This window comes from Dendrobates tinctorius, unplaced genomic scaffold (genome assembly GCF_039654945.1).
Source record: "Dendrobates tinctorius isolate UK_male_01 unplaced genomic scaffold, ASM3965494v1 ptg000022l, whole genome shotgun sequence".
Taxonomy (NCBI): domain Eukaryota; kingdom Metazoa; phylum Chordata; class Amphibia; order Anura; family Dendrobatidae; genus Dendrobates; species Dendrobates tinctorius.
In genome coordinates, this window is record NW_027361690.1 from 43,657,798 (window position 1) to 43,729,886 (window position 72,089).

General features: G+C 44.5%; 1 protein-coding gene across 1 annotated transcript; it reads right to left on the reverse strand.

Annotated features, from left to right (window-relative positions):
- Positions 1 to 9,794: 9,794 nt before the first annotated feature.
- Positions 9,795 to 53,033, reverse strand: LOC141084407 (ribosomal protein S6 kinase 2 alpha-like). Its single transcript, XM_073569134.1, has 31 exons — positions 53,004 to 53,033; positions 52,387 to 52,488; positions 51,242 to 51,335; positions 50,761 to 50,831; positions 50,298 to 50,383; positions 49,750 to 49,958; positions 48,301 to 48,439; positions 48,067 to 48,199; positions 47,753 to 47,918; positions 47,499 to 47,600; positions 47,157 to 47,279; positions 46,893 to 47,002; positions 46,499 to 46,593; positions 46,126 to 46,193; positions 44,706 to 44,795; positions 44,326 to 44,429; positions 17,855 to 17,956; positions 16,706 to 16,799; positions 16,225 to 16,295; positions 15,762 to 15,847; positions 15,128 to 15,183; positions 13,765 to 13,903; positions 13,531 to 13,663; positions 13,217 to 13,382; positions 12,963 to 13,064; positions 12,621 to 12,743; positions 12,357 to 12,466; positions 11,963 to 12,057; positions 11,590 to 11,657; positions 10,175 to 10,259; positions 9,795 to 9,942 (listed from the first exon to the last, which is right to left on the reverse strand). The coding sequence occupies exons 1-31, from the start codon at positions 53,031 to 53,033 to the stop codon at positions 9,795 to 9,797; spliced, it is 3,300 nt and encodes a 1,099-aa protein (XP_073425235.1).
- Between the last annotated feature and the right edge of the window lie 19,056 nt (positions 53,034 to 72,089).

The window sequence follows — 72,089 nt, forward strand, 5'->3', positions numbered from 1 at the left end:
GAGATGGGGGGCCCACTGCTGGCACCGAGGCCCCCCCACCGCCTTCTCTGGGGCCCATAGCAGCCGGGCAGCAGAGTAGGGAGATCGATTCTCCCTGCTCTGCCACAGAATAGTGGTGTAGTGTAGCTCCGGTGTGTCCCCTCAGAGCGCGGGGCCCGGGGCCACCGTCCCCTGCCCCCCCCCCGGTAGCTACGCTACTGCTTCAAAGGCTTGCTGTGGTGCAAAAGCCTAATATTCGGCCACCCCTAAACTGTATTCACAAGCAGAAATGGTTGCAGTGGGCCCAGACATACATGAAGACAAATTTTCAGCCTTGTTTTCTGATGAGTGTCGAGCAACCCTGGATGGTCCAGATGGATGGACCAATGGATGGTTGGTGGATGGCCACCACATCCCAACAAGGCTGTGATGTCAGCAAGGAGGTGGAGGAGTCATGTTTTGGGCCGGAATCATGGGAAAACAGCTGGTAGGGCCCTTTAAGGTTCCTGAAGGTGTGAAAATGAACTCTGCAAAGTATATAGAGTTTCTGACTGACAACTTTCTTCCATTCTATAAAAAGCAGAAATGTGCCTTCAGGAGCAAAATCATCTTCATGCATGACAATGCACCATCTCATGCTGCAAATGATACCTCTGAGCCATTAGCTGCCATGGGCATAAAAGGATTTATACTCATGGTGTGGCCACAATCTTCCCCTGACCTCAACCCTATAGAGAACCTTTGGAGTATCCTCAAGCAACAGATCTATGAGGGTGGGAGGCAGTTCACATCAAAACAGCGGCTCTGGGAGGCTATACTGACTTCATACAAAGAAATACAAGCAGAAACTCTCCAAAAACTCACAAGTTAAATGGATGCAAGAATTGTGAAGGTGATATCAAAAAGGGTTGCTATGTTAACATGTAACTCGGCCTGTTAGGATGTTTTGGAGTTAAATAGCTTTTTTGTTCAGTGAATGTGACCTCCTAATGCTGCAAATTCCACAAATGAGCATTTTCAGTTCTTTAAAACATATTAAATGTTTAGAAATTCTACTGTGCCTAATAATTTGGAACAGTGCATTTTGAGTTTTCATTCATTTTGGAAATTATACTGTTATCATTGGGAGGTTTCTTCAATAAAATTGATGTATACTCTAATGCAGGGATCCCCAACCTGTAGCTCGGGAGCCACATGTGGCTCGAGTTCCCATGAATTGTGGCTTGCGACTCTCTGCCAGCTTGTTGCATTAGGTCTAGCAAACAGGTATGAAGAGCACATCTCAAAATGGTGAATTTTGTGAGTAGCCCTGCACAGAAGAGCAGATCTGGATCCACATTTATTGGTCTAAAGGTAATGTCACACTTAGCGATGCACCAGCGATCCCGACCAGCGATATGACGCGTTCAGGATCGCTGGTACATCGCTAAGTGGTCGCTAGTGAGTTGCCACACAGGCAGATCTCACCAGCGACATCGCAGGGGACGGGGGTCGCTACTTACCTGTCACACTAGGCGATCCTGACGTCCTCCCGCCTGGCTCTACGCTCGTCGCTTGTCTCTCCACAGGAAGCGCCGCAGGAACCTGACGATGAGAAACGGTCCAGGACGTTCTCGCGCGATCAGCGATAACCAGCGGGGGAGCGGGTCGTAGGTAAGTATCAGACATAGCGATATCGCTAGCAATATCGCTATAACGTCACACGTTATAGCGATATTGCTAGTGATATCGCTTAGTGTGACAGGCCCTTTAGGGGTTTAGAGATGTTTTAGATATGGTACGCTGGAGAATGGTACTACCTGTTAGAGGAGGAGCTCAAAGCTGGATGTGACATTGTGTTGGGAGTCCTTGATGGGAGAATACTGAATGGGGGTATTGTGGGAACCCCTGGATCTCAGTGCACTGCTTTGGAGTGATTTCTGTGGAAAAGCTTTGGTTATTTATACCTGTAATGGGGGCTTTGGTTGACACTTCTTTGAAGGGGGTGGGAGCTAGATGTGGCTTGCGACCCTCTCTCAGTGCTGAATGTGGCTCGCGACCCTCTCTCTAAGCTGAATGTGGCTCTCAAGGTCAGAAACGTTGGGGACTACTGCTCTAACGGGTGATGACTTTTATTAGACTGACTGTCATTTGCACTGACCATTAATTTAGGAAAATCAGAGAAAAATATCATTTGCATAATAATTTGGAACATGGTGTATTTGTCAGACATTTGTGGACAGTGCCCCTTCAATTTCTTCCCATACTCTTTTCTTATCACTATTTAAAGGGAGCCTGTCAGCAGGATTGTGCTGAGTAACCTACACACAGTGTCAGGTCGGTGCCGTAATTTGATTAAAATGATACCTTGGTAGATGAAATCTGTCTTGTGGTTGTTCTTTAATCTTTATTTTCAGTTTGTAATTAATGAAATTATCGTGCCCTAAGGCAGAGTTCATGTATGTGGTGCTCTGATTAGATATTGATAATGCAGAATGCTGACAGGTCACTGATCCCTCACTGACCTGACCCCTAGCTTACATAATAAATACCTAACATACTGACGAAAGAGACAAAAAACGCTTCTGCAGGCAGGTGCCAGCCATGGCACCTCCTCTGCAGCATAATCGCATTTTTAGTGTGTCAATAATACATGGGCGGCATCATCCTGGAGGAGGATTTTTTTTTCTTCTCCAGTAAGATGGCGCCGCCGGGGCATGCTGAGTAGCAGCTATCAGATCACAGCTAGACACTGATAGTTGCTACTGTGCAGGTGCAGCAGGCGCCATTTTCAAATTGTTTTTTTTTCCCTTGCTGGATATGGGTCGCCCTCCCAGGGCTGTGGGGTACTCGGTACCGGGCCCGATGTGCTTCAGTGGGAGATGTCACGGCAACTGGGACCTGTCTGTGGCCCTGGGCGCCCATTGTAAACAGGGGAATGTTTATGAATGGTTCGTGACGCCACCTGTGGTGTTCGGCAATGAAGATGTAAGCCGACGCTGCAGACAGATCCTCTGGGACAGATGGTGTGGTGCAGCAATGATGTTATAGCCCTCCACAGGCAGGGCTGTAGTCCCAGGGCAGAGTCGGTGAAGTGACACTTAGATGGTGTAGTGTCTGGTGCAAGGGATGTAGCAGTGCCGGGCAGGTTGGCACAGGAATAAGTGGAGGACACCAGGGCATGTAGTTCCAAAGCTTTACTCACAGTCTGTTGTAGGTACAGGTGCCCGCATCCGTACCGTGTCCTTCAGGTCAGGAGCTCAGCCAACTTCCAGGCAAGATGAAGTACTCCTTTCCAACACTCCGCCAACATATTTGCCTTTTCTGAACATCTCCCTCTTAGTGCCTTTGAGTGAAGTACTCACAGTACTGAGTTACACTGGAGTTCCTCCTGTCAGATGTTCCTATGAACTCTACTTGTACGGCAGACAGCTGTAGCCTGCTTCGGGGACTCCTTACTACCTAGTCCCGGCTCACTATCGTTGCTGTTGTGCCCCCAAGTCTTGTGTGGGAATAAAGTGGTGACAACTTCTATTCCTCCGGTGTCTGCTGCAGGACCATTAGTATCCGTACAAGCTCGGGGACCGGACCCCGGCCTTGCGCTGTGAACTTGGGAAGGGTTCTCTCTTCCAACCCTGATCCTTAGTCCTCCTATTCTCCTTACGTTCCGTATTAATCCTTCTTCCCAATGGAGAATCAAGCTTCCTTTCTCTGTCTCTTTCCTGTGCCAGCAGACCCAGATCACTGTGGCCTGCTGCAGCACTTCCTTCTTCCATCCCTCTCCAAGGGATCTTCTCTGTCTCTCTCTCTGTCCTTCTACATCCTCACTCACTCACTGAATGACTGAACTACTGAACGACTGACTCAACTCTTCCCGCTCTTTTATGTATACTCAGCTCCACCCACCTCCCAGCACATTTCGTGTTCCAAGCAGGGAGCCACCAAGGGGTGCTATGCTACACTCCAAGCAGGGAGCTGCCGAAGGTGCTTTGCTACACTACTTTGTGGTGTGGGGTGCAGGTGTTGGAGTGTGGTCAGGTGCCTCCACTTTACCTGGATGGTGGGGTACCACACCTCAGGAGGAGGTGCAGTACCTCTGTGGTGACTGAACCCTCAGGGGCGCCACAGATAACATCAAGAAAATGTATTATTGGCACACTAATCAAGTGATTAAGCGTTTTTGTCTCTTTCTTCAGTATGTTAGGTATTCATTATGTAAACTAGGGGGCAGGTCAGTGAGGGATCAGTGACCTGTTAGCAGTCTGCATTATGAATACTTAGAGCACCGCATACACCAACCCCAGCCTAGGGCCCGAGAATCTCATTAACTACAAACTGAAAATAAAGATTAAAGAACAACCATTTAGATGAATTTTATCCACCAAGGTATCATTTTAATCACTAGAAGTGCACCGACCTGACACAGTGTATAGGTTACTGTGCACAATCCTGCTGACAGGTTCCCTTTAACCCCTTTCTGACATGAGACGTACTATCCCATCCACGGTACCCGGGTCCGTATGACCGGGGACGGTATAGTACGTCTAAGCGATCAGCGGCGCTCTCGGGGGGACGGGGGGCGCCACTGATCGCGGTCGGGTGTCAGCTGATTATCACAGCTGACACCAGGCACTATGTGTCAGGGGCGGTCACGGACCGCCCCGGCACGTTAACCCCTGGCACACTGCGATTAAACATGATCACAGTGTACCGGGGGATTAGGGAAGCACCAGGCAGGGAGGTGGCTCCCTCCATGCTTCCCTGAGACCCCCGGAGCAGCGCGATGTGCTGCGCTGTCCGAGGGTCTCCTTCCCAAGATGGCTGCGGGGGTCTCCGGGGGCCTGCAGGGAGGCAGCTTCCAGGCACGGAGGAAGACTGTGCAGCACTTGTCAGATCGCTGATCTGACAGAGTGCTGTGAAAACTGTCAGATCAGCGATCTGACACATTACAGTAATGTCCCCCCCTGGGACAATAAAATAAAGTAAAGAAAAATTTAAAAAAAAGTGTAAAAATAACTTATAAAAAATCCCTAAATAAATTTAAAAATAAATAAATAAATATTCCCTAATAAATTCATTTTTTGGAAATAAAAAAACAAAAACAATAAAAGTACACATATTTAGTATCGCTGCATCCGTAACGACCCGCCCAATAAAACTGTCCCACTAGTTAACCCCTTTAGTGAACCCCTTAAAAATAAAAATAAAAAACAAAGCAAAAAACAATGCTTTATCATCATACCGCCAAACAAAAAGTGCAATAACGCGCGATCAAAAAGACGGATATAAATAACCATGGTACCGCTGAAAACGTCATCTTGTCCTGCAAAAAACGATCCAGAACACAGCGTCATCAGCAAAAAATAAAAAAGTTATAGCTCGCAGAATAAAGCGATGCAAAAATATTTTTTATATAAAATTGTTTTCATTGCATAAAAGCGCCAAAACATAAATGAGGTATCACTGTAATCATACTGACCCGAAAAATAAAACTGCTTTATCAATTTTACCACACGCAGAATGATGTAAACGCACCCCCCAAAAGAAATTCATGAAATGCTGGTTTTTGTTCATTCTGCGTCCCAAAAATCGGAATAAAAAGCGATAAAAAAAGTCACGTGCCCGAAAATGGTACCAAAAAAAATGTCAAATCGTCCTGCAAAAAATAAGACCTCACATGACTCGGCGGGTTAAAATATGGAAAAATTATAGCTCTCAAAATGTGGTGATGCAAAAATTATTTTTACAATAAAAAGCGTCTTTTAGTGTATGACTGCTGCCAAACTTAAAAACCCGCCATAAATAGTAAATCAAACCCCCCTTTATCACCCCCTTAGTTAGTGAAAAATAATAAACTTTAAAAAAAAGGAATTAATTTCCATTTTTCCATTAGGGTTAGGGCTAGGGTTAGACTTAGGGCTAGGGTTAGGGCTGACATTAGGGTTAGGGGTGTGTTGGGGTTAGGGTTGGAGTTAGAATTGGGGTTTTTTCACTGTTTAGGCACATCAGGTGCTCTCCAAACGCAACATGATGTCTGATCTCAATTCCAGCCAATTCTGCGTTGAAAAAGTCGAACGGTGCTCCTTCCCTTCCAAGCTCTGCCATGCGCCCAAACAGTGGTTTACCCCCACATATAGGATATCAACCTACTCAGGACAAATTGCACAACAATTTTTGGGGTCCAATTTCTCCTGTTACCCTTGGGAAAATAAAAATTGGGGCAAAAATATCATTTTTGTGGAAAAAACAATATTATTTTTTTTATTTTTATTGCTCTACGTTATAAACTTCTGTGAAGCACTTAGGGGTTCAAAGTGATCACCACACATCTAGATAAGTTCCTTGTGGGGGTTTAGTTTCCAAAATGGGGTCCCTTGTGGGGGGTTTCCACAGTTTAGGCACATCAGAGGCTCTCCAAACGCGACATGACACCCGCAGACCATTCCATCAAAGTCTGCATTCCAAAACGTCACTACTTCCCTTCCAAGCCCTGACGTGTGCCCATACAGTAGTTTTCTCCCACATATGAGGTATCAGCGTACTCGGGACAAATTGGACAATAATTTTTGGGGTCGAATTTCTCCTGTTACCCTTGGGAAAATTAAAAAAAATGGGGACTAAAAGATCATGTTTTGGGAAAAATATGATCATTTTATTTTCACGCCCGAGTGTTATAAAATTCTGTGAAGCATTTGGGGGTTCAAAGTGCTCACAACACATCTAGATAAGTTCCTTGGGGGGTCTAGTTTCCAAAATGGGGTCACTTGTGGGGGAATTCCACAGTTTAGGCTCATCTGAGGCTCTCCAAACGCAACATGACACCTGCAGACCATTCCATCAAAGTCTGCATTCCAAACGTCACTACTTCCCTTCCAAGCCCTGACGTGTGCCCATACAGTAGTTTTCTATCATAAAAGGGGTATTAGCGTACTCAGGACAAATTGGACAACAATTTTGGGGGTCCAATTTCTCCTTTTACCCTTTGGAGAATAAAAAAATTGGGGACTGAAAGATCATGTTTGTGGAAAAAATAGGATTTTTTTTATTTTCACGCCCGGGCGTTATGAACTTCTGTGAAGCACTTGGGGGTTCAAAGTGCTCACCAGACATCTAGATAAGTTCCTTGGGGGGTCTAGTTTCCAAAATAGGGTCATTTGTGTGGGTTTCCACAGTTTAGGCACATCAGTGGCTCTCCAAAGGCAACATGACACCCGCAGACCATTCCATCAAAGTCTGCATTCCAAAACATCACTCTTTCCCTTCCGAGCCCCGACGTGTGCCCATACAGTAGTTTTCTCCCACATATAGGATATCAGCATACTCAGGACAAATTATACAACAACTCTTGGGGTCCAATTTCTCCTGTTACCCTTGGGAAAATAAAAAAAAAATGGGAACTAAAAGATCATGCTTGTGGAAAAAATAGGATTCTTTTATTTTCACGCCTGGGCGTTATAAACTTCTGTGAAGCACTTGGGGGTTCAAAGTGCCACCACACATCTACATACGTTCCTTGGGGGGTCTAGTTTCCAAAATGGGGTCTCATGTGGGGGTTTCCAAAGTTTAGTCACATCAGGGGCTCTCCAAAGGCAACATGACACCCACAGACAATTCCATCAAATTCTGCATTCCAAAACGTCACTACTTCCCTTCCAAGCCCTGACGTGTGCCCATACAGTAGTTTTCTCCCACATACGGGGTATCAGCGTACTCAGGACAAATTGGACAACAACTTTTATGGTCCAATTTATCCTGTTACCCTTGGGAAAATAAAAGATTGGGGACTAAAAGGTCATATTTGTGGAAAAAATGTGATTTTTTTATTTTCACGCCCAGGCGTTATAAACTTCTGTGAAGCATTTGGGGGTTCAAAGTGCTCATCACACATCTAGATAAGTTCCTTGGGGGGTCTACTTTCCAAAATGGTGTCATTTGTGGGGGGTTTCCAGTGTTTAGGCACATAAAAGGCTCTCCAAATGTAACATGGTGTCCGATCTCAATTCCAGCCAAAAAAGTCAAATGGCGCTGCTTCCCTTCTGAGCTCTGCCATTCGCCCAAATAGTGGTTTACCCCCACATATGGGGTATCAGCATACTCAGGACAAATTGCACAATAACTTTTGGGGTCCTGTTTCCCTTGGGAAAATAAAAATTGGGGGTGAAAAGATCATTTTTGTGGAAAAAATATGATTTTTTAATTGTACGGCTGTACGTTATAAACTTCTGTGAAGCCCTTTGGGGTTCAAAGTTCTCACCACACATCTAGATAAGTTCCTTGGGGAGTCTATTTTCCAAAATGGGGTCACTTGTGAAGAGTTTCCACTGTTTAGGCACATCAGGAGCTCTCCAAACGTGACATGGCTCCCAATCTCAATTTCAGCCAATTTTGCGTTGAAAAAGTCTAACGGCGCTCATTCCCTTCCGAGCTCTGCCATGCGCCGAAACAGTGGTTCCTTCCACATATCAGGTATCAGCATACTCAGGACAAATTGCACAATAACTTTTGCAGTCCAATTTCTCCTGTTACCTTTGGTAAAATAAAAAAAAAATTGGACCTGAAGTAATTTTTGTGAAAAAAAGTTAAATGTTTATTTTTTTAAAACATTCAAAAAATTTCTGTGAAGCACCTGAAGGGTTAATAAACTTCTTGAATGTGGTTTTGAGCACCTTGAGGGGTGCAGTTTTTAGAATGGTGTCACTTTTGGGTATTTTCTATCATATAGACCCCTCAAAGTGACTTCAAATGTGCTGCGGTCCCTAAAAATAAAATGGTGTTGTAAAAATGAGAAATCACTGGTCAACTTTTAACCCTTATAACTTCCTAACAAAAAAAAATGTTGGTTCCAAAATTGTGCTGATGTAAAGTAAACATGTGGGAAATGTTACTTATTAAGTTTTTTGTGTGCCATATCTCTGTGATTTAAGGGCATAAAAATTCAAAGTTGGAAAATTGCAAAATGTTGAAAATTTTCACCAAATTTCCGTTATTTTTTTCACAAATAAACGCAAGTTATATGAATGAAATTTTACCACTAACATCAAGTACAATATGTCCTGAGAAAACAGTGTCAGAATCACCAGGATCCACGGAAGCGTTCCAGAGTTATTACCACATAAAGGGACAGTGGTCAGAATTGTACAAATTGGCCCGGGCATTAACATGCAAACCACCCTTGGGAGTAAAGGGGTTAAAGTGTTTCAGTTCTTATAAAACCAGTGAATCAGAACATGTTTCCTCTAGATTGGTTGCCACTCTTATGGTCTGTGCACATGGATAACGGAAATGATTGCTCATTCTGCTGGTTGCTTCTTTTTAGAAGACGTTCCCTACTGTATATAGTTAAAATAACACCAACTGCAAAAACTACAAAAAAAAGACACCTGAGGAAAAACACTGCTTACATTTTCCTACATTGTCTACCTAGAAAAAACTATGTGGGCATGCTGGCATCTGTAAAGTGCTATGTACATGTACGCTTAGAAATAACGGAATATGTGTTACTCTCCTCCACTATTGGCCTGTGTTTAGAGGGTTAATGGGAAATATAGAGCCAATCTTCTCATGTTTTGTGTCCTACCCTTGAGACATTTATGATGTGTATCGTATTGATATGCCATTACTATCACCATTATAATTAGATTCAAAATTACATTAATCAATTTTATATTTTTATTTACTGATATTTTTAAATTAAGCATTGAAGGAAAGGATCAAGAGATGTTCTTGAAGATGCCTTCGTCTTTTGAAGATGTTTTGTGCTGGTCAGAAGGCCACAAGTAGATGTACAAGTCCTTCCATATAGGTACAGCACTGATGGTGGACATGCCGCACTTTCTTCAGGGCTCTAGATGTGGGGGTCTTCTGTCCATGCGATGTCTCTGGTGCTCTGGGGATAGCAGGCAAAAATGCAGCTTTCTCTGACAGCGCGAGCAGCCCTGGAGAATCCACGACGACACGATGATATCATCCGGCGGAAGATCGAACCTATGAGAAAAGATGTAAAACTCATGTAAGTAATGGGACTCCATTTTAGAGGATACCACTGTGGTGTCACTGAGAGAGGACGGTAGAGGGATGTTCTCCATACATGGGTAAGGGGATCATTGTCAGTCGTCATACATGTGACAATCCCACCACTGACAGATGACATCTGCTCCACATGAATTCTTCTCACTTACATAATAAAACATGGACCCTGTTGTCACACTTACCTCGCCTCCTTTCCCCCTCTTCTACTATCTCTGTTTTTTGTTGTTTTTTCAATTTTCGTGCAGACTTTCTTCTCTTCTGAGCAGGAGAATCTAATCAAAAATTCAGAAACAGATGTTGATGATAAACTTCTATAAGATTAGCTTTGTACCTTTATAGATTATGCAAACTGATTAAGGCCTGTTTCACACATCAGTTTTTTCCCATCAGTCAAGATCCGCCAATTTTTTTAAAAAACGGATCTGCCAAAAAAGGGGCGGATCCGTTTTTTACACCCATAGACTTACATTATTGGCGGATCTTGACTGACGGTCGTCCGTCACACCGGTTATTTTACGGATCCTCCAAGATTTTAGCGGCTCCCGGGCGGATGAGACAGACCCTGCAACGTTTTTTTGCAGTGACGTTCTGCTATTTTCTCTCCGGGAAGCATTTTAATCCTTAACTACCGTCCCGGGAGCCGCTAAAATCTCTCTCTCTCCTCACCGGCACCAACCTCCCGAACTTGAATACCGGACCGGCCTCCCGCAAGCAATCGCGCCCATGACTGGGGTCGCCTTGCCTCCCGCGAGATCGATGGGGACGCCCGGCCTCCCGCAAGATCGCGACCATGGGGACACCCGGCCTCCTGCGAGATCGCGGCCACGGGGACGACCGGCCTCCTGCGAGATCGCGGCCATGGGGACGACCGCGGGCACTTTAAATTAAGCCGCATTGCTTCTTCCACGGATCCGTTCTCCTACGTGGTCCGACGTCATCCGACATCGCTAAATGGAGACGGATCAGTTTATTTCCACCTTTGGCGGATTTCAGCTGACCGCCGATGACGGAGGTATGAAACAGGCCTTAATATGCACCTGTAGCTTCTCTGTGTGCCGCCATGTGGGGTCTCCCAAAGGAAATATGTCCCCTTATTAACATGACATTACTTGCAGCTAGCCACAATGTTATTATGTAATCAGTTAGATAAAACGTCAGAGTAACTTCTAAGAGGACCTGTCACTAGGTCAAAAGTGTCCAGGATTCACTCTACTTTATTTCCACTGATCCCTTGACTATTCTGTTTCTTTTAGATTTGTTAAAATCCCCCATAGGGTTCTGAAGATTTGGGCCTTTTTATTTAGTGCTAATTGTAATTATCTTTACCATGGAGGCGTGACTCACAGGTAATTTTTGCCTGTAAACATGCCTCCAGAGAATCCTGTGAGCCACGCCCCATTGGTAAAGACAGTAAGTGTTAGCACTAAATAAAAAGTCCCAAATCTCTGGAACCATATGGGGTATTTTAACAAAACAAAAAACGGAATACTAAGGGAGACAATGGGAATAAAGAAAGTAATTTTCTGAGTCTTTAAGAGCTGATCCACATTTTACTTTTTTTATTATAGCTTATAATAGTATGGCCTATAAATCTGTACATACCTGACAATGAGAGCGAGGATGACTCGCTGATTTTGTCACCATCAAGTTTGGAAGAAGACTCTCTCTGCCTGTTTGGTAGAAGAAAGACAAGTAAATTCAAAGTAAAAACAATAGAAAAATGGAAGAACATCTGTCTGTAATCCCAATTCTACCAGCAGGAATAGAGTGTAACTAGTAATATTGGTCTGTAGTGAACTGGAAATGAATGGCTGGTCACATTGATCAGTTATTACTACAGTGATATCACAAGCCATACCCACAGAAATCAGAAATCATTAAGAGCTGGATGCTGGACCTATATTTGTGTTCTCGTGTCTTATATTTGGATCTGAACATATATCAGACCTAAATCTCATGATAATAATCTACTCACATGTCTGAGCTTTTTTCGCTATTCTCTGGGGAACACTTTGAAGATAACATGCGCTCTTCTACATTGTTCATCATCCCGGTACTTTTTGTATATAGCTGAAACAAGCAGAGAAATATAAAATTTGTATGTTGTTTGTATGTTCTCCCCTTGTTTGTGTGGGTTTCCTCCGTGTACTCCAGTTTCCTCCCACATTACAAAGACATATTGATAGGGAATTTAGATTGTGAGCCCCATCGGGGACAATGTTGATAATGTGTGCAATTTGTAAAGCGCTGCAGAATATGTTAGCGCTATATAAAAATAAAGATTATTATTATTTATTTTTATAAGATATCTTATATTTAAACTTTTTTCTAATTATAGGTTTTATACATTTTATTGTCCACATACTTACTTTAGAAAACCTTTGAGAAGATGACACAAAATTTTGGACTTCTGGACAGTCATTGTCCTCACTTGTGTTCTCCTCATCTGAATCCATATGTTGGTGTTTCTTAAAGCTAGCTGCAAAGTACAAAAGTTATAAAAGATTATTAGTATAAGACCATGGTCAGACAGTCACCATGCTATCACTAATAATAATGGGAAATAATTGACACATAACATGAAAGACAAGACACACTGCAGTTTCAGGCAGATGACGTCTCATTTTACTTACTATTAAAGTAGCAGGTGTCCTCATCTGATGCTAGATCAAGACATAACAGGGGCTTCTGACTTGGAAGGTTGAGAAAACTTAAGCAACATAGAAATGGATGAATTTTTATCTCATTTGCTCCTCCTGGAAAAGGAAGACAAGAAAGAAAGCAATACAGTCATTGTCAAAGAAGCTGGTCCAGATCTCTATTGTTTATATTAAAAACTGACGATGTAATGTAGCCGACATGAAGGAATTGTACTGAAAGTAGGAAGAAAACCTCAGTGCTGATCCTCACAGACACAACCATTTGTCTGGTCAGAGAGGTATAATAAGTCATTAATAATACTATTATAATATTACCTGTCCCAAGTCTCTGTGCTGGATTTTTTTGGAGCAGCCCAGTTATCAGGTTCCGAGCATCATCTGGAGCAATGTATTCATTATATCTCCAAGTTATGTCATCTGTTATATAAAAGGCAAATATTACAGGAAATTCAACCTTTACATTTAATTTCATGTAAACCATTTTCCTTAACAAAGCTAGAAACTAAATCACAAAACCAATTAAACCAAATAACTGTGACATCACACAGCATTCAGAATATTTTACTTACCCCTGACGACACTGAGTAAAATCTCCCTTTGGGAATCTCCATAAAATGGTGTAAATCCATAAAGAAATTCATATAGGATGATCCCTACTGACCACCAGTCAATAGGCCTGCCATATGCTTTCCTTAAGACGACTTCTGGAGCCATGTAATGAGGGGTGCCACCAGTCTGGAATACAACAGAATAATTAGATGATGATCAATAAATATAAATGTGATACATAACATCAATGGAAACATTTTCTAGATGAGAAATTATCAGAGAAGGAGAAAGAGATGAGATTTCTGAAGTAGAAGGTCCGGTAAGTAAAGCTGACCTCATTATCATCGAACTCGCTGGTGATGTCCTCAATTGGAGCTCTGTAGATGTCTGATGTTGGTCTCATGATGCCGAGTGTTGAAAGTCCAAAATCTGTGACTTTAATATGTCCTGTTGATGTTATCAGGAGGCTGTGAAAGAAAAAAATGAAGTTAGCCCCGAGTAATAACCCATATACTGTAAGAGAAACTTTAACCTTCTTCCCCATTATTATACTATAAGGGTCACTTACTTCTCGGGCTTCAGGTCTCGGTGGACCACACCATAGCTGTGCAGGTATTCCACAGCAAAAATCGTTTCCGCTATGTACATACGGGCCAGGGGGACAGGAAAACGACCAATGTCCTTTAAAAGATTGTCACAGCCTCCTCCTACAGTAGAAAGCAAATATGACAGGTGAGGGTTTGTTACAATGCAAATTACACATGATTAAGGTGAAAAAGAAATAGGCGGACACATTGGGGCAGGATCTCATACATAGAGATGGACTGAATAATATAGTGTGTATACTGTGAAACAGTGCCCAGGGTGGTAGCCGTAGGCGAGTGCCATGAGTCAGACACCTTAGCACATTACCGAAAACAGGGGCCTGTTTCCAGTGTGCGTGAAGCTGTTGTAGCTGTTGACACCTCTCGGCTTCTCTGGTCTGTCACACAGCGTGGCTGGGGTTCCCCGTGACTCCACGAATGAGAGATCACAACGGTGTATAGAAACAAGTTTGACTTTACTGTTCTTTTCATTGATCAAAAAAAGCACAGCAGGAGACACAGACATCTTTCTTTAGGTTACAATACAGTGGCATGTCTTCAACAAACATTTTTCACCAGCACAAGTGGTGAAACTTTTCACTATCAGAGTTAGGGGCTTTTACATTTCTTAGATAGCTAGAAATCTTCAGCTGCATCTTCCTACTTTCTCTAGCATTAGCCCACTTTCATGTACCACTTAGAAAAAGCGTCTGTGGCTAACTTCTTTACTATATGTGCCCCCAGCCTCGCCGACTTGTCTTTTCTTAGACCCACAGCTCTCAAGCCTTGGCTAACACTTTGCATTCCCGGAGTCTCATAGGATCTCTCACAAGTTGCTGAACCAGAGTTCCCTTCACTAACTGGCCTACTAGGAGTATTCCACCGATGAGCGAGCCATGGACGCAGGCGGAAGACGGTCATCATCGCTGCGTCTGACAGGTGAGTATCAACCACCAAGCACTGCTGCGTCACTTGTGAGATCTGCCTATTTGGCAGCTAACTAGCAACCATTTAGCGATGCACAAGCGATCCTGACCTGGTCGTATCGTGGTCGGGATCGCTGGTGCATCACTAAATGTAACGGGGCCTTAACCCACAACTGTATACTACACAGTGACCCTACAAAGAGGCCTAGCCGGACCTCATCTACTATTCTCTAAATTATTTCTCTGTGAAAGTTCCTATTTATAAAAATTGTTCAAGTAAAGAGAAATCTTCCGTTTATCCATAGTGGAAATTGCTGCCATGCTCAGTGAGGGCTTACAGGGGAGACGTTCACAGAGATCAATGGTTTTTCCGGCATCTTGGTAACAGATACATTATAGTAATTGCAGTGTGGACATGTACCCGTCCTAGTGGGCACATTCTGGTTATATATAGGTTCTAGGATTAAGCCATTGAGGCTGGATATAGATACAATGGATGTGTCCTACCTGGCAAATACTCCATGACCATACACAGATGAATTTTAGTAGGAAAGGAGCAGAACATGGAGGCCACAAAGGGACAATCAGCGAAGATTGAGATGTCCCTCTCCAGAAAGGCTCGTTCAAGTCTCCTTGGCTCTTTAAGGTTCTGTATGTCTATTTTCTTCATAGCACATACTTGGTTTGAGTCTTTATGGCGCACTAGGTGGACAGCCCTGGAGAAAAGTAAAATCCAAGATTTATTATGAATTCTTACTAATAATGTGTCTATAGACCCCATCTAATGATCTCCTGACCAAATGGTTAATACTAGATGTGAGGCCATCACTAGAAAGCCATGTCTAGAATTACATAAAATAACACTCCATAAATGAACACTAGTGGGGGTCCTCTTCCCCGTCACATCCTACCTGACCTGAATATTGACTGATGTGGACAGTGATGTGGATTCATATAATTTCTCTATGGGAGCATTGCAGGGGCAAAGCACAGAGACATAGGCATCGTCATAAGGAGCCCTGGGAAATAAATTATTATACCAAAATAAAGCTCACCCAAAAGATCCAGAGCTGATCAGTTTGATCGGCTTATAGTCGTTCTTACAAGGTAACCTCCAGGGGTTATATGATCCGATCAAGGCCTATAAAGGAATAAGAAATGACAGTAAGACACAGAAGCTGGAGAAACATGTCAGCTCCAGATGCAGGAAGGTCTCACTTCTACATTATGTCCCTGCTCATTACACTACAGCAGATGTAGAGGAGGTGATACAAGCCGGACCCTCCACAGACACTATTATATTATAGGGGGATATCCCCCATACACATATGTCATTGTACTGCAAGGGAGGATAGGGGACATCACACAGAGGAGGTAAAATAGTAACGTCATCATCACACACAATAGGTCTGATCTACATGAAAAACAGCGATATCCCATTATCATATGGGGTATAATATGGGATGTGTAATTCACACCCGTCATCAGATGATACACAGACGTCCCTCTGATACTTACACTGTCAGATTCCTGGATGATCTCTGGTGTCTCACATATTCCTCCATCAGTATTTGCCGACACAGTTATTCCTAAAGTAATGATGAAATAATGAAGAGACGTCATGTATTAGTCTATATCAGCACTTATTATATAACATCCATATAGTGAAGGAAATGCCAAGACCCCTGTACATGGAGTAATACGAGGTGTATGGATATTCTGCACACACTGTGTATAGTTATGGCATATCTATATACTGTATACTCTACCATAAATGTATGCTTCTTCAGGATCTGATCGAGTCACAACAATGACATGATTGGGCGCTGAGAAAAGCCCAGAGGGGAAAGCCAAATTACATCAGCCCCCTCCATTATAGTCTATAGGGGGTTCATGAGCCGTCACCGGCCTCATACAGAGGATGAGGAGTAAATCTCCATATTCTCTACCGTTCTCTATAACTTGACATTGAATGTAAAATATTAGATGATCGGCTTACCTTCCATCAGATCAGGGTTTAGCCCCGGCTGACGGGTATCAGGGTCAGCAATATGGAGGTTTTGTGTCTCTTTGGAGTCATCTTCTGATGTTTCCTGATGGATATAATATATACAATTAATATAACATTTCACAGACACTAAATGACCGTATATATAAGGCAGGAAGGAGTAATACTGGATTTACATGATAATTTCGGTATAGGTCGGACTATACACGGCGAATCTCTCCAGTAAGTCCATATTAATATATAAGGCACTTGTATATACCACTGTTCTCTAATAATGTCTATCAGAACTGCAGCATTTACAAGAAGGAAGATTGAGATAATCGCGTGAGACAGAGGCGGAAATACAAACTCTGCACTGCTGAGTACAGACTGTCATCACAGATGATGGAGCTGCAGAGACAGGCTGCCATAAAATATCCTGTGTCTGCCTGGAGCGGACAGAGAGGTGTCTGATATCACACATCTGACCTTCTGCTATATGACTGGTAATCTGGGGAAGAATAAAACCAAGAATGTGTGCTTGTGCTAACTGATGTAGACGGGTTATTAACCACATAATACAGAATAATGACAGGATTGCAGGTATAATATAGATAAAATACCATATTTTTCGGATTATAAGATGCACTTTTTCAAAAATATGGTGCACATGTATGAGGACAGGAGCAAACAATTATTAATAAGCATGAAAATCAGATGCCGCTGATAGGAACAGTTGCCGCCTATAGTCGTCGGAGATTGAGCCACAATTCAATATGTGTCAGGTAAGGGGTAAACTGCACATATAGCGATGAATCCGGGACGTGGAGTGTGACAATAACTGCAGGTATATTCTCCTGCTGTACTGATGGCTGCTGGAAATATAGAATCTTATCTACGGTATATAACTGTTTGCCTCTGTCCTCATACACGGCATTTATCTACATTACACCTGCACTCCTGTCACCATACTTTATTATAAGGCTAATAACCCGCCTATGTCAATTAGTACAAGTACTCATATTTGGGGTTACTCTGATTTACCGCATTATTCGCTGCTTGTGCAGTCGGCAGTTTTTAGCACCATTGTGGACATTTATTGTTAATCTGGAGACGATCAGACAACATGGACATGAGATGAAGAAGATGACGGATCCTTACCAGACGCTCCGGTGAGTAGGCCGGATACTCCAGTACTAGCAGGACATTTTGGGCCAATTGTTTAATAAAGGCCAATTCTCCATTGTGGGATTTTTCTTCGGCCTATAGAAATGAGAAGAAACAAGAAAAGAAAATCATCAGATAAAGTGCAGAATGGAGGAGGCCATTTATGTCACCATGTTACCCCTGCTATCGGCACTACAAGTACTACATGACCGCTGCCGATGGAACCGGTCGCCTGAGAACCTTTACATTTCCATGTCCTTCCTCCGCACCCAGTGTATGGAAATAACGCATATGGCTGACTGGGACTTGTGGAAAATGGCCACAGCAGCCTCACACTCCAAACACGGGGTGACTGCAACACCGGACCAGAAAAAAACAAAACCTAATTCAGAATTAGCCCCTACACGCACCACACAGGCACAAGGAGTAAGGAGTTAATATCCCATAATAATACCTCTATCTTCCCATGACATAAGTCCACTCATTATATTGGGATGTATCCGAAGTCACTATTTCCCCAGCAGTAACCTCCGTCCAAAGGACCTCACATTTAACAGCCCCATACCCAGACCCATCCCCCACTTCTGTGATGATAGGAACACAATCCTACCTCCCCAAGACCCCTACTTATCAAGTACCATCTTTTACATCCTGCTTCCTTTCCTCCCCATCTCTTCATATATATATATATAAGGGCTGGTTGGTTAGATGCTGGAACATGAAACTGCAAAAAGTAGGAATATCCCCAACCTTCTTCCATTTATTGTCCTCCATAACTCCTTCCCGTGAATGGAGTCCTCCCATGTGGAGGGGGGTCCAGAGCTGAGCTTCCTAATCACACGGAATATACAGGTATATTACATAACGGCAGCCGTCTGTAATAGCCGCGGACGGAGCTGAGTTCTGGCAGCGGCTGTTTTTCTGCTAACCATTTAAATGATGCAGTCAATGTCTGACAGCAGCATTTATATGGTGGGCACACCGCTGTCTAGCTCTCATCCACCCTCTATGATGTGATCGCAGGGGACCACTTACTGTGACACCTGGGGGTCTGCTGAAGATCCCCATCACTTTAATACAAGTCCTTCCATGTCTATGTCAATGGGAAAATAACAGTTATGGCTCTTGAAAGAAAGTTATGAAAAGATGAGAGCAGAAAAGCAAAAAATAATCCTGATCCTTAAATTGTTATCTATCCAATCCCCCATGTCCATAATCCACAACCTTCTCACCCTACTTCTATTAACCCTTTATATCCCACCTTTTCCCTTGTCATGTAGCTTGTAGGCCCTATTTCATCTCCCTGGTTATTCTGGGTATTGCATTCAGGTTAAACTTAATCTTGTATTCCATTATTATTATATTTATATGATTTGTGCAGATTATCTGCTACTTACCTGTTGGACCAATGTCCAGATGTTCTGCTGTAAATGCTCTAGGTATTCTAGGCTTATGCGACCTTGGTGGTATTTGGTCAGGCAGTCTCTCACTAGCTCCATAACCAGCTGGTAAGTGAAGCTGAGGACGCCATCGGGTAGTGGTAGCACAATGTCAGGGTCATAGGTGGTAAGAATCCCCTGGAGTAGTGCTAACACCTGAAGTTTGTCTGAAGAAATTCCAGACATTGAAAATAAATCCAATCGCAAATAGTGTATGACTCGCTATGCAGCTTATCACAAACAGCAATGACAACAGGTTGTCAAAGTGATGATCGGAGTGTAAACACTTGTGTAAGTAGTGATGGTCAATTGTGATGTCATAATGATGTCACAATGGAATCTTGTGTTCTGATTCTAAAGGGGCCTCTTACCTTATAAGGAAGTTGCCTAGTATCTCTTAAGGAGGCAACAATATAGGCTCAGCATCAGTACCAGATGCAGGCGTGGAGGAAAGGGCAATGGGTGCTTTACTTTTCTGATCAGTTAGTCTATTTTCATGTTGTAAGAAATTATTTATATTTGTTAAACAGAATAAATATTATAACAATTTGTGTCAATAATAAATTCAGATTGCAGTGATAAATTATGTATCTTTATTGTGGGAACAGGGACAGACTGGGACTGCATCCAGCCCTGGCATATGAAGCACACAGACCCATGCTGCTCTCCCACACCCACTACTATTACAAAGATGACCCTGCCTACCATTGGAGCAAATCAAAATGTATTACTATCAATAATACAAATATATGAGCGTTCTCACTAAGGTCTCTTTATAATATTAATATTACTGGGTCTCCTTATAATATTAATAGTTCTGCTATTAGTCTCCTTATAAGGGAATCTGTCAGGAGGATCAACCCTCCTAAACCATCTATAAGGGCTTTGCAGGGAATCTCTCAGGTAGTGCTTGAGGTCGGCATTAGGTCGTGTTCACACAGGCAACAATTTAGTTTAGCAAAGAAGGGTTTATTAGCTCCAGAATCCCAGGTAGGACACAAAACAGCCATGCTCCAACCAAAAGGTAAAAACCGCAGGAAAGTATAGTACATAAGGCAGGTGAATACTCCAGCAGTCGTACATCCAGTACTCCGGCAGGTATATGTCCTATACTGCAGGTATACTTCCAATACTCCAGCAGGTATACATCCAATATTCCGGCAGGTATACATCCAATACTCCAACAGGTAAACGTCCTAAACTCCGGTAGGTACTTGTCCAGGGCCGTACTGGGACTGAAAATCAGCCCTGGCACACAAACCAAAGCAGCCCACATACAAATCGCTATTCTTAACCCCTTTCTGACATCAGATGTACTATCCCATCCATGGGACCGGGCCCCTATGCCCATGGACGGGATAGGACGTCTAGCGCGATCAGCGGCGCCCACGTGGTGAGCGTCGCTTATCGCGGCTGGGTGTCAGTTGATTATCGCAGCTGACACACGGCACTATGTGTCAGGGGCGTCACGGACCGCCCCCGACACGTTAACCCCTTGCACACCGCACTCAAACACGATCGCGGTGTACAGGGGGTTAAAGGGAAGCATCGGCAGGGAGGGGGCTCCCTCCGTGCTTCCCTGAGCCCCCCACAGCAGCGCAATATGCAGCGCTCCTACGGGGGGCTCTTTCCCTGCAGGTCACCGGATCCAAGATGGTGACGGGGACCTTCGGGGGCCTGCAGGGAGCTGGCTTCCTCAGTGCCTGCAAAGCGCAGGCACGAGGAAGCCTTGTGCAGTGATCTGTGATGTGACAGGACAGTGATGTCCCCCTGGGACAACCTAATAAAGTAAAAAAGAAAAAAAAATGTAAAAATAATTTTTAAAAAATCGCTAAATAAATTTTAAAAAAAAAATATTCCCTAATAAATTCATTTTTTGGAAATAAAAAAATTTAAAAAAATAAAAGTACACATATTTGATATCACCACGTCCGTAACGACCTGCCCTAAAAAACGATCCCATTAGTTAACCCCTTTAGCGAATCCCTTAAAAAATAAAAATAAAAAATGAAGCAAAAAATAATAATTTATTATCATACCGCCGAACCAAAAGTGCAATAACGCGCGATCAAAAAGATGCATATAAACATCCATGGTACCACTAAAAACGTCATCTTGTCCCGCAAAAAATGAGCCATGACACATCATCATCAGAGAAAAAATAAAAAAGTTATAGCTCGCAGAAAAAAGCGATGCAAAAATAATTTTTTTTATATAAAATTGTTTTTATTGCATAAAAGCGCCAAAACATAAAAAAATGACATAAATGAGGTATTGCTGTAACCATACTGACCTGAAGAATAAAACCACTTTATCAATTTTACCGCACGCGGAACAGTGTAAACGCACCCCCCAAAAGAAATTCATGAAACGCTGGTTTTTGTTCATTCTGCGTCCCAAAAATCGGAATAAAAAGCGATCAAAAAATGTCACGTGCCCGAACATGATACCAATAAAAACATCAACTCATCCCGCAAAAAATAAGACCTCACATGACTCAATCCGTCAAAATACGAAATATTATAGCTCTCGATATGTGGTGATGCAAAAACTATTTTTACAATAAAAAGCGTCTTTTAGCGTGTGACAGCTGCCAAAAATAAAAACCGCCAAAAATAGTAAATCAAATCCCCCGTTATCACCCCCTTAGTTAGGGAAAAATAATAAAATTTAAAAAATGTATTTATTTCCATTTTCTCATTAGGGTTAGGGCTAGAGTTAGGGCTAGGATTAGGGCTAGAGTTAGGGCTAGGGTTAGGGCTGAGATTAGGGTAAGGGGTGTGTTGGGGTTAGGGTTGGATTAAGAATTGGGGGGTTTCCACTGTTTGGGCACATCAGGTGCTCTTCAAACGCAACATGGCGTCTGATCTCAATTCCAGCCAATTCTGCGTTGAAAAAGTCAAATGGTGCTCCTTCCCTTCCAAGCTCTGCCATGCACCCAAACAGTGTTTTACCCCCACATATGGGGTATCAGCCTACTCAGAAAAAATTGCAAAATAATTTTGGGGTCCTATTTCTCCTGTTGCCCTTAGGAAAATAAAAAATTGGGGGCCAAAATATCATTTTTGTGTGAAAAAAATATGATTTTTTTTATTTTCACGCCCGGGCGTTATAAACTTCTGTGAAGCCCTTGGGGGTTCAAAGTGCTCACCACACATCTAGATAAGTTCCTTAGGGGGTCTAGTTTCCAAAATGGTGTCATTTGTGGGGGGTTTCCACTGTTTAGGTACATCAGGGGCTCTCCAAAGGCAACATGACACCGGCAGAGCATTCCATCAAAGTCTCCATTCCAAAACGTCACTACTTCCCTTCCGAGCCCCGAAGTGGGCCCATACAGTAGTTTTCTCCCACATATGAGGTATCAGGGTACTCAGGACAAATTGCACAACAACTTTTGGGGTCTATTTTCTCCTGGTACCCTTGGGAAAATAAAAAAATTGGGGACTAAATGATCATGTTTGTGGAAAAAATACGATTTTTTTATTTTCACGCCCGGGCATTATAAACTTCTGTGAAGCCCTTGGGGGTTCAAAGTGCTCACCACATACCTAGATAAGTTCCTTAGGGGGTCTAGTTTCCAAAATGGTGTCATTTGTGGGGTGTTTCCACTGTTTAGGTACATTAGGGGCTCTCCAAAGGCAACATGACACTCGCAGACCATTCCATCAAAGTCTGCATTCCAAAACATCACTACTTCCCTTCCGAGGCCCGACGTGTGCCCACACAGTAGTTTTCTCCCACATATGTGGTATCAGTGTACTCAGGACAAATTGTACAACAACTTTTGGGGTCCATTTTCTCCTGGTACCCTTGGGAAAATAAAAAAAAATGGGTACTAAATGATCATGTTTGTGGAAAAAATACGATTTTTTTATTTTCACGCCCGGGCGTTATAAACTTCTGTGAAGCACTGGGGGAGTTCAAAGTGCTCACCACTAGAGTTGAGCGATACCGTCCGATACTTCAAAGTATCGTATCGGATGGTATCGGCCGATCTTTAAAAAAAGTATCGGTATCGCCGATTCCGATACCGGAAGTCCCATTCAAGTCTATGGGACTTCCGGTATCGGAATAAGAAAAACCCTTTCCTGCCCTTGTACAGCCTCTCTGGGGTCTGTACGGGCCTTTCGGGGGGCTGTGCCGGCCTGCCAGGGGGTCTGTGCAGGCTCCGGTGGTCTGTGCCGGCCTGCCGGGGGGCTGTGCCGGCCTGCCGGGGGGCTGTGCAGGCTCCGGGGGCCTGTGCCGGCCTGCAGGGGGGCTGTGCCGGCCTGCCGGGGGGCTGTGCCGGCCTGCCGGTGGTCTGTGCAGGCTTCGGGGGTCTGTGCAGGCATCGTCCGATGGGACTACAAGTCCCATCGGGCGATGCCTGCTACCATGACAGTGATTGACACATTAGCCAATGATGGGACAGTAGTAGTCCCATCATCCGGCTAATGTGTTGAATGTAAAAAAAAAAAAAAAAAAAATTACATGCTACATACATACAACATGCATACTACATACATGCTACATTCATACTACATACTACATACATGCTACATTCATACTACATACTACATACATGCTACATTCATACTACATAAATACTACATGCAACATACATACTACATATATACTACATACATACTACATATATACTACATGCATGCTACATACATACTACATATATTCTACATGCATGCTACATACATACTGCATGCTACATACATACTACATGCTACATACATACCACATATATACTACATACATACTACATACATACTACATGCATGCTACATGCTACATACATAACACATATATACTACATGCATGCTACATACATAGTACATGCTACATACATACCACATACATACTACATGCATGCTACATACATAGTACATGCTACATACATACCACATACATACTACATGCATGCTACATACATACTACATGCTGCATACTACATATATACTACATGCATGCTACATACATACTACATGCTACATACATACCACATATATACTACATACATACTACATACATACTACATGCATGCTACATGCTACATACATAACACATATATACTACATGCATGCTACATACATAGTACATGCTACATACATACCACATACATACTACATGCATGCTACATACATAGTACATGCTACATACATACCACATACATACTACATGCATGCTACATACATACTACATGCTACATACTACATATATACTACATGCATGCTACATACATACTACATGCTACATACTACATATATACTACATGCATGCTACATACATACTACATGCTACATACATACTACATATATACTACATGCATGCTACATACATACTACATATATACTACATACATACTGCATGCTACATGCATGCTACATACATACTACATACATACTACATGCTACATACATACCACATATATACTACATACATACAATACATTCATACAATACATACATAGACATACAGTACATATAACATAGAGTAACATACTTACCAATACTTGTCACATTGTTCCCCGAAGCCATTGTCTTTTCCGGAATAAATATTAACATAACAAACCACAAAAATACTCACCCACGATCCGAAGCAGTCCACGAGTGTGTCCCACGACGATCTTGGGTAGAGAACTGCAGCATCAGATGATGCTGCCGTTCTCTACGGGCTGCAGGAATCCAATGACGGAAGGTAGGTATCCTTCCGCACTGTATTCCTCCGCCACTTAAAAAAAAAAAAAAGTCCCTAGTCTCACTTTATGCCATTGCTGTGTGGGAAATTCCCACACAGCAATGGCATAAAGTGAGACTAGGGACTTTTTTTTTTTTTAAGTGGCGGAGGAATACAGTGCGGAAGGATACCTACCTTCCGTCATTGGATTCCTGCAGCCCGTAGAGAACGGCAGCATCATCTGATGCTGCAGTTCTCTACCCAAGATCGTCGTGGGACACACTCGTGGACTGCTTCGGATCGTGGGTGAGTATTTTTGTGGTTTGTTATGTTAATATTTATTCCGGAAAAGACAATGGCTTCGGTGAACAATGTGACAAGTATTGGTAAGTATGTTACTCTATGTTATATGTACTGTATGTCTATGTATGTATTGTATGAATGTATTGTATGTATGTAGTATATATGTGGTATGTATGTAGCATGTAGTATGTATGTAGTATGTATGTAGCATGCATGTAGCATGCAGTATGTATGTAGCATATATGTAGTATGTATGTAGCATGCATGTAGTATATATGTAGTATGTATGTAGCATGTATGTAGTATGTATGTGGTATGTATGTAGCATGTAGTATGTATGTAGCATGCATGTAGTATATATGTAGTATGTATGTAGCATGTAGTATGTATGTATGTAGTATGTATGTGGTATGTATGTAGCATGTAGTATGTATGTAGCATGCATGTAGTATGTATGTAGCATGCATGTAGTATGTATGTAGCATGCATGTAGCATGTATGTAGCATGCATGTAGCATGCATGTAGCATGCATGTAGTATGTATGTAGCATGCAGCATGTATGTAGCATGTATGTAGTATGTATGTAGTATATATGTAGTATGTATGTAGCATGTAGTATGTATGTAGCATGCATGTAGTATGTATGTAGTATTTTTTTTTTTTTAACATTTAACACATTAGCCGGATGATGGGACTACTACTGTCCCATCATTGGCTAATGTGTCAATCACTGTCATGGTAGCAGGCATCGCCAGATGGGACTTGTAGTCCCATCGGACGATGCTTGCACAGACCCCCGGACATCAGCACAGCCCCCCGGCTGGCCGGCACAGCCCCCCGGCAGGCCGGTACAGACCCCCACAGGGTGCACAGACCACCGGCAGGCCGGTACAGACCCCCACAGGGTGCACAGACCACCGGCAGGCCGGCACAGCCCCCCGGCAGGCCGGTACAGACCCCCACAGGGTGCACAGACCACCGGCAGGCCGGCACAGCCCCCCGGCAGGCCGGTACAGACCCCGGGCAGTCCACACAGCCCCCCGGCAGGCCGGCACAGCCCCCCGGCAGGCCGGCAGAGACCCCCGGAAGGCCCGAAATGACGGCGCATCGTGATGCGCACACTCCGCGCATCATGATGACGTCAGGCTGTCAATCAACTGAACTTCCGATTCCGATGCCGAATTCCGATATTGAAAAAATATCGGAAGTCGGTATCGGAATTCCGATACAGCAAGTATCGGCCGATACCCGATACTTGCGGTATCGGAATGCTCAACACTACTCACCACACATCTTGATAAGTTCCTTAGGGGGTCTAGTTTCCAAAATGGTGTCATTTGTGGGGGTTTCCACTGTTTAGGTACATCAGGGGCTTTCCAAACGCGACATGGTTTCCGATCACAATTCCAGCCAAAAAAGTCAAATGGCGCTGCTTCCCTTCCGAGCTCTGCCATGCGCCCAAATAGTGGTTTACCCCCACATATGGGGTATCAGCATACTAAAGATAAATTGCACAATAACTTTTAGGGTCATGTTACCCTTGGAAAAGTAAGAATTGAGGGTGAAAAGATCATTTTTGTGGAAAAAATATGATTTTATAATTGTACGGCTGTACGTTATAAACTTCTGTGAAGCCCTTGGGGGTTCAAAGTTCTCACCAAACATCTAGATAAGTTCCTTGGGGGGTCTAGTTTCCAAAATTTTGTCATTGGTGGGGGGTTTCCACTGTTTTGGTACATCAGGGGCTTTCCAAACGCGACATGGTGTCCGATCTCAATTCCAGCCAAAAAAGTCAAATGGCGCTGCTTCCCTTCTGAGCTCTGCCATGCGCCCAAATAGTCGTTTACACCCAAATATGGGGTATCAGCGTACTCAGGACAAATTGCACAATAACTTTTAGGGTCCTGTTACCCTTGGGAAAATAAAAATTGGGGGTGAAAAGATCATTTTTTGTGGAAAAAATATGATTTTTTAATTGTACCGCTGTACGTTGTAAACTTCTGTGAAGCCCTTTTGGGTTCAAAGTTCTCACCACATATCTTGATAAGTTCCTTGGGGGGTCTAGTTTCCAAAATGGGGTCACTTGTGGGGGATTTCCACTGTTTAGGTACATCAGGGGCTCTCCAAACGTGACATGGTGTCCGATCAGAATTCCAGCCAATTTTGCACTGAAAAAGTCAAACGGCACTCCTTCCCTTCTGAGCTCTGCCATGCGCCAAAATAGTGGTTCCCCCCACATATCAGATATCAGCGTACTCAGGGCAAATTGCACAATAACTTTTCCAGTCCAATTTCTCCTTTTACCCTTGGTAAAATAAAAAAATTGAACCTGAAATTTTTTTTTGTGAAAAAAAGTTAAATGTTCATTTTTTTTTTAAATATTCAAAAAATTCCTGTGAAGCACCTGAAGGGTTAATAAACTTCTTGAATGTGGTTTTGAGCACCTTGAGGGGTGCAGTTTTTAGAATGGTGTCACTTTTGGGTATTTTCTATCATATAGACCCCTCAAAGTGGCTTCAAATGTGATGTGGTCTGTAAAAATAAAATGGTGTTGTAAAAATGAGAAATCTCTGGTCAACTTTTAACCCTTATAACTTCCTAAAAAAAAAAATTTTGGTTCCAAAATTATGCTGATGTAAAGTAAACATGTGGGAAGTGTTACTTATTAAGTTTTTTGTGTGCTGTTTCTCTGTGATTTAAGGGCATAAAAATTCAAAGTTGGAAAATTGCAAAATTTTAAAAATTTTCGCCAAATTTCTGTTTTTTTCACAAATAAACGTAAGTTATATGAATGAAATTTTACCACTAACAAGAAGTACAATATGTCACGAGAAAACAATGTCAGAATCACCGGGATCCATGGAGGCATTTCAGAGTTATTACCTCATAAACGGACAGTGGTCAGAATTGTAAAAATTGGCTCGGTCATGAACGTAAATGTATCTTCCATGCAACCTTTTCTGTACAGCTTGTAGGTGAGAATAGTAAGGCCTCTTTCACACTTCAGTTGTTTGACGTCAGTCAAAATCCACCAGGTTTATAAAAAAACGGATCCGCCTTTTTTTGGTGGATCCGTTTTTTTTTTTCCCATAGACTTGCATTAGCGGCGGATTATGACTGATGGTCGTCCGTTGCATCTGTTTTTTGACGGATTTGTTTGTTTTTTAGCATCTGCCATCTGGAGTAGACAGACTAGGGAACGTATTTTTCAGTGGTGGACCCACTTTTTTAAACTGCGCATGCCCAGAACATTTATTCTGTCATGCATTTTAACCCCAAATGCCGTTCTGGCAGTGGCGAATCTCTCTCTTCTCTCTTCCGGTGCATTCTTTTTTTGCATAGCGGAAACGGATCCGCTTTTTCACACTTTGGGGGTTTGCAACTGACGTCAAACAACTGAAGTGTGATACAGGCCAAAGGGAGTTCAATAGGTGAAAAATGACTTTTTCTTTAAAAGTTGGGAGATACAGCATTCTGTGACCGCGCCTATGCCCCGCGACCCCACTGGCAATTTTTGGTTTTGGAAGGGGGAATCATAATTAAGACGTCTTCAATGCCTTCCCTAGGTGCAGGAGGACCTAACGTCACTACATCTTATTTATACACTCAGCCCATACTCCAACATTGTTAAAGGGGTTTTCCACCCAGTGCACATTGTTAGCAGTGCAGCTTGCTGAACATTAACAGAGTGTAATGTTGGGATTCGTGGTGGTGCAGACAGTTGTTACGTAACCATAACGTTGTGATTTGCCAAACACATTCTCATTACTTCTCCTCCAATTCTCTTACTTTTCTATTGATGGAGGCAGACGAGAACTTGTTTGGCGCAGCGAGGGCTCGCTCACACTGGCGTATAATACGGCAGAGTGCTGTGTGATGTTTTATCAGATAGCACTCAGCCCAATGTTATACTATGGGGCAGAGCAGATCTGCGTTATTTTCTTCAGTCCAAATAGGTCTGAAATTTGCAGCATGCGGCGAGTGACTTTGGAATTTGGATCACCCGTACAAGTCTATGGGTGCGTGTGACACATTGGACTTCACTCTGACGTCATTCAACTACAGTCTGATTTTAGCTGATGTAGACAATGGAGAAGGTGGCGACATTAAGTTCTCCGTCTCTTCCACACCTGTGATACCATACTCTCATGCGAGAGAAGCAGATCACAGTAAACTGACACTGATCAGACGTGGATCAGAGTGTGACCAAAGTCATTACCATAATCCATCTGATCCTCTGGTAATCAGCAATCATGTGAACAAGCCCTTAATATGATCACCACAAAGAAAATTAAAGCAGTTGTCGCCCTACTAAAAACGGACAATCCTCAAGCCAGACCTCCACCAGGAGCTTATTTGGCCTAAAAGATCTGATTTATATAGGGACTGATTGTCCAGCACTGATAGTAATCATATGTTCTTGGCCAAATAAGCTCTATGTGCAAAACCGGTTGGAGGATTGGCCATTTTAGTAGGGAGAAAACGTAATTATCATCAGCACCAAAAGTTAGCGACGAGCCAGGTTTGTACCAGAGGAGGGAAACATGAGTATTTAAAGGGGTTGCCCACTGCTTTAACACTGATGACCTATCCTTAGGACAGGTGATCAATGTCTAACTGGCGTTGCTGCGACACTTGGCACCATTGGCAGATCAGCTGTTCTCAGTGCCGGCGGGAACTGCTCAGTTACAGAACTGCACAGCAAAGCTCAATCTACTGTAAAGTGGCCACAACCGGGTTCTGCACATCCGCCCCTTATTGATTTGAATAGGTCACGAATGTGCAGTACGCGGCCGTGGCCAGTATACAGTAGACAGCTGTGCCGTAGCTGAGCAGTTCCAGCCATCACCGAGAACAGCCAATTGGAAGGGATGCCAGGAGTCACACCCACACAGATCAGACATAAGAGAGATAGAACAGATCGGAACGAAGGAGAATAGAAGGATGGTGGGAAGCTGGTTGAGAAAGAGAGAGAACCCTTCCAGTCCAGAGAGCGCAAAGGCCGGGGACCGGTCCCCGAGGTTGATTGGATCTTTATGTCCGGCAACAGACACCGGAGGAGTAGTGAGCCGCTAACGCCTTGCTCCCATCATAGACTTGGGACACAACAGCAACTGAATAGAGAGCCAGGACGCCGTGAGGAGTCCCCGAAGCAGGCTACAGCTGTCTGTCATACAAGTAAAGACTAGGAACACCTAGAGAGAGGCATTCCAGGGTAACTAAGTACTGGAGTGCTTCACACCTAAAGGCGCATTGGAGAAGTCGTTCAGTGAAGGTACATATTGGCGGAGTGTGGAAGGGAGAACTCTATCTGGCCGGGAGGTTGGCTGGAGCCCTGACCTGGAGAACACAGTGCGGAGGCAGGCGTGTGTGTGAACTGCAAACAGTGAGTAAAGCTTTGGAACCGCACACCCTGGTGTCCTCCAGTTATTCCAGCACGGCTACACCTGGGTAACAACATCTATACCATCCTGCACCTATCCTCATCCATTGCACCTACACTGCCCTGGGACTACAGCTCCACCTGTGGGGAGCTACACCATCTCTGCTGCACTACACCATCAGTCCCAGCGGATTTGCATGCAGCGTTGGTTCAACAACTTACTTGCCAAACACCACGGGTGGCGTCACGAACTATCCAAATAAACTATTACACCATTAACATCACCGCCATTGATATTGGGCGACCAGGGCCACGGACCGGGTCACCACTGCTGTGACACATCATCCCCCTGACACTGGCCCGATACCGAGTACCCCGCTGCCCTGGGTGTGACGCGAGGGCAACCCACACTGGCCCTACCTGTGTCATCCCCCATATAGTACATTGGCCCCACCTATGTCATCCACCATATAGTACACTGGCCCCACCTGTAGTCCCCAATATAGTACGATGGTCCCACCTGTCATCCCCCAAAAAGTACACTGGCCCCACCTGTGCCATCCCCCATATAGTACACTGGCCCCACCTGTGTCATCCCCCATATAGTACACTGGCCCCACCTGTGTCATCCCCCATATAGTACACTGGCCCCACCCGTGTTGTACCCCATGTAGTACACTGGCAAACCTGTGTCATTCCCCATATAGTATGCTGGACCCTGATGTAGTCCCCCATACAGTACACTGGCCCCACATGTCATCCCCCATACAGTACACTGGCCCCACATGTCATGCCCCAAACAGTACACTGACCCCGCATGTCATCCCCCATAAAATACACTGGCCCCACACATGTCATCCCCCATACAGTACACTGGCCCCACATGTCATGCCTCATACAGTACACTGGCCCCACATGTCATCCCCCATACAGTACACTGGCCCCACATGTTATCCCCCACACAGTACACTAGCCCCACATGTGGTCCCCTACATAATACTGTTTGATTTATAAAAAAAGAATAAAAAAAGACACTCACCTTGTTCCCTGCCGCTCTGGCTCGGCCATGGCTGCAGCGTAACAAGGGCCGTGGCTGCAGCATCACCAGGGCCGCACCGTCGCCAACTCGCCCACGCCACGCGCTCAAATTAAAAATGGCCGCGGCCGCAAGGTTTCCTCCTGCTGCGGTCCGGGGGCGGTGCCTTGTCGACCGACGACGTGCAGCGTCACCACGTCGTGGCACGTTTTTAACCCCCGCTGCCTGCCGCCTTGCCACAAAATTTAAAAGGCCGATGGCAGGCAAAAAGAGGCCGACCGGCCGCCACCATCAGCGGGCCATAACCTCACGAAAATGGTGGCCCAGCGGGAAAATGCCCGGTTGGGTAAGTGGCCAATCCGGGCCTGTACTTGTCCTATGTTCCGGCACGTATACATTGAATACTCCGGCAGGTGTACTTTCTATACTCTAGCACATATACGGTCAATACTCCCGCAGGTATACATCCCATAGTTTAGAAGGTATACTTCCAATACTCCGGCAGGTATACATCCCATACTCTGATACGTACACATCCAATACTCCAGCAGATATAAGTCCAATACTCCGGCAGATATAAGTCCAATTCTCCTGCAGGTATACATTCAACACTCTGACGCGTAAACTTCCATTACTCCAGCAGGTATACGTCCAATATTCCAGCAGGTATACGTTCAATACTCCAGCAGGTATACATCCTATACTCTGACACATGTACATCCAATACTCCGGCAGTTTCATATCTAATACTCTGACACGTATGCGTCCAATACTCTGGCAGTTATACGTCTAATTTTCCTGCAAGTATGCATCCAATACTCCTGATGGTGTATATCCAATTCTCTGGCAGGTAAACATCCAATACTCTGGCAGGTATATATCCAATACTCTGACACATATCTGTCCAATACTCCGGCATTTATATGTCTAATTCTCCTGCAGGTATACATCCAATACTCTGATACATATACATCCAATACTCTGGCAGGTATACATCCAATTCTCCTGCAAGTATACATCCAATACTCCGACAGGTATACACCATGTTCCAAATTATTATGCAAATTGTTTTTAAGTGTCATAGCGTTTTTTTTGCTTGTTTTAAAGAAACGCATTGATGGTATTGTGTCTCAGGGTTCTTTGGATCACTGAAATCAATCTCAGATACCTGTGGAAATTAGTTTGCTGTGTGAGCCCAATAAAAGGAAAACTGGATGTTCCACACTACTGAGCAGGACACAGTTTTCAAGTAACATGGAAAAGAAAAAGGATCTCTGCTGCGGAAATGCATCAAATAGTGCAATGCCTTGGTCAAGGGATGAAAACATTAGATATTTCCCGAAAACTTAAGCGTGATCATCGTACTGTTAAGAGATTTGTGGCTGATTCTGAGTACAGACGTGTTAGTGCTGATAAAGACAGAATGAGGAAGGTTTCTGCCAGGCAAGTTGATCGGATTAAGAGAGCAGCTGCTAAAAAGCCATTATAAACCAGCAAACAGATAGTTGAAGCTGCTGGTGCCTCTGGAGTCCCTCGAACCTCAAGGTGTAGGATCCTTCAAAGCAGAGGCGTAGCTAGGGTTTTGGTTCAGGGGGGGCGAAACTTCTGAGTGGGCCCCTAACTAGGTAACGTTGTTTACAACTCGGCGACGCACCCTAATAGTGGACGTAGGAGATGACCGCGCGGTTACTGTAAATAATCTCTATATAAAAACCAACATGGTTATTACCACCATATGGTCAGTGGTAAATACCAGTCCTACAAAACATATGTGATTCCTGGACAATTATAGTTGGTGTCTTACCACTGACGATCTTTCTAATGGAATTGTTCTCTTTTCACGTCTTTTCCATCTGGCCCAGACCGACATGACTACTCCTCCAGCCAGGACTCGGCTACAGAGAATACAACAACGACATGTTCCACTTCTCATATTCCAGCTCCATCACCATGTATCCCCAACCTGCACAAACCCCTCATCCTGCTGATACCCCAATGCTGAGCCGCTGCTGCCGTATGTGTCCCTATTACTGCACCTGATACCCCAATGCTGAGCCGCTGCTGCCATATGTGTCCCTACTACTGCACCTGATACCCCAATGCTGAGCCACTGATGCCGTATGTGTCCCTATTACTGCACCAGATGCCCTAATGCTGAGCCACTGCTGCTGCCGTATGTGCCCCTATTACTGCACCAGATGCCCTAATGCTGAGCCGCTGCTGCTGCATGTGTCCCTATTACTGCACCTGATACCCCCTATACACACATGGCTCCGCTCCGCACCCCCTATACACACGCGGCTCCGCTCCGTACACGTTGTACACACGTGGCTCTGCTCTGTACACGCTGTACACACGCGGCTCCGCTCCGTACACGCTGTACACATGCGGCTCCGATCCGTACACGCTGTACACACGCGGCTCCGCTCCATACACGCTGCACACATGCGGCTCCACTCCGTACAACTTGTACACAAACGGCTCCGCTCACCCCATAACACACGGCTCCATACAACTTGTACACCTCATACATGCATATCTCTGCTGTGTACACGTTCTACACACACGGCTCCGCTCCTCCGTTCACCTCATACATGCATATCTCTGCTCCGTACACAGTCTACACACACTGCTCCGCTCTGTACACCTCATACACACAGTTCTGCTACATCCACCCTGTAAACCCCTCCTGAGCCCACACAGAAACTTCACCTCATCCAGCCAGCACCATGACAACCAGCACAGCAGAGTCCTGCAGCCACTGAAGCCCCTGATCATGTGACCCCTGACTCCACCCCTCCTGTGACCTCATCACAGGTCCTGTGCACACAGAATAGCCCAGGACGACATTGCTGGCTGAGAGATGGGGGGCCCACTGCTGGCACCGAGGCCCCCCCACCGCCTTCTCTGGGGCCCATAGCAGCCGGGCAGCAGAGTAGGGAGATCGATTCTCCCTGCTCTGCCACAGAATAGTGGTGTAGTGTAGCTCCGGTGTGTCCCCTCAGAGCGCGGGGCCCGGGGCCACCGTCCCCTGCCCCCCCCCGGTAGCTACGCTACTGCTTCAAAGGCTTGCTGTGGTGCAAAAGCCTAATATTCGGCCACCCCTAAACTGTATTCACAAGCAGAAATGGTTGCAGTGGGCCCAGACATACATGAAGACAAATTTTCAGCCTTGTTTTCTGATGAGTGTCGAGCAACCCTGGATGGTCCAGATGGATGGACCAATGGATGGTTGGTGGATGGCCACCACATCCCAACAAGGCTGTGATGTCAGCAAGGAGGTGGAGGAGTCATGTTTTGGGCCGGAATCATGGGAAAACAGCTGGTAGGGCCCTTTAAGGTTCCTGAAGGTGTGAAAATGAACTCTGCAAAGTATATAGAGTTTCTGACTGACAACTTTCTTCCATTCTATAAAAAGCAGAAATGTGCCTTCAGGAGCAAAATCATCTTCATGCATGACAATGCACCATCTCATGCTGCAAATGATACCTCTGAGCCATTAGCTGCCATGGGCATAAAAGGATTTATACTCATGGTGTGGCCACAATCTTCCCCTGACCTCAACCCTATAGAGAACCTTTGGAGTATCCTCAAGCAACAGATCTATGAGGGTGGGAGGCAGTTCACATCAAAACAGCGGCTCTGGGAGGCTATACTGACTTCATACAAAGAAATACAAGCAGAAACTCTCCAAAAACTCACAAGTTAAATGGATGCAAGAATTGTGAAGGTGATATCAAAAAGGGTTGCTATGTTAACATGTAACTCGGCCTGTTAGGATGTTTTGGAGTTAAATAGCTTTTTTGTTCAGTGAATGTGACCTCCTAATGCTGCAAATTCCACAAATGAGCATTTTCAGTTCTTTAAAACATATTAAATGTTTAGAAATTCTACTGTGCCTAATAATTTGGAACAGTGCATTTTGAGTTTTCATTCATTTTGGAAATTATACTGTTATCATTGGGAGGTTTCTTCAATAAAATTGATGTATACTCTAATGCAGGGATCCCCAACCTGTAGCTCGGGAGCCACATGTGGCTCGAGTTCCCATGAATTGTGGCTTGCGACTCTCTGCCAGCTTGTTGCATTAGGTCTAGCAAACAGGTATGAAGAGCACATCTCAAAATGGTGAATTTTGTGAGTAGCCCTGCACAGAAGAGCAGATCTGGATCCACATTTATTGGTCTAAAGGTAATGTCACACTTAGCGATGCACCAGCGATCCCGACCAGCGATATGACGCGTTCAGGATCGCTGGTACATCGCTAAGTGGTCGCTAGTGAGTTGCCACACAGGCAGATCTCACCAGCGACATCGCAGGGGACGGGGGTCGCTACTTACCTGTCACACTAGGCGATCCTGACGTCCTCCCGCCCGGCTCTACGCTCGTCGCTTGTCTCTCCACAGGAAGCGCCGCAGGAACCTGACGATGAGAAACGGTCCAGGACGTTCTCGCGCGATCAGCGATAACCAGCGGGGGAGCGGGTCGTAGGTAAGTATCAGACATAGCGATATCGCTAGCAATATCGCTATAACGTCACACGTTATAGCGATATTGCTAGTGATATCGCTTAGTGTGACAGGCCCTTTAGGGGTTTAGAGATGTTTTAGATATGGTACGCTGGAGAATGGTACTACCTGTTAGAGGAGGAGCTCAAAGCTGGATGTGACATTGTGTTGGGAGTCCTTGATGGGAGAATACTGAATGGGGGTATTGTGGGAACCCCTGGATCTCAGTGCACTGCTTTGGAGTGATTTCTGTGGAAAAGCTTTGGTTATTTATACCTGTAATGGGGGCTTTGGTTGACACTTCTTTGAAGGGGGTGGGAGCTAGATGTGGCTTGCGACCCTCTCTCAGTGCTGAATGTGGCTCGCGACCCTCTCTCTAAGCTGAATGTGGCTCTCAAGGTCAGAAACGTTGGGGACTACTGCTCTAACGGGTGATGACTTTTATTAGACTGACTGTCATTTGCACTGACCATTAATTTAGGAAAATCAGAGAAAAATATCATTTGCATAATAATTTGGAACATGGTGTATTTGTCAGACATTTGTGGACAGTGCCCCTTCAATTTCTTCCCATACTCTTTTCTTATCACTATTTAAAGGGAGCCTGTCAGCAGGATTGTGCTGAGTAACCTACACACAGTGTCAGGTCGGTGCCGTAATTTGATTAAAATGATACCTTGGTAGATGAAATCTGTCTTGTGGTTGTTCTTTAATCTTTATTTTCAGTTTGTAATTAATGAAATTATCGTGCCCTAAGGCAGAGTTCATGTATGTGGTGCTCTGATTAGATATTGATAATGCAGAATGCTGACAGGTCACTGATCCCTCACTGACCTGACCCCTAGCTTACATAATAAATACCTAACATACTGACGAAAGAGACAAAAAACGCTTCTGCAGGCAGGTGCCAGCCATGGCACCTCCTCTGCAGCATAATCGCATTTTTAGTGTGTCAATAATACATGGGCGGCATCATCCTGGAGGAGGATTTTTTTTTCTTCTCCAGTAAGATGGCGCCGCCGGGGCATGCTGAGTAGCAGCTATCAGATCACAGCTAGACACTGATAGTTGCTACTGTGCAGGTGCAGCAGGCGCCATTTTCAAATTGTTTTTTTTCCCCTTGCTGGATATGGGTCGCCCTCCCAGGGCTGTGGGGTACTCGGTACCGGGCCCGATGTGCTTCAGTGGGAGATGTCACGGCAACTGGGACCTGTCTGTGGCCCTGGGCGCCCATTGTAAACAGGGGAATGTTTATGAATGGTTCGTGACGCCACCTGTGGTGTTCGGCAATGAAGATGTAAGCCGACGCTGCAGACAGATCCTCTGGGACAGATGGTGTGGTGCAGCAATGATGTTATAGCCCTCCACAGGCAGGGCTGTAGTCCCAGGGCAGAGTCGGTGAAGTGACACTTAGATGGTGTAGTGTCTGGTGCAAGGGATGTAGCAGTGCCGGGCAGGTTGGCACAGGAATAAGTGGAGGACACCAGGGCATGTAGTTCCAAAGCTTTACTCACAGTCTGTTGTAGGTACAGGTGCCCGCATCCGTACCGTGTCCTTCAGGTCAGGAGCTCAGCCAACTTCCAGGCAAGATGAAGTACTCCTTTCCAACACTCCGCCAACATATTTGCCTTTTCTGAACATCTCCCTCTTAGTGCCTTTGAGTGAAGTACTCACAGTACTGAGTTACACTGGAGTTCCTCCTGTCAGATGTTCCTATGAACTCTACTTGTACGGCAGACAGCTGTAGCCTGCTTCGGGGACTCCTTACTACCTAGTCCCGGCTCACTATCGTTGCTGTTGTGCCCCCAAGTCTTGTGTGGGAATAAAGTGGTGACAACTTCTATTCCTCCGGTGTCTGCTGCAGGACCATTAGTATCCGTACAAGCTCGGGGACCGGACCCCGGCCTTGCGCTGTGAACTTGGGAAGGGTTCTCTCTTCCAACCCTGATCCTTAGTCCTCCTATTCTCCTTACGTTCCGTATTAATCCTTCTTCCCAATGGAGAATCAAGCTTCCTTTCTCTGTCTCTTTCCTGTGCCAGCAGACCCAGATCACTGTGGCCTGCTGCAGCACTTCCTTCTTCCATCCCTCTCCAAGGGATCTTCTCTGTCTCTCTCTCTGTCCTTCTACATCCTCACTCACTCACTGAATGACTGAACTACTGAACGACTGACTCAACTCTTCCCGCTCTTTTATGTATACTCAGCTCCACCCACCTCCCAGCACATTTCGTGTTCCAAGCAGGGAGCCACCAAGGGGTGCTATGCTACACTCCAAGCAGGGAGCTGCCGAAGGTGCTTTGCTACACTACTTTGTGGTGTGGGGTGCAGGTGTTGGAGTGTGGTCAGGTGCCTCCACTTTACCTGGATGGTGGGGTACCACACCTCAGGAGGAGGTGCAGTACCTCTGTGGTGACTGAACCCTCAGGGGCGCCACAGATAACATCAAGAAAATGTATTATTGGCACACTAATCAAGTGATTAAGCGTTTTTGTCTCTTTCTTCAGTATGTTAGGTATTCATTATGTAAACTAGGGGGCAGGTCAGTGAGGGATCAGTGACCTGTTAGCAGTCTGCATTATGAATACTTAGAGCACCGCATACACCAACCCCAGCCTAGGGCCCGAGAATCTCATTAACTACAAACTGAAAATAAAGATTAAAGAACAACCATTTAGATGAATTTTATCCACCAAGGTATCATTTTAATCACTAGAAGTGCACCGACCTGACACAGTGTATAGGTTACTGTGCACAATCCTGCTGACAGGTTCCCTTTAACCCCTTTCTGACATGAGACGTACTATCCCATCCACGGTACCCGGGTCCGTATGACCGGGGACGGTATAGTACGTCTAAGCGATCAGCGGCGCTCTCGGGGGGACGGGGGGCGCCACTGATCGCGGTCGGGTGTCAGCTGATTATCACAGCTGACACCCGGCACTATGTGTCAGGGGCGGTCACGGACCGCCCCGGCACGTTAACCCCTGGCACACTGCGATTAAACATGATCACAGTGTACCGGGGGATTAGGGAAGCACCAGGCAGGGAGGTGGCTCCCTCCATGCTTCCCTGAGACCCCCGGAGCAGCGCGATGTGCTGCGCTGTCCGAGGGTCTCCTTCCCAAGATGGCTGCGGGGGTCTCCGGGGGCCTGCAGGGAGGCAGCTTCCAGGCACGGAGGAAGACTGTGCAGCACTTGTCAGATCGCTGATCTGACAGAGTGCTGTGAAAACTGTCAGATCAGCGATCTGACACATTACAGTAATGTCCCCCCCTGGGACAATAAAATAAAGTAAAGAAAAATTTAAAAAAAAGTGTAAAAATAACTTATAAAAAATCCCTAAATAAATTTAAAAATAAATAAATAAATATTCCCTAATAAATTCATTTTTTGGAAATAAAAAAACAAAAACAATAAAAGTACACATATTTAGTATCGCTGCATCCGTAACGACCCGCCCAATAAAACTGTCCCACTAGTTAACCCCTTTAGTGAACCCCTTAAAAATAAAAATAAAAAACAATGCTTTATCATCATACCGCCAAACAAAAAGTGCAATAACGCGCGATCAAAAAGACGGATATAAATAACCATGGTACCGCTGAAAACGTCATCTTGTCCTGCAAAAAACGATCCAGAACACAGCGTCATCAGCAAAAAATAAAAAAGTTATAGCTCGCAGAATAAAGCGATGCAAAAATATTTTTTATATAAAATTGTTTTCATTGCATAAAAGCGCCAAAACATAAATGAGGTATCACTGTAATCATACTGACCCGAAAAATAAAACTGCTTTATCAATTTTACCACACGCAGAATGATGTAAACGCACCCCCCAAAAGAAATTCATGAAATGCTGGTTTTTGTTCATTCTGCGTCCCAAAAATCGGAATAAAAAGCGATAAAAAAAGTCACGTGCCCGAAAATGGTACCAAAAAAAATGTCAAATCGTCCTGCAAAAAATAAGACCTCACATGACTCGGCGGGTTAAAATATGGAAAAATTATAGCTCTCAAAATGTGGTGATGCAAAAATTATTTTTACAATAAAAAGCGTCTTTTAGTGTATGACTGCTGCCAAACTTAAAAACCCGCCATAAATAGTAAATCAAACCCCCCTTTATCACCCCCTTAGTTAGTGAAAAATAATAAACTTTAAAAAAAAGGAATTAATTTCCATTTTTCCATTAGGGTTAGGGCTAGGGTTAGACTTAGGGCTAGGGTTAGGGCTGACATTAGGGTTAGGGGTGTGTTGGGGTTAGGGTTGGAGTTAGAATTGGGGTTTTTTCACTGTTTAGGCACATCAGGTGCTCTCCAAACGCAACATGATGTCTGATCTCAATTCCAGCCAATTCTGCGTTGAAAAAGTCGAACGGTGCTCCTTCCCTTCCAAGCTCTGCCATGCGCCCAAACAGTGGTTTACCCCCACATATAGGATATCAACCTACTCAGGACAAATTGCACAACAATTTTTGGGGTCCAATTTCTCCTGTTACCCTTGGGAAAATAAAAATTGGGGCAAAAATATCATTTTTGTGGAAAAAACAATATTATTTTTTTTATTTTTATTGCTCTACGTTATAAACTTCTGTGAAGCACTTAGGGGTTCAAAGTGATCACCACACATCTAGATAAGTTCCTTGTGGGGGTTTAGTTTCCAAAATGGGGTCCCTTGTGGGGGGTTTCCACAGTTTAGGCACATCAGAGGCTCTCCAAACGCGACATGACACCCGCAGACCATTCCATCAAAGTCTGCATTCCAAAACGTCACTACTTCCCTTCCAAGCCCTGACGTGTGCCCATACAGTAGTTTTCTCCCACATATGAGGTATCAGCGTACTCGGGACAAATTGGACAATAATTTTTGGGGTCGAATTTCTCCTGTTACCCTTGGGAAAATTAAAAAAAATGGGGACTAAAAGATCATGTTTTGGGAAAAATATGATCATTTTATTTTCACGCCCGAGTGTTATAAAATTCTGTGAAGCATTTGGGGGTTCAAAGTGCTCACAACACATCTAGATAAGTTCCTTGGGGGGTCTAGTTTCCAAAATGGGGTCACTTGTGGGGGAATTCCACAGTTTAGGCTCATCTGAGGCTCTCCAAACGCAACATGACACCTGCAGACCATTCCATCAAAGTCTGCATTCCAAACGTCACTACTTCCCTTCCAAGCCCTGACGTGTGCCCATACAGTAGTTTTCTATCATAAAAGGGGTATTAGCGTACTCAGGACAAATTGGACAACAATTTTGGGGGTCCAATTTCTCCTTTTACCCTTTGGAGAATAAAAAAATTGGGGACTGAAAGATCATGTTTGTGGAAAAAATAGGATTTTTTTTATTTTCACGCCCGGGCGTTATGAACTTCTGTGAAGCACTTGGGGGTTCAAAGTGCTCACCAGACATCTAGATAAGTTCCTTGGGGGGTCTAGTTTCCAAAATAGGGTCATTTGTGTGGGTTTCCACAGTTTAGGCACATCAGTGGCTCTCCAAAGGCAACATGACACCCGCAGACTATTCCATCAAAGTCTGCATTCCAAAACATCACTCTTTCCCTTCCGAGCCCCGACGTGTGCCCATACAGTAGTTTTCTCCCACATATAGGATATCAGCATACTCAGGACAAATTATACAACAACTCTTGGGGTCCAATTTCTCCTGTTACCCTTGGGAAAATAAAAAAAAAATGGGAACTAAAAGATCATGCTTGTGGAAAAAATAGGATTCTTTTATTTTCACGCCTGGGCGTTATAAACTTCTGTGAAGCACTTGGGGGTTCAAAGTGCCACCACACATCTACATACGTTCCTTGGGGGGTCTAGTTTCCAAAATGGGGTCTCATGTGGGGGTTTCCAAAGTTTAGTCACATCAGGGGCTCTCCAAAGGCAACATGACACCCACAGACAATTCCATCAAATTCTGCATTCCAAAACGTCACTACTTCCCTTCCAAGCCCTGACGTGTGCCCATACAGTAGTTTTCTCCCACATACGGGGTATCAGCGTACTCAGGACAAATTGGACAACAACTTTTATGGTCCAATTTATCCTGTTACCCTTGGGAAAATAAAAGATTGGGGACTAAAAGGTCATATTTGTGGAAAAAATGTGATTTTTTTATTTTCACGCCCAGGCGTTATAAACTTCTGTGAAGCATTTGGGGGTTCAAAGTGCTCATCACACATCTAGATAAGTTCCTTGGGGGGTCTACTTTCCAAAATGGTGTCATTTGTGGGGGGTTTCCAGTGTTTAGGCACATAAAAGGCTCTCCAAATGTAACATGGTGTCCGATCTCAATTCCAGCCAAAAAAGTCAAATGGCGCTGCTTCCCTTCTGAGCTCTGCCATTCGCCCAAATAGTGGTTTACCCCCACATATGGGGTATCAGCATACTCAGGACAAATTGCACAATAACTTTTGGGGTCCTGTTTCCCTTGGGAAAATAAAAATTGGGGGTGAAAAGATCATTTTTGTGGAAAAAATATGATTTTTTAATTGTACGGCTGTACGTTATAAACTTCTGTGAAGCCCTTTGGGGTTCAAAGTTCTCACCACACATCTAGATAAGTTCCTTGGGGAGTCTATTTTCCAAAATGGGGTCACTTGTGAAGAGTTTCCACTGTTTAGGCACATCAGGAGCTCTCCAAACGTGACATGGCTCCCAATCTCAATTTCAGCCAATTTTGCGTTGAAAAAGTCTAACGGCGCTCATTCCCTTCCGAGCTCTGCCATGCGCCGAAACAGTGGTTCCTTCCACATATCAGGTATCAGCATACTCAGGACAAATTGCACAATAACTTTTGCAGTCCAATTTCTCCTGTTACCTTTGGTAAAATAAAAAAAAAATTGGACCTGAAGTAATTTTTGTGAAAAAAAGTTAAATGTTTATTTTTTTAAAACATTCAAAAAATTTCTGTGAAGCACCTGAAGGGTTAATAAACTTCTTGAATGTGGTTTTGAGCACCTTGAGGGGTGCAGTTTTTAGAATGGTGTCACTTTTGGGTATTTTCTATCATATAGACCCCTCAAAGTGACTTCAAATGTGCTGCGGTCCCTAAAAATAAAATGGTGTTGTAAAAATGAGAAATCACTGGTCAACTTTTAACCCTTATAACTTCCTAACAAAAAAAAATGTTGGTTCCAAAATTGTGCTGATGTAAAGTAAACATGTGGGAAATGTTACTTATTAAGTTTTTTGTGTGCCATATCTCTGTGATTTAAGGGCATAAAAATTCAAAGTTGGAAAATTGCAAAATGTTGAAAATTTTCACCAAATTTCCGTTATTTTTTTCACAAATAAACGCAAGTTATATGAATGAAATTTTACCACTAACATCAAGTACAATATGTCCTGAGAAAACAGTGTCAGAATCACCAGGATCCACGGAAGCGTTCCAGAGTTATTACCACATAAAGGGACAGTGGTCAGAATTGTACAAATTGGCCCGGGCATTAACATGCAAACCACCCTTGGGAGTAAAGGGGTTAAAGTGTTTCAGTTCTTATAAAACCAGTGAATCAGAACATGTTTCCTCTAGATTGGTTGCCACTCTTATGGTCTGTGCACATGGATAACGGAAATGATTGCTCATTCTGCTGGTTGCTTCTTTTTAGAAGACGTTCCCTACTGTATATAGTTAAAATAACACCAACTGCAAAAACTACAAAAAAAAGACACCTGAGGAAAAACACTGCTTACATTTTCCTACATTGTCTACCTAGAAAAAACTATGTGGGCATGCTGGCATCTGTAAAGTGCTATGTACATGTACGCTTAGAAATAACGGAATATGTGTTACTCTCCTCCACTATTGGCCTGTGTTTAGAGGGTTAATGGGAAATATAGAGCCAATCTTCTCATGTTTTGTGTCCTACCCTTGAGACATTTATGATGTGTATCGTATTGATATGCCATTACTATCACCATTATAATTAGATTCAAAATTACATTAATCAATTTTATATTTTTATTTACTGATATTTTTAAATTAAGCATTGAAGGAAAGGATCAAGAGATGTTCTTGAAGATGCCTTCGTCTTTTGAAGATGTTTTGTGCTGGTCAGAAGGCCACAAGTAGATGTACAAGTCCTTCCATATAGGTACAGCACTGATGGTGGACATGCCGCACTTTCTTCAGGGCTCTAGATGTGGGGGTCTTCTGTCCATGCGATGTCTCTGGTGCTCTGGGGATAGCAGGCAAAAATGCAGCTTTCTCTGACAGCGCGAGCAGCCCTGGAGAATCCACGACGACACGATGATATCATCCGGCGGAAGATCGAACCTATGAGAAAAGATGTAAAACTCATGTAAGTAATGGGACTCCATTTTAGAGGATACCACTGTGGTGTCACTGAGAGAGGACGGTAGAGGGATGTTCTCCATACATGGGTAAGGGGATCATTGTCAGTCGTCATACATGTGACAATCCCACCACTGACAGATGACATCTGCTCCACATGAATTCTTCTCACTTACATAATAAAACATGGACCCTGTTGTCACACTTACCTCGCCTCCTTTCCCCCTCTTCTACTATCTCTGTTTTTTGTTGTTTTTTCAATTTTCGTGCAGACTTTCTTCTCTTCTGAGCAGGAGAATCTAATCAAAAATTCAGAAACAGATGTTGATGATAAACTTCTATAAGATTAGCTTTGTACCTTTATAGATTATGCAAACTGATTAAGGCCTGTTTCACACATCAGTTTTTTCCCGTCAGTCAAGATCCGCCAATTTTTTTAAAAAACGGATCTGCCAAAAAAGGGGCGGATCCGTTTTTTACACCCATAGACTTACATTATTGGCGGATCTTGACTGACGGTCGTCCGTCACACCGGTTATTTTACGGATCCTCCAAGATTTTAGCGGCTCCCGGGCGGATGAGACAGACCCTGCAACGTTTTTTTGCAGTGACGTTCTGCTATTTTCTCTCCGGGAAGCATTTTAATCCTTAACTACCGTCCCGGGAGCCGCTAAAATCTCTCTCTCTCCTCACCGGCACCAACCTCCCGAACTTGAATACCGGACCGGCCTCCCGCAAGCAATCGCGCCCATGACTGGGGTCGCCTTGCCTCCCGCGAGATCGATGGGGACGCCCGGCCTCCCGCAAGATCGCGACCATGGGGACACCCGGCCTCCTGCGAGATCGCGGCCACGGGGACGACCGGCCTCCTGCGAGATCGCGGCCATGGGGACGACCGCGGGCACTTTAAATTAAGCCGCATTGCTTCTTCCACGGATCCGTTCTCCTACGTGGTCCGACGTCATCCGACATCGCTAAATGGAGACGGATCAGTTTATTTCCACCTTTGGCGGATTTCAGCTGACCGCCGATGACGGAGGTATGAAACAGGCCTTAATATGCACCTGTAGCTTCTCTGTGTGCCGCCATGTGGGGTCTCCCAAAGGAAATATGTCCCCTTATTAACATGACATTACTTGCAGCTAGCCACAATGTTATTATGTAATCAGTTAGATAAAACGTCAGAGTAACTTCTAAGAGGACCTGTCACTAGGTCAAAAGTGTCCAGGATTCACTCTACTTTATTTCCACTGATCCCTTGACTATTCTGTTTCTTTTAGATTTGTTAAAATCCCCCATAGGGTTCTGAAGATTTGGGCCTTTTTATTTAGTGCTAACTGTAATTATCTTTACCATGGAGGCGTGACTCACAGGTAATTTTTGCCTGTAAACATGCCTCCAGAGAATCCTGTGAGCCACGCCCCATTGGTAAAGACAGTAAGTGTTAGCACTAAATAAAAAGTCCCAAATCTCTGGAACCATATGGGGTATTTTAACAAAACAAAAAACGGAATACTAAGGGGGACAATGGGAATAAAGAAAGTAATTTTCTGAGTCTTTAAGAGCTGATCCACATTTTACTTTTTTTATTATAGCTTATAATAGTATGGCCTATAAATCTGTACATACCTGACAATGAGAGCGAGGATGACTCGCTGATTTTGTCACCATCAAGTTTGGAAGAAGACTCTCTCTGCCTGTTTGGTAGAAGAAAGACAAGTAAATTCAAAGTAAAAACAATAGAAAAATGGAAGAACATCTGTCTGTAATCCCAATTCTACCAGCAGGAATAGAGTGTAACTAGTAATATTGGTCTGTAGTGAACTGGAAATGAATGGCTGGTCACATTGATCAGTTATTACTACAGTGATATCACAAGCCATACCCACAGAAATCAGAAATCATTAAGAGCTGGATGCTGGACCTATATTTGTGTTCTCGTGTCTTATATTTGGATCTGAACATATATCAGACCTAAATCTCATGATAATAATCTACTCACATGTCTGAGCTTTTTTCGCTATTCTCTGGGGAACACTTTGAAGATAACATGCGCTCTTCTACATTGTTCATCATCCCGGTACTTTTTGTATATAGCTGAAACAAGCAGAGAAATATAAAATTTGTATGGAGTTTGTATGTTCTCCCCTTGTTTGTGTGGGTTTCCTCCGTGTACTCCAGTTTCCTCCCACATTACAAAGACATATTGATAGGGAATTTAGATTGTGAGCCCCATCGGGGACAATGTTGATAATGTGTGCAATTTGTAAAGCGCTGCAGAATATGTTAGCGCTATATAAAAATAAAGATTATTATTATTTATTTTTATAAGATATCTTATATTTAAACTTTTTTCTAATTATAGGTTTTATACATTTTATTGTCCACATACTTACTTTAGAAAACCTTTGAGAAGATGACACAAAATTTTGGACTTCTGGACAGTCATTGTCCTCACTTGTGTTCTCCTCATCTGAATCCATATGTTGGTGTTTCTTAAAGCTAGCTGCAAAGTACAAAAGTTATAAAAGATTATTAGTATAAGACCATGGTCAGACAGTCACCATGCTATCACTAATAATAATGGGAAATAATTGACACATAACATGAAAGACAAGACACACTGCAGTTTCAGGCAGATGACGTCTCATTTTACTTACTATTAAAGTAGCAGGTGTCCTCATCTGATGCTAGATCAAGACATAACAGGGGCTTCTGACTTGGAAGGTTGAGAAAACTTAAGCAACATAGAAATGGATGAATTTTTATCTCATTTGCTCCTCCTGGAAAAGGAAGACAAGAAAGAAAGCAATACAGTCATTGTCAAAGAAGCTGGTCCAGATCTCTATTGTTTATATTAAAAACTGACGATGTAATGTAGCCGACATGAAGGAATTGTACTGAAAGTAGGAAGAAAACCTCAGTGCTGATCCTCACAGACACAACCATTTGTCTGGTCAGAGAGGTATAATAAGTCATTAATAATACTATTATAATATTACCTGTCCCAAGTCTCTGTGCTGGATTTTTTTGGAGCAGCCCAGTTATCAGGTTCCGAGCATCATCTGGAGCAATGTATTCATTATATCTCCAAGTTATGTCATCTGTTATATAAAAGGCAAATATTACAGGAAATTCAACCTTTACATTTAATTTCATGTAAACCATTTTCCTTAACAAAGCTAGAAACTAAATCACAAAACCAATTAAACCAAATAACTGTGACATCACACAGCATTCAGAATATTTTACTTACCCCTGACGACACTGAGTAAAATCTCCCTTTGGGAATCTCCATAAAATGGTGTAAATCCATAAAGAAATTCATATAGGATGATCCCTACTGACCACCAGTCAATAGGCCTGCCATATGCTTTCCTTAAGACGACTTCTGGAGCCATGTAATGAGGGGTGCCACCAGTCTGGAATACAACAGAATAATTAGATGATGATCAATAAATATAAATGTGATACATAACATCAATGGAAACATTTTCTAGATGAGAAATTATCAGAGAAGGAGAAAGAGATGAGATTTCTGAAGTAGAAGGTCCGGTAAGTAAAGCTGACCTCATTATCATCGAACTCGCTGGTGATGTCCTCAATTGGAGCTCTGTAGATGTCTGATGTTGGTCTCATGATGCCGAGTGTTGAAAGTCCAAAATCTGTGACTTTAATATGTCCTGTTGATGTTATCAGGAGGCTGTGAAAGAAAAAAATGAAGTTAGCCCCGAGTAATAACCCATATACTGTAAGAGAAACTTTAACCTTCTTCCCCATTATTATACTATAAGGGTCACTTACTTCTCGGGCTTCAGGTCTCGGTGGACCACACCATAGCTGTGCAGGTATTCCACAGCAAAAATCGTTTCCGCTATGTACATACGGGCCAGGGGGACAGGAAAATGACCAATGTCCTTTAAAAGATTGTCACAGCCTCCTCCTACAGTAGAAAGCAAATATGACAGGTGAGGGTTTGTTACAATGCAAATTACACATGATTAAGGTGAAAAAGAAATAGGCGGACACATTGGGGCAGGATCTCATACATAGAGATGGACTGAATAATATAGTGTGTATACTGTGAAACAGTGCCCAGGGTGGTAGCCGTAGGCGAGTGCCATGAGTCAGACACCTTAGCACATTACCGAAAACAGGGGCCTGTTTCCAGTGTGCGTGAAGCTGTTGTAGCTGTTGACACCTCTCGGCTTCTCTGGTCTGTCACACAGCGTGGCTGGGGTTCCCCGTGACTCCACGAATGAGAGATCACAACGGTGTATAGAAACAAGTTTGACTTTACTGTTCTTTTCATTGATCAAAAAAAGCACAGCAGGAGACACAGACATCTTTCTTTAGGTTACAATACAGTGGCATGTCTTCAACAAACATTTTTCACCAGCACAAGTGGTGAAACTTTTCACTATCAGAGTTAGGGGCTTTTACATTTCTTAGATAGCTAGAAATCTTCAGCTGCATCTTCCTACTTTCTCTAGCATTAGCCCACTTTCATGTACCACTTAGAAAAAGCGTCTGTGGCTAACTTCTTTACTATATGTGCCCCCAGCCTCGCCGACTTGTCTTTTCTTAGACCCACAGCTCTCAAGCCTTGGCTAACACTTTGCATTCCCGGAGTCTCATAGGATCTCTCACAAGTTGCTGAACCAGAGTTCCCTTCACTAACTGGCCTACTAGGAGTATTCCACCGATGAGCGAGCCATGGACGCAGGCGGAAGACGGTCATCATCGCTGCGTCTGACAGGTGAGTATCAACCACCAAGCACTGCTGCGTCACTTGTGAGATCTGCCTATTTGGCAGCTAACTAGCAACCATTTAGCGATGCACAAGCGATCCTGACCTGGTCGTATCGTGGTCGGGATCGCTGGTGCATCACTAAATGTAACGGGGCCTTAACCCACAACTGTATACTACACAGTGACCCTACAAAGAGGCCTAGCCGGACCTCATCTACTATTCTCTAAATTATTTCTCTGTGAAAGTTCCTATTTATAAAAATTGTTCAAGTAAAGAGAAATCTTCCATTTATCCATAGTGGAAATTGCTGCCATGCTCAGTGAGGGCTTACAGGGGAGACGTTCACAGAGATCAATGGTTTTTCCGGCATCTTGGTAACAGATACATTATAGTAATTGCAGTGTGGACATGTACTCGTCCTAGTGGGCACATTCTGGTTATATATAGGTGCTAGGATTAAGCCATTGAGGCTGGATATAGATACAACGGATGTGTCCTACCTGGCAAATACTCCATGACCATACACAGATGAATTTTAGTAGGAAAGGAGCAGAACATGGAGGCCACAAAGGGACAATCAGCAAAGATTGAGATGTCCCTTTCCAGAAAGGCTCGTTCAAGTCTCCTTGGCTCTTTAAGGTTCTGTATGTCTATTTTCTTCATAGCACATACTTGGTTTGAGTCTTTATGGCGCACTAGGTGGACGGCCCTGGAGAAAAGTAAAATCCAAGATTTATTATAAATTCTTACTAATAATGTGTCTATAGACCTCATCTAATGATCTCCTGACCTAATAGTTAATACTAGATGTGAGGCCATCACTAGAAAGCCATGTCTAGAATTACATAAAATAACACTCCATAAATGAACACTAGTGGGGGTCCTCTTCCCCGTCACATCCTACCTGACCTGAATATTGACTGATGTGGACAGTGATGTGGATTCATATAATTTCTCTATGGGAGCATTGCAGGGGCAAAGCACAGAGACATAGGCATCGTCATAAGGAGCCCTGGGAAATAAATTATTATACCAAAATAAAGCTCACCCAAAAGATCCAGAGCTGATCAGTTTGATCGGCTTATAGTCGTTCTTACAAGGTAACCTCCAGGGGTTATATGATCCAATCGAGGCCTATAAAGGAATAAGAAATGACAGTAAGACACAGAAGCTGGAGAAACATGTCAGCTCCAGATGCAGGAAGGTCTCACTTCTACATTATGTCCCTACTGATTACACTACAGCAGATGTAGAGGAGGTGATACAAGCCGGACCCTCCACAGACACTATTATATTATAGGGGGATATCCCCCATACACATATGTCATTGTACTGCAAGGCAGGATAGGGGACATCACACAGAGGAGGTAGAATAGTAACGTCATCATCACACACAATAGGTCTGATCTACATGAAAAACAGTGATATCCCATTATCATATGGGGTATAATATGGGATGTGTAATTCACACCCGTCATCAGATGATACACAGACGTCCCTCTGATACTTACACTGTCAGATTCCTGGATGATCTCTGGTGTCTCACATATTCCTCCATCAGTATTTGCCGGCACAGTTATTCCTAAAGTAATGATGAAATAATGAAGAGACGTCATGTATTAGTCTATATCAGCACTTATTATATAACATCCATATAGTGAAGGAAATGCCAAGACCCCTGTACATGGAGTAATACAAGGTGTATGGATATTCTGCACACACTGTGTATAGTTATGGCATATCTATATACTGTATACTGTACCATAAATGTGTGCTTCTTCAGGATCTAATCGAGTCACATCAATGACGTGATTGGGGGCTGAGAAAAGCCCAGAGGGGAGAAGCCAAATTACATCAGCCCCCTCCATTATAGTCTATAGGGGTTCATGAGCCGTCACCGGCCTCATACAGAGGATGAGGAGTAAATCTCCATATTCTCTACCGTTCTCTATAACTTGATATTGAATGTAAAATATTAGATGATCGGCTTACCTTCCATCAGATCAGGGTTTAGCCCCAGCTGACGGGTATCAGGGTCAGCAATATGGAGGTTTTGTGTCTCTTTGGAGTCATCTTCTGATGTTTCCTGATGGATATAATATATACAATTAATATAACATTTCACAGACACTAAATGACTGTATATATAAGGCAGGAAGGAGTAATACTGGATTTACATGATAATTTCGGTATAGGTCGGACTATACACGGCGAATCTCTCCAGTAAGTCCATATTAATATATAAGGGACTTGTATGTACCACTGTTCTCTAATAACGTCTATCAGAACTGCAGCATTTACAAGAAGGAAGATTGTGATAATCGCGTGAGACAGAGGCGGAAATACAAACTCTGCACTGCTGAGTACAGACTGTCATCACAGATGATGGAGCCGCAGAGACAGGCTGCCATAAAATATCCTGTGTCTGCCTGGAGCGGACAGAGAGGCGTCTGATATCACACATCTGACCTTCTGCTATATGACTGGTAATCTGGGGAAGAATAAAACCAAGAATGTGTGCTTGTGCTAACTGATGTAGACGGGTTATTAACCACATAATACAGAATAATGACAGGATTGCAGGTACAATATAGATAAAATACCATATTTTTCGGATTACAAGGCGCACTTTTTCAAAAATATGGTGCACATGTATGAGGACAGGAGCAAACAATTATTAATAAGCATGAAAATCAGATGCCGCTGATAGGAACAGTTGCCGCCTATAGTTGTCGGAGATTGAGCCACAATTCAATATGTGTCAGGTAAGGGGTAAACTGCACATATAGCGATGAATCCGGGACGTGGAGTGTGACAATAACTGCAGGTATATTCTCCTGCTGTACTGATGGCTGCTGGAAATATAGAATCTTATCTACGGTATATAACTGTTTGCCTCTGTCCTCATATACGGCATTTATCTACATTACACCTGCAATCCTGTCACCATACTTTATTATAAGGCTAATAACCCGCCTATGTCAATTAGTACAAGTACTCATTTTTGGGGTTACTCTGATTTACCGCATTATTCGCTGCTTGTGCAGTCGGCAGTTTTTAGCACCATTGTGGACATTTATTGTTAATCTGGAGACGATCAGACAACATGGACGTGAGATTAAGAAGATGATCCTTACCAGACGCTCCGGTGAGTAGGCCGGATACTCCAGTACTAGCAGGACATTTTGGGCCAATTGTTTAATAAAGGCCAATTGTCCACTGTGGGATTTTTCTTCGGCCTATAGAAATGAGAAGAAACAAGAAAAGAAAATCATCAGATAAAGTGCAGAATGGAGGAGGCCATTTATGTCACCATGTTTCCCCTGCTATTGGCACTACAACTACTACATGACCGCTGCCGATGGAACCGGTCGCCTGAGAACCTTTACATTTCCATGTCCTTCCTCTGCACCCAGTGTATGGAAATAACGCATATGGCTGACTGGGACTTGTGGAAAATGGCCACAGCAGCCTCACACTCCAAACACGGGGTGACTGCAACACCAGACCAGAAAAAAAACAAAACCTAGTTCAGAATTAGCCCCTACACGCACCACACAGGCTCAAGGAGTAAGGTGTTAATATCCCATAATAATACCTCTATCTTCCCATGACATAAGTCCACTCATTATATTGGGATGTATCCGAAGTCACTATTTCCCCAGCAGTAACCTCCGTCCAAAGGACCTCACATTTAACAGCCCCATACCCAGACCCATCCCCCACTTCTGTGATGATAGGAACACAATCCTACCTCCCCAAGACCCCTAATATCAAGTACCATCTTTTACATCCTGCTTCCTTTCCTCCCCATCTCTTCATATATATATGTATAAGGGCTGGTTGGTTAGATGCTGGAACATGAAACTGCAAAAAGTAGGAATATCCCCAACCTTCTTCCATTTATTGTCCTCCATAACTCCTTCCCGTGAATGGAGTCCTCCCATTTGGAGGGGGGTCCGGAGCTGAGCTTCCTAATCACACGGAATATACAGGTATATTACATAACGGCAGCCGTCTGTAATAGCCGCGGACGGAGCTGAGTTCTGGCAGCGGCTGTTTTTCTGCTAACCATTTAAATGATGCAGTCAATGTCTGACAGCAGCATTTATATGGTGGGCACACCGCTGTCTAGCTCTCATCCACCCTCTATGATGTGATCGCAGGGGACCACTTACTGTGACACCTGGGGGTCTGCTGAAGATCCCCATCACTTTAATACAAGTCCTTCCATGTCTATGTCAATGGGAAAATAACAGTTATGGCTCTTGAAAGAAAGTTATGAAAAGATGAGAGCAGAAAAGCAAAAAATAATCCTGATCCTTAAATTGTTATCTATCCAATCCCCCATGTCCATAATCCACAACCTTCTCACCCTACTTCTATTAACCCTTTATATCCCACCTTTTCCCTTGTCATGTAGCTTGTAGGCCCTATTTCATCTCCCCGGTTATTCTGGGTATTGCATTCAGGTTAAACTTAATCTTGTATTCCATTATTATATTTATATGATTTGTGCAGATTATCTGCTACTTACCTGTTGGACCAATGTCCAGATGTTCTGCTGTAAATGCTCTAGGTATTCTAGGCTTATGCGACCTTGGTGGTATTTGGTCAGGCAGTCTCTCACTAGCTCCATAACCAGCCGGTAAGTGAAGCTGAGGACGCCATCGGGTAGTGGTAGCACAATGTCAGGGTCATAGGTGGTAAGAATCCCCTGGAGTAGTGCTAACACCTGAAGTTTGTCTGAATAAATTCCAGACATTGAAAATAAATCCAATCGCAAATAGTGTATGACTCGCTATGCAGCTTATCACAAACAGCAATGACAACAGGTTGTCAAAGTGATGATCGGAGTGTAAACACTTGTGTAAGTAGTGATGGTCAATTGTGATGTCATAATGATGTCACAATGGAATCTTGTGTTCTGATTCTAAAGGGGCCTCTTACCTTATAAGGAAGTTGCCTAGTATCTCTTAAGGAGGCAACAATATAGGCTCAGCATCAGTACCAGATGCAGGCGTGGAGGAAAGGGCAATGGGTGCTTTACTTTTCTGATCAGTTAGTCTATTTTCATGTTGTAAGAAATTATTTATATTTGTTAAACAGAATAAATATTATAACAATTTGTGTCAATAATAAATTCAGATTGCAGTGATAAATTATGTATCTTTATTGTGGGAACAGGGACAGACTGGGACTGCATCCAGCCCTGGCATATGAAGCACACAGACCCATGCTGCTCTCCCACACCCACTACTATTACAAAGATGACCCTGCCTACCATTGGAGCAAATCAAAATGTATTACTATCAATAATACAAATATATGAGCGTTCTCACTAAGGTCTCTTTATAATATTAATATTACTGGGTCTCCTTATAATATTAATAGTTCTGCTATTAGTCTCCTTATAAGGGAATCTGTCAGGAGGATCAACCCTCCTAAACCATCTATAAGGGCTTTGTAGGGAATCTCTCAGGTAGTGCTTGAGGTCGGCATTAGGTCGTGTTCACACAGGCAACAATTTAGTTTAGCAAAGAAGGGTTTATTAGCTCCAGAATCCCAGGTAGGACACAAAACATTCATGCTCCAACCAAAAGGTAAAAACCGCAGGAAAGCATAGTACATAAGGCAGGTGAATACTCCAGCAGTCGTACATCCAGTACTCCGGCAGGTATATGTCCTATACTGCAGGTATACTTCCAATACTCCAGCAGGTATACATCCAAAATTCTGGCAGGTATACATCCAATACTCCTGCAGGTAAACGTCCATTACTCCGGTAGGTACTTGTCCTATATTCTGGCACGTATACATTGAATACTCCGGCAGGTGTACTTTCTATACTCTAGCACATATACGGTCAATACTCCCGCAGGTATACATCCCATAGTTTAGAAGGTATACTTCCAATACTCCGGCAGGTACATGTTCAATGTCCTATACTCCCGCAGGTATACAGTATGTCCAATTCTCTAGCAGATAAACATCCAATACTCCGGCAGGTATACATCCCATACTCTGATACGTACACATCCAATACTCCAGAAGATATAAGTCCAATTCTTCTGCAGGTATATATTCAACACTCTGACGCGTTAACTTACATTACTCCAGCAGGTATACGTCCAATATTCCAGCAGGTATACATCCTATACTCTGACACATATACATCCAATACTCTGACACGTATGCGTCCAATACTCTGGCAGTTATACGTCTAATTTTCCTGCAAGTATGCATCCAATACTCCTCATGGTGTATATCCAATTCTCTGGCAGGTAAACATCCAATACTCCGGCAGGTATACATCCAATACTCTGACACATATCTGTCCAATACTCCGGCATTTATATGTCCAATTCTCCTGCAGGTATACATCCAATACTCTGATACATATACATCCAATACTCTGGCAGGTATACATCCAATTCTCCTGCAAGTATACATCCAATACTCCGACAGGTATACACCATGTTCCAAATTATTATGCAAATTGTTTTTAAGTGTCATAGTGTTTTTTTTTGTTTGTTTTAAAGAAACGCATTGATGGTATTGTGTCTCAGGGTTCTTTGGATCACTGAAATCAATCTCAGATACCTGTGGAAATTAGTTTGCTATGTGAGCCCAATAAAAGGAAAACTGGATGTTCCACACTACTGAGCAGGACACACTTTTCAAGTAACATGGAAAAGAAAAAGGATCTCTCTGCTGCGGAAATGCATCAAATAGTGGAATGCCTTGGTCAAGGGATGAAAACATTAGATATTTCCCAAAAACTTAAGCATGATCATCGTACTGTTAAGAGGATTTGTGGCTGATTCTGAGCACAGACGTGTTAATGCTGATAAAGGCAGAATGAGGAAGGTTTCTGACAGGCAAGTTCATCGGATTAAGAGAGCAGCTGCTAAAAAGCCATTACAAACCAGCAAACAGATAGCTGAAGCTGCTAGTGCCTCTGGAGTCCCTCAAACCTCAAGGTGTAGGATCCTTCAAAGCAGAGACGTAGCTAGGGTTTTGGTTCAGGGGGGCGAAACTTCTGAGTGGGCCCCTAACTAGGTAACGTTGATTACAACTCGGCGATGCACTCTAATAGTGGACGTAGGAGATGACCGCGCGGTTACTGAAAATAATCTCTATATAAAAACCAACATGGTTATTACCACCATATGGTCAGTGGTAAATACCAGTCCTACAAAACATATGTGATTCCTGGACAATTATAGTTGGTGTCTTACCGCTGACGATCTTTCTGATGGAATCGTTCTCTTTTCACGTTTTTTCCATCTGGCCCAGACCGACATGACTACTCCTCCAGCCAGGACTCGGCTACAGAGAATACAACAACAACATGTTCCACTTCTCATATTCCAGCTCCATAACCATGTATCCCCAAACTGCACAAACCCCTCATCCTGGTGATACCCCAATGCTGAGCCACTGCTGCCATATGTGTCCCTATTACTACACCTGATACCCCAATGCTGAGCCACTGCTGCCGTATGTGTCCCTATTACTGCACCTGATACCCCAATGCTGAGCCGCTGCTGCCGTATGTGTCCCTATTACTGCACCTGATACCCCAATACTGAGCCGCTGCTGCCGAATGTGTCCCTATTACCGCACCTGATACCCCAATGCTGAGCCGCTGCTGCCATATGTGTCCCTATTACTGCACCTGATACCCCAATACTGAGCTGCTGCCGTATGTGTCCCTATTACTGCACCTGATACTCCAATGCTAAGCCATTGCTGCCATATGTGTCCCTGTTACTGCACCTAATACCCCAATGCTGAGCCGCTGCTGCCATATGTGTCCCTATGACTGCACCTGATACCCCAATACTGAGCCGCTGCTGCCGTATGTGTCCCTATTACTGCACCTGATACCCCAATACTGAGTCTCTGCTGCCATATGTGTCCCTATTACTGCATTTGATACCCCAATACTGAGCCACTGCTGCCGTATGTGTCCCTATTACTGCACCTGATACCCCAATACTGAGTCTCTGCTGCCATATGTGTCCCTATTACTGCACCTAATACCCCAATACTGAGCCACTGCTGCCGTATGTGACCCTATTACTGCACCTGATACCCCAATGCTGAGCCACTGCTGCCGTATGTGTAGCTATTACTGCACCTGATACCCCAATGCTGAGCCGCTGCTGCTGTATGTGTCCCTATTACTGCACCTGATACCCCAATGCTGAGCCTCTGCTGACATATGTGTTATGAATGAGTCACCGAGGAGGAACAACAAAAGCTAAGTCCCAGAAAACCAGAGAGGTTGGTGACTATGCAGATGGCAGATCCCTGATCTTAACTACACAACTAACAGTAGCAGTGGAGCGTTCCTACGATGTTCCTAGACGCCTCGTCACCGCCAGAGGACTACATAAACCTAAAGCAAGAAAAGGGAAAACTAACTGCCCCAGAGCAGACCCCAAAGGAATAGACAGCCCCCACACATGTATTGACGGTGAAGCAAGATGAAAACACAAACACAGGCAGGAAAATAGGCTGAGTAAACGATGGGGCCCAACTAACTATAAAGAACAGGAAAGGAAAGACACTGTCTGCAATCTGCCAAAAAACCCTACAAAATAATGTCCAACACTTCTGATTACAAGATTAACCCTGAAGTCACTAGACTTCTCCCACTATATCAGCACTCTGAAATAGTCTGCGACAGAGCAAAAAGAGGCCAATCTAATAAGGGACTAAAAAGCAAATTGACAAATACAGATAAATAAGAGTGGAAATTCAACACAGCCCAGCTGAGGCTGGCTGAACATACAAAAAACTGAATAGACCAACAAAATCAAGTGTGAACATTAGCAAAAACACTTAGCTTTGAGAGGGCTGGAACAGAGCTGAAAACCAAGAACTGAGCAGCCTGAAGCAATCTCCAGCACTGACTTAGGGCGTCGGCAGTCTTAAATCCAATCTAAGATTCCTGAGGTCCAATCGTCATCATCACCATCAGGTGGTAGATCGCCACTGACCACATCAGCCTCACCACCTCTGTTATGAACGGGTCACCGAGGAGGAAATAAAAAACAACACAAGCTAAGTCTCAGAAAACCAAAGAGGTTGGTAACTATGCAGACTGCAGACCCCTGATCCTAACATGCAACAAGCAGCAGTCATGGAGCGTTCCTACGGTGGACCTAGACGCCACGTCACAACCGGAGAACTAAATAAGCCTAAAGCAGGAAAAGAGGAAAACTAACTGCCCCAGAGCAGACCCCAAAGGAGAGACAGCCCCCACTCGTACTGATGGTGAAACAAGATGAAAACACAAACAAAGGCAGGAAAATAGGCTGAGCAAACGATGGGGCCAAACTAACTAGAAAGGACAGGAAAGGAAAGACACTGCCTGCAATCTGCCAAAAAACCCTACAAAAATGTCCAACACAACTGATAGCAAAATTAACCCTGAAGTCACTAAACATCTCCACTATATCAGCACTCTGAAACATTCTGAGACAGAGCAAAAAGAGGCCAATCTAATAAGGGACAAACAAAAGGCAATTTAGCAAATAAGAGTGGAAATTCAGCACAGCCCAGCCGGGCTGGCTGACCACATAAAAAACTGAAATGACCAACAAGAGCAAGTGTGAACATTAGAAAAAACAAACTTAACTTGAGAAGACTGGAACAGAGCTGAGTCCAAGACCAGAGAAGCAGACTGAATCACCAGCACCAGGACAGGGCGTCGGCTGTCTTATATCCAGTCTGATACTCCAGAGATCCAATCGTTATCTTTCTCACCAGGTGGAAGATCACTACCACTTAAACCAACCTCACTACCTCCTGTCACCACCAGAGGGAGAACGGAAGGGGAACTCTCAACTGGTGGAGCAGAAAATGAGCTCATAACAGTACCCCGCCCTTGAGGAGGGGTCACCGAACCCTCATCCATGCCACCAGGCCGATCAGGATGGGCCCGGTGAAAAGAACAAACCAATTTATTGGCATGAATATCAGAGGCAGAGACCCAAGAATTATGTTCCTGGCCATAACCCTTCCATTTGACCAAATACTGGAGTCTCCGTCTAACCAAACGAGAATCCAATATTTTCTCTACCTCATATTCCATATTGCCTTTAACCAACACAGGGTCAGGAGGTGCCGACACAGGAACTACTGGCTCAACAAACCTCTTCAACAGAGATTTGTGAAATACGTTATGGATTTTGAACGTAACTGGAAGAGCCAATCGAAAAGAAACAGGATTAAGAATCTCCAAAATCCTATAAGGTCCAATAAATCTTGGCTTAAATTTTGGAGATGCAACCTTCATAGGAATATTCTTAGATGACAACCAAACCATATCACCCACTTTAAACCGGGGACCAATGGTCCTATGCCGGTTGGAAAAACGCTGGGCCTTTTCCTGTGAAAGTGACAATTTATCCACCACTTGGTCCCATATCTGCTGCATTCTCACAACTACAGTGTCCACACCTGGGCAGGACGAAGATTCCAGTTGCCCTGAAGAGAATCGAGGATGAAACCCAAAATTACAGAAAAAGGGTGACATCAAGGTGGCAGAACTAGCTCTATTGTTCAGTGCAAATTCAGCCAAGGGCAAAAATGAGACCCAATCATCTTGATCAGCAGATATAAAACATCTTAAATAAGACTCCAGGGTCTGGTTTGTTCTCTCAGTCCGCCCATTGGTCTGGGGATGAAACGCGGAGGAGAAGGATAACTGAATTCCCAGATTGGAACAAAAGGCTTTCCAAAATCTGGAAACAAACTGGACCCCTCTATCGGACACAATGTTCTCAAGAATCCCGTGTAACCGAACCACCTGTTGTAAAAACAAGGGCACCAACTCAGCGGAAGATGGCAACTTTGGGAGTGGTACAAGATGGACCATCTTCGAAAATCTACCACAAATCACCCAGATAACAGTCATTCTCTGAGAGACAGAAAGATCAGAAATAAAATCCATTGAGATATGGGTCCATGGCCTCCTGGGCACCAGGAGGGGCATCAGCAACCCACTAGAACGAGAACAGGGTTTAGACCGAGAACAAGTCCCACAGGACTGTACAAAATTCCTGACATCACGAGACAAGACAGGCCACCAAAACGACCGACTCACCAAATCTCTGGTACCAAAAATACCTGGATGACCAGCCAATGCGGAGCAATGGACTTCAGACATCACTTTCTCCACTGGTAGGAACATACAATCTTCCCATAGGGCAACGCTCAGGTTTATCCTCCTGAAATTCCTCCAAGGCACGTCTCAAATCGGATGAAATGGCAGAAAGAACTACCCCCTCACCTAGGATAGTAGTAGGCTCGGTCACATTAAGAGAATCAGCAAAGAAACTCCTAGAAAGGGTGTCTGCCTTAACATTCTTAGTGCCCGGAAGAAAAGAGACCACAAAATTAAAATGCGTGAAAAACAAGGCCCATCTCGCCTGTCTAGGATTCAAGCGTTTGGCCGACTCCAGATAAGTCAGATTCTTGTCATCGTTGAGGACCACAAATTGATGTCTAGCTCCCTCCAACCAATGTCTCCACTAGAGTTGAGCGACTTTTGGTTTTTTAGGGTCGCGTTTCGTTTCGTGAAACCCGACTTTTCCAAAAGTCGGGTCGAGCAAGATCGTCCGATTATAGGGAAAAGTCGGGGTCGTCCCGAAACACGAAACCCAATGTAAGTCAATGGGGAATAAAAGTCGGCAGTGAGAGGAGGACAGGAAACACACCTACAGTGCCCATTTAAATGCCAAAAGCATCAATTCTTCTTACTTAAGCTTGTCAACCTTAATTAACTTCATAATACAAGTTACGCACTGAAAAATGGGGGTTATTTGGCTAAAGTTGTGGGGGGGGAGGGCTGGCTGCAGGTTTTCATGTGCCCTGGGCGAAAGAGCGCCCCTTTAACACATACCACAACTCATCATGCTCCGATACGGCAGATAAATAGCGGTATAGTACAATGAAAAATACCTCACTTTTTACATCTCATGACGAGGCCCATCTATTTCTCCATACAGAATCATTGGTCCCATATAATGTTTGAAACAGTATATGATGAGCTCCACATAATGCTACAGTATATGTTGGTCCCCATGGATGAAGCTCCACTGTCTTATGGGCCCAAATAATGCTCCAAACATAATGGGCCCCATTTCTAATGCTCTAGTGTATAATGGGCCCTGTAAATGCTGCTCCAGTGTCTGATGTCCACCTTTGAAATGTTCCAGTGTATGGTGGGCCCCATCTATCATTCTCCAGAGTATAGTGCTCCCCAAAAATTGCTGTCCCAACATTGAAAACAATCAAATAAGTCTCCTCGCTAGGGAATCCCTGTACTTGTCTGGACAGGTGCTGTAACTTGCTTAACAGCTCGCCAGCCGTTCTCACGCCCAGTATGGATTGCACGTGATTGCACAAAGGTTAGAAAGGGTACCGTATCCACGGATAACATGTATGGATAGCGTTCACATTCAAAATATATGTCTCAGGAGGCAGGCTCAGACGGTGTTAGGCCCAGTATGGATTGCACGTGATTGCACAAAGGTTAGAAAGGGTACCGTATCCCCGGATAACATGTATGGATAGCGTACACATTCAAAATATATGTCTCAGGAGGCAGGCTCAGACGGTGTTAGGCCCAGTATGGATTGCACGTGATTGCACAAAGGTTAGAAAGGGTACCGTATCCCGGATAACATGTATGGATAGCGTACATATTCAAAATATATGTCTCAGGAGGCAGGCTCAGACGGTGTCAGGCACAGTATGGATTGCACGTGATTGCACAAAGGTTAGAAAGGGTACCGTATCCCCGGATAACATGTATGGATAGCGTACACATTCAAAATATATGTCTCAGGAGGCAGGCTCAGACGGTGTCAGGCACAGTATGGATTTGACGGCCCAGATTACACAGCGGAGGAGCAGGGAGAGGTAAAGATTGCAAATGCTGGGGCCCTGCCCAAGCAAGGGGGGCCCACTCGTGGGCGTCGGTACTGGCACTGGGCCCCTCATAGTACAGCGGTGTGTCTGACGGCGGGTGTGCACCACCACCGTCAGAGACACTTGATTGCACTATGAGGGACCCTGTGCCAGTGCCCGCGCCCAAGAGTCGGCCTACCCACCTGTCCAGGGCAACGGCACTCGCACGGTGTCGTGCGCTAGGTGGTGACCCCGGCCATGGGGGGGGAGGCAGCACAGTTAGGGAGTTTTAGAAAGTGGCATATGTTGATGTTGGACATTCAGCTGATGCAAAAGGCGAAATAGGTGAAGTACCAGGAAGAGGTGGACCAAAGCAAGCCATTTTTCTGTCACCCTATGTGTCATCAGGGGAAGGTGGGACAAAATCCTTGGAAACCCATGCGTGGTTCATTTTAATGAAGGTTAGATCATCCACATTTTGGGTTGACAGACGGGTCCTTTTTTCTGTCAGGATTGATCCAGCTGCACTGAAGACTCTTTCCGATAGCACACTTGCAGCTGGGCAAGCGAGCTCCTGTAAGGCATATTGGGCCAATTCAGGCCAGGTGTCCAGTTTAGCGGCCCAATAGTCAAAGGGGAATGACCTGTGTGGGAGAACATCGATATGGGAGGAAAAGTAGTTTGTAACCATAGTTGACAACTGCTGTCTCCTGTCACTTTCCATCGATGCAGTATTACCAGTTGTGTGAGCGGTATTTGAAAAATCAGTCCACAACATTGTCATGAAACCCCTGTCTCCAACGCCACTTCTGCTGTGTGCACCACGAACACCTCTGCCAAGCTGCCCCCGGCCCGTACGGCTCGTGTGAGAACCATCACCGCTACTGTGTGCTGGGAATGCCTCAAGCAACCGATTTACCAGAGTTGCTTGTTTATTAGCCAATATTAGGTCAAGGTTCTCCTGTGGCATGATGTTTTGTAATTTGCCTTTATAGCGTGGATCCAGGATGCTGGCCAACCAGTAGTCGTCATCGTTCATCATTTTGGCAATGCGGGGGTCCCTTTTTAGGATCCGCAAGGCATAATCTGACATGTGGGCCAATGTTCCCGGTGTCAATGATGCACTGCGAGTGCTGGGTGGAGGAGCACTTTCTGGCAAATCCACATCCCTCCAGTCACGCACAAACCCTGTACCAGACCTTGCCACGCCAATATTTTCACTTGCCCCACGAGATGCATCCTCCTCCCCTAAGTAATCATCCCCATCATCCTCCTCCTCTTCTTCCTCCACCTCGTCCAGGAGAGGTCCCTGAGCAGACAATGGCTGAATGTCATCAAGGATTCCCTCCTCCTCTTCCTCCTCATCAACATTGGCTGCAGACGCCTGCTCCTTAAGGTGCGTCAAAGTTTGCATGAGCAGACGCATAAGTGGGATGCTCATGCTTAGGATGGCGTTGTCTGCGCTTACCAGCCGTGTGCATTCCTCAAAACACTGAAGGACTTTACAAAGGTCTTTCAGCTTCGACCACTGCACGCCTGTCAACTCCATGTCTGCTCTCAAAGTGCCTGGCCGTGTATCCTCCCACAAATGCATTATGGCCTGCCTCTGCTCGCAAAGCTGCTCCACCATGTGCAGGGTGGAGTTCCACCTTGTTGCAATGTCGATAATGAGGCGGTGGTTGGGAAGGTGGAGCAATCGCTGCAGCTTCTGCATACGAACGGAGTGTACAGGCGACCGGCGGATGTGCGCGCACAGTCTTCTCACCTTCTGGAGCAGGGCTGTTAACTCCGGATAATTTTTGAGGAAGCACTGCACCACCAGGTTCAAGGTGTGAGCCAAGCAAGGTATGTGGCTGAGTTTTGAAAGGGCTATGGCTGCCACAAAATTACGGCCGTTATCACTAACTACCTTGCCTGCCTCAAGATGTACACTGCCCAGCCATGACTCAGTTTGTCGCTTCAAGTACTCGGCCAGCACCTCGGCGGTGTGTCTGTCGCCCAAACACATCATCTGCAACACAGCCTGCTGACGCTTTCCACTAGCTGCTCGATAGGGGGACACATCATGTGCAACAGTGGCAGCTGCAGATGGAGTGCTCGTACGACTGCGCTCTGTGGACGAGCTTTCGCTTCTGGAGGAGGAGGAGGAGGAGGGTCGAACGCCTACAGCCAACTGTTTCCTATACCGTGGGCTAGGCAGCACTGTCCCACCACCGCTGTCCCCTGTGGACCCTGCATCCACCACATTAACCCAGTGCGCAGTGATGGGCACGTAACGGCCCTGGCCATGCCGACTGGACCATGCATCAGTTGTGAGGTGCACCTTTCCGCTCACTGACTGCTTGAGTGCATGGACAATGCGGTCTTTCACATGATGGTGGAGGGCTGGGATGGCTTTGCGAGAGAAGAAGTGGCGACTGGGTAGGTCATAGCGTGGTACTGCATAGGCCATGAGTTCGCGGAAAGCTGTGCTTTCCACCAACCGAAAGGGCATCATCTCAAACGAGATTAGTTTGGCAATGTGGGCGTTCAAACCCAGTGTACGCGGATGAGAGACTGAGTACTTTCTTGACCTACTCATAGTGTCTGGGAGGGTGAGCTGGACTTGAGAGCTGCATATGGTGGAAGTAGCGGTGGACAGGGCGGACTGAGAGAGGGTTGATGATGGTGATGGAGTTGGTGTTCTTTCTGATGGCCTAGAATCAGTCTTTCGTTGATATAACAGTGGGATTCCCTGACTGCTGTGGTCTTGCAACGACACCTCAACATTTGCTGCTGTGCTAACCGGTGGGCTTACAGTGGGGGAAACAATGTAGCGTTGCTGACTACCTTCGTTGTAATCAGTTGCACATGTGGCACTTGAGGTTTGGTGTTGTGTCCACGCTTGCAAGTGCATGCTGGTTAAATGTCTAAGCATGCAACTGGTATTCAAATTTTTCAGATTTTTCCCTCGGCTAAAGGTCTTTGTGCACTTCTTACAGATAACCTTGGCCTGATCATGAGGATTTTGTTCAAAAAAGTGCCACACTGCACTCTTCCTACTTTGGCAGACATTTTGCGGCCTAGCACGCTGTGATCTTTTGACCCTCTGGACAAGCTGTCCAGCAACTCTTTTGATGTTTGGAACCTGTCTTTGGAGTGCTCCGGGCCTGCCAGATAACAGCTGTTGCGATGTCGATGTCTGCTGTGGATGCTCCTCATCTGAGCTATTGGAAGCAGCACCCTCTTCCCCCAATGGATGCCAATCTGGGTCAACAACTGGGTCATCCATCACCTCCTCTTCTATGTCATGTGCACCTTTCTCTGTGTCACCGTGTATGGTGGTATAGTGTGCGGGAAGGGGCACCTGAGTCTCATCAGGGTCAAAATCTGGCTCTGTACACTGCGAGGACAATGTAGTGCTCTGAGTGAATGTACCAGCAGAATCATCCATCAGCGGCTGTGCATCAGTGCACTCCATGTCAGATTCATCTTGGCCTGGGTAATTCACCATTTCACTTGATAATCCAGGCATGGTATGTGAAAACAGCTCCATGGAGTAATCAGTAGTATGGCCTGCGTCATCCTTCAATCTTGGTTGGGGTGAAGGACACAAGGAAAGGTGTGGTTCATGAACATGAGCATCCAATGACGACTCAGTGCTTTTACTTTTTACAACCGAAGAAGAGGAGGCGATAGAGCTGGAGGCTGAGTCAGCAATGTAAGACAAAACTTTTTCCTGATGCTCTGCCTTTAAAAGCGGTTTGCCAACTCCTAGAAAACTAAGCGTTCGAGGCCTTATGTAGCCAGACGATGACGCAGGGTCAGCACCTCCTGCATTCGGTCCTATTTTGCTCTTGCCACTACCATCAGATCCACCACCAACACCATCATTACCAGCTGCCAACCCCCGCCCAATTCCACGGCCTCTTCCACCAGCCTTCCTCATTTTTGGTAGAAATGTAGACAAAATCCAACAAACTATATAGTAATGTAAAACAAGGTACAAAGTGTCTATAGGACAGGGGAGATTTAGAATTTCTGCACACACTTGTGGACAGTGGACACTTTTGGATTGTGTGAGGCCCACTGATATCTGAGCGCTATGTGACAGGCTCGATGGCACAGCTGCCTGTGACCAAAGTGACGAGAGGATAATGGAGATTTTGAATCTCTGCGCACACTTTTGGACACTGGACACTTGTGGATTGTGTGAGGCCCACTGATATCTGAGCGCTATGTGACACGCTCGATGGCACAGCTGCCTGTGACCAAAGTGACGAGAGGATAATGTAGATTTTGAATCTCTGTGCACACTTTTGGACACTGGACACTTGTGGATTGTGTGAGGCCCACTGATATCTGAGCGCTATGTGACACGCTCGATGGCACAGCTGCCTGTGACCAAAGTGACGAGAGGATAATGGAGATTTTGAATCTCTGCGCACACTTTTGGACACTGGACACTTGTGGATTGTGTGAGGCCCACTGATATCTGAGCGCTATGTGACACGCTCGATGGCACAGCTGCCTGTGACCAAAGTGACGAGAGGATAATGTAGATTTTGAATCTCTGCGCACACTTTTGGACACTGGACACTTGTGGATTGTGTGAGGCCCACTGATATCTGAGCGCTATGTGACACGCTCGATGGCACAGCTGCCTGTGACCAAAGTGACGAGAGGATAATGGAGATTTTGAATCTCTGCGCACACTTTTGGACACTGGACACTTGTGGATTGTGTGAGGCCCACTGATATCTGAGCGCTATGTGACACGCTCGATGGCACAGCTGCCTGTGACCAAAGTGACGAGAGGATAATGGAGATTTTGAATCTCTGCGCACACTTTTGGACACTGGACACTTGTGGATTGTGTGAGGCCCACTGATATCTGAGCGCTATGTGACACGCTCGATGGCACAGCTGCCTGTGACCAAAGTGACGAGAGGATAATGTAGATTTTGAATCTCTGCGCACACTTTTGGACAATGGACACTTGTGGATTGTGTGAGGCCCACTGATATCTGAGCGCTATGTGACACGCTCGATGGCACAGCTGCCTGTGACCAAAGTGACGAGAGGATAATGTAGATTTTGAATCTCTGCGCACACTTTTAGACACTGGACACTTGTAGATTGTGTGAGTCCCACTGATATCTGAGCGCTATGTGACACGCTCGATGGCACAGCTGCCTGTGACCAAAGTGACGATAGGATAATGGAGATTTTGAATCTCTGCGCACACTTTTGGACACTGGACACTTGTGGATTGTGTGAGGCCCACTGATATCTGAGCGCTATGTGACACGCTCGATGGCACAGCTGCCTGTGACCAAAGTGACGAGAGGATAATGGAGATTTTGAATCTCTGCGCACACTTTTGGACACTGGACACTTGTGGATTGTGTGAGGCCCACTGATATCTGAGCGCTATGTGACATGCTCGATGGCACAGCTGCCTGTGACCAAAGTGACGATAGGATAATGGAGATTTTGAATCTCTGCGCACACTTTTGGACACTGGACACTTGTGGATTGTGTGAGGCCCACTGATATCTGAGCGCTATGTGACACGCTCGATGGCACAGCTGCCTGTGACCAAAGTGACGAGAGGATAATGGAGATTTTGAATCTCTGCGCACACTTTTGGACACTGGACACTTGTGGATTGTGTGAGGCCCACTGATATCTGAGTGCTATGTGACAGGCTCGATGGCACAGCTGTGACAAAAGTGACTAGAGGATAAGGGAGATTGGATTGCTTTTAAAAAAGCAGTTTGCGGAGCAGTGGGTAAACAGCAATGCCAGCGTGTCAGGAAGCCTTAAAAGGCAGCCCAACAACCAACACCACTGATACACCACAATATAGCCTCCCCTTGCACTGCACACACAGTGACTTGTGTGTTGTGCAGGCCAAATCACTAGCAGCAGAAGCAGTTTTTTTGTCTTCTTCCCTGCCTAACGCTCTCCCTACAGAATCAGCAGCTATACTAAGATCGGCAGAAGTAAGATGGCGGTCGGCGTGCACGCCCTTTTATACCCCCTGTGACGCCCACCAAAGCAAGCCAATCACTTGCATGCCCTTCTGAAAGATGGTGGTGACCCGTGCCTAGGTCATCACGTTGCCCACAGTGTCCGTGGATCCTGATTGGCTGAAAAAGAGCGCAAAACAAACTTTTGAAACGCGTCTTTGGCGCGTAAGTCGCCGACCTCGTGGCCGACCTCATCCTAGGGTCGGGTTTCGTTTCATGAAACCCGACTTTGCCAAAAGTCGGCGACTTTTGAATTTTTTCGACCCGTTTCGCTCAACTCTAGTCTCCACTCCTCAAATGCCCATTTCATGGCCAACAATTCCCGATTCCCCACGTCATAGTTGCGTTCAGATGGGGAGAACTTACGAGAAAAGAAGGCACAAGGATTCATCTGAGAAGTCACAGGGTCTTTTTGGGACAAAACAGCTCCTGCACCAATCTCAGAAGCATCTACCTCCACCTGAAATGGAAGTGAGACATCAGGTTGCCGTAAAACTGGAGCTGAAGTAAATCTCCGCTTAAGCTCCTGAAATTCTGAGACAGCCTCAGGAGACCAATTCAGCACATCAGCTGCCTTCTTGGTCAGATCAGTCAGTGGTTTGACAATACTAGAAAAATTACCTATAAATTTACGATAGAAATTAGCAAAACCCAAAAACTTCTGAAGAGCCTTCAAAGAAATAGGCTGAACCCAATCATAAATGGCCTGTACCTTGGCTGGGTCCATTTCAATAGTCGATGGAGATAAGATAAATCCCAAAAATGAAATCCTCTGTACACCAAAGAGACATTTCGATCCCTTAACAAACAGGGAATTCTCCCTCAAAATCCGAAACACAGTCCGGACATGTTCCACATGGGAATCCCAATCACTAGAAAAGATCAAAATATCATCCAGATAGATGATCAAAAACTTATCCACAAAGTCTTGGAAAATATCATTCATAAAGGACTGGAAGACAGAAGGGGCATTGGAGAGCCCAAAAGACATCACTAGGTACTCAAAATGTCCCTCCGGAGTATTAAACGCCATCTTCCATTCATCCCCGTGCTTGATGCGAATAAGATTATACGCCCCCCTGAGGTCAAGCTTAGTAAACCAGCAGGCACTCTTAACTCTGGAGAATAAATCAGACATCAGAGGTAACGGGTACTGATGTTTAACCGTCATCTTGTTAAGGGAACGATAATCAATACACGGTCTTAATGAACCATCTTTCTTGGCCAAAAAAAAAACCAGCACCTAAAGGTGACGAGGATGGTCTAATATGACCCTTCTCCAACGACTCCTTAATATAGGATTGCATAGCATCATGTTTGGGTACAGATAAGTTAAAAAGCTGACCCTTGGGAAATTCTACACCCAGGAATCAACTCAATTGCACAGTCATAACTCCTATGAGGGGGCAAAGACGCAGACTTATTCTCACTAAATACATCATAGAATTCAGCCAGATAATCAGGAATATCATGAGACTGAGGAGAGGTGGAGAAAACAGGAGCGTCCCTAAGAACACACTGACAACCCCAACTCACCACAGACACAGATTTCCAATCCAAAACTGGGTTATGAGTTTGCAACCAGGGGAACCCCAGAACAATAGTATCATGCAAATTATGCAGTACCAAAAATTTACAATTTTCCTGGTGGTCTGGGGCAACTCGCATTATCAACTGGGTCCAAAACTGAGGTTTATTCTCCGCCAAAGGAGTGGCATCAATACCCCCCAAAGGAATAGGCGTCTGCAGAGGCGTCATGGACAAACCACAACGTTTAGCAAAGTCCAAATCCATCAGATTCAGAGCTGCTCCTGAATCCACAAAAGCCTTAGTGGAAAATGTGGACAAGGAGCAGATCAGAGTAATTGCCAAAAGGAACTTAGGTTGTATACTGCCCACAGCAAATGTGTGTGCAAAACGTTTCTCTCGTTTAGGGCAGACAGAAATAGTATGAAAGGCGTCTCCACAGAAAAAACACAGCTTATTACTCCTTCTAAGCTCCCGACGCTGAGCCCTAGACAAAACTCCATCACATTGCATAGGTTCAGACATTTGTTCAAAAGGTGGCAGCGCCTCCCGTGTATTTTTACGTTCACGTAAACGCCGATCAACTTGAATGGCTAATGCCATAGAGCCATCCAGACCAGAGGGTACAGGAAATCCCACTATAACATCTTTTACTGTCTCTGATAAACCTTTCCGAAAGAGGGCTGCCAATGCACTATCATTCCATGTAGTAAGGACCTCCCACTTTCGGAATTTTTGACAATATAACTCTGCAGGATCCTGACCCTGGTTTCATGCCAACAGGGTTCTCTCAGCTTGATCAACGGAATTAGGTTCATCATACAACAACCCCAAGGCCTGAAAAAATGCATCCACATTAGTCAGAATAGGATTTTCAGGTGTCAGAGAAAACGCCCAATCCTGGGGATCGCCACGCAGCAAGGAGATGACAATTTTAACCTGCTGCACAGAGCTTCCCGATGGGTTAGGCTTCAAGGCAAGAAATAATTTACAATTATTCTTAAAATTCAAAAATTTAGACTGATCCCCAGAAAACACATCAGGAATAGGGATTTTGGGTTCAACAGCATGCGATTGAGCAAGATAGGCGGAAATTCGCTGCACTTCAGCAGCAAGCTGCTCCACACGATCAGACAATTGCTTAATCTCCATTAAGGAAAAAATCCTGCTACGGCCCCCCCCACATGTATTGACGGTGAAACAAGATGAAAACGCAAAGGCAGGAAAATAGGCTGAGCAAACGATGGGGCCAAACTAACTAGAAAGGACAGGAAAGGAAAGACACTGCCTGCAATCTGCCAAAAAAAAACTACAAAAATGTCCAACACAACTGATAGCAAAATTAACCCTGAAGTCACTAGACTTCTCCACTATATGAGCACTCTGAAACATTCTGAGACAGAGCAAAAAGAGGCCAATCTAATAAGGGACAAACAAAAGGCAATATGGCAAATAAGAGTGGAAATTCAGCACAGCTCAGCCGGGCTGGCTGACCAAACAAAAAACTGAAATGACCAACAAGAGCAAGTGTGAACATTAGCAAAAACAAACTTAACTTTGAGAAGACTGGAAGAGAGCTGAGTCCAAGACCGGAGAAGCAGACTGAATCACCAGCACCAGGATAGGGCATCGGCTGTCTTATATCCAGCCTGATACTTCAGATATCCAATCGTTATCTTCCTCACCAGATGGCAGATCATTACCACTTAAACCAACCTCACTACCTCCTGTCACCACCAGAGGGAGAACGGAAGGGGAACTCTCAACTGGTGGAGCAGAAAATGAGCTCATAACACACCTCCTGTCATCACCAGAGGGAGTCTGGAAGGCGAACTCACCACTGGTAGACCAGAGAATGAACTCACAACAGTACCCCCCCTTGAGGAGGGGTCACCGAACCCTCATCCATGCTATCAGGCCGATCAGGATGGGCCCGGTGAAAAGCACGAACCAATCTATTGGCATGAATATCAGAGGAAGAGACCCAAGAATTGTCCTCCTGGCCATAACCCTTCCATTTTACCAAATACTGGAGTCTCCGTCTAACCAAATGAGAATCCAATATTTTCTCTACCTCATATTCCATATTGCCTTTAACCAATACAGGGTCAGGAGGTGCTTCCATAGGAACCACTGGCTCAACAAATCTCTTCAACAGTGATTTATGAAATACGTTATGAATCTTGAACGTAACTGGAAGAGCCAATCGAAAAGAAACAGTATTAAGAATCTCCAAAATCCTATAAGGTCCAATAAATCTTGGCTTAAATTTTGGAGATGCAACCTTCATAGGAATATTCTTAGACGACAACCAGACCATATCACCCACTTTAAATCGGGGACTAATGGTCCTATGTCGGTTGAAAAAT

Excerpts from the sequence above, each read along its gene's own strand:
- LOC141084407 (XM_073569134.1), bottom strand. The coding sequence starts at position 53,033 with ATGGTACTTGATATTAGGGGTCTTGGGGAG. Across the intron at positions 44,430-44,705 it reads AGAGGGGGAAAGGAGGCGAG|GGCTGCTCGCGCTGTCAGAG; the intron begins GTAAGTGTGACA and ends TGGATTCTCCAG. Across the intron at positions 11,658-11,962 it reads AGCGAAAAAAGCTCAGACAT|GCAGAGAGAGTCTTCTTCCA; the intron begins GTGAGTAGATTA and ends TCTACCAAACAG.